The sequence below is a fragment of the Telopea speciosissima genome, chromosome 1 (assembly GCF_018873765.1).
Source record: "Telopea speciosissima isolate NSW1024214 ecotype Mountain lineage chromosome 1, Tspe_v1, whole genome shotgun sequence".
Classification (NCBI taxonomy): domain Eukaryota; kingdom Viridiplantae; phylum Streptophyta; class Magnoliopsida; order Proteales; family Proteaceae; genus Telopea; species Telopea speciosissima.
Genome location: NC_057916.1, coordinates 61,738,290 through 61,799,237, shown reverse-complemented (window position 1 = coordinate 61,799,237; position 60,948 = coordinate 61,738,290). Strand labels below are relative to the sequence as shown.

Below are 60,948 nucleotides of genomic sequence, written 5' to 3'. Positions count from 1 at the left end.
CTCCTTGGCCCGAATGGCCATCACGTCTCCCCTTCACGTATTTGTTCAAACTCCCTGCTCTCACAAGGCCTTCTATCTCTCTCTTCAATTGGTAGCAGTCTACTGTATCGTGCCCATAGTCCTTGTGGAAGAGATAATACTTGTTTGGGTTGCGCTTCTCATGTCCTACTAACATGGGTCGTGGCCATCGAATTAGATCACTGTCCTAGATCTGCATAAGGATTTGGGACCTGGTGGTGTTCAGTGGTGTGAAATCTGGCATGCCTGCTCTCTCACTCCTCTCTGGGCAACGGTCACTTCTCCCAGATGGGTGGTCATCCTTCTCCTGCCGGCGCTCGGTCCTTGACCTCTTATTATCTTTACGGTCCTCTGATGCTGACCTCTTGTTGTCCTGTGGCTTGGCTTCGATCGCCTTCTTTCGAGCTTGTACTATCTTTGCCATGTTGGCGAACTTGTTGCATCGCTCTAGGGGCTCCTTCATAGTCCTGGTCTCATGACGTGCCAGGTCCTTGATCAATTCCATGTCTCGGATGCCCCCAGCCAAGGCAGCATGCTAGGTCTGATCATCTAGGTCTCTGACTTCTAAGGACTCCTTGGTGAACCTGTTGACATACTCCCTGAGGGACTCCCCAGGGTTTTGTATCACGTTCAGTAGATTGACCATGGTCTTCTTCTGCTTGACGCTGCTTTGGAAGTGGGTCATGAACTGTTCACATAGTTCTGCAAACGACCCAATCAACCGTGGTCATAGTTTGAAAAACCATGAGGTCACTGCACCCTTGAGGGATGCAGGGAATGCTCGACAAGATACCACGTCTAATCTACCATAGAGGGTCATCATCCCGTTGAAGTAGTTGATATGGTCATTATGGTCGGTGGTACCACTGTAGAGTTCAAAGGTGGGTAACCTGAACCTGGACGGGAGTGAGGCTGATATGATCTCTTCTGAGAAGGGGTGTTGTCCAGGGATTGAGTGTGTCTCACCCTTGGTCTGCTTCTTTAACCCTTCCAGCTTCTCGTCCAACTCTAGGAGCCTCTTGTATAGCTCTTCATCCCGTGTTTGTCTTTCAAGTCTGACTGGTCGCTCATTACGAGCTTGTTTGCGTCCTCTCCTGGACGTCCCTTCACGCCTCGACTGTTGGTGAGAGGGTGAAGGGTCACTTCATGACAAATCTTGTCTTGACCACGAGGGGCTTGCTTCACGGTAAGTCCGGCTTTGCCCTGGTACATGACTTCCTCCTAGTCGACCATCAAACACCGACCTCTGGATGGACCCTTCAGGGTTAAGTACCACGGATTGGTGTGATGGTGATCTCCCCTGATTTGACCGTGTTGGAGGATCTGCTGATCTCCCCCTAGGTTGGGAAGGCTCTCTCCACTGCCTGGTGTGCCTCACTGATCTGTCACCCCTGGGAGGGGACCTCCTGGGGCTCTGTTCTCGCCGAGGATCCATCCTACGATGGTGTGATGTTGCACGCTACCTCAGGTAGTCGTGGAAGAGTTGTTGATCCTCGAGGATCTGTCGCTGTAGGTCATTGATCTGACCCATAGTTTCTGGGGCATTGGGGTCATGTACCACCTCCACCAACACTTCGTTGTTGGGTTCGAGTATCGCAACTTGATCATCGTCTAGGATCTCCTTCTCCAGAGAGACATGGTCCTGGTCATTGGCTCTGCGACGCGAGCTCTCTGGAGGAGGTGATCCATTCCCCTCCCTCGGGGCATTGTTGGTGGAGGGAGCGGTCTTCTTGCCTCGTGGTGCCATGATTGAACAGGTATGGAAACTGGCTAGTAAAGGTAATGGCTAGCGTCTTTCCTATCCAATTGGGAAAAATGAAGGCTCCCCTTGTGTCCATGCCACCATCAATGTGTGGGAATGGTAACCACCGCCATAAGTGCCCGAAGCTTCTCAAAAATTTCCTTGGGAAGTGGTTTGGTAAAAATATCTGCAATCTGCTCAGCTGTAGGAATAAATTCCAGCTTGATTTCTCCTTCATTGACCTTTTGTCTCAAGAAATGGTATTGAATGGCTATATGCTTGGTTCTTGAATGCATCACTGGATTCTTGGAGATGTTAATGGCACTAGTATTATCACAAACAATTGTCACAGACTGACTCTGCTCAACATTCAAGTCCTTGATCATCTGTTTCATCCACAGAACTTGGGTGCAACTAGTAGTTCTTGCAGTGTACTCCGCCTCAGCTGTAGACAAAGAAACTGACTCCTATTTCTTACTATGCCATGCAACTAAACTATTCCCCAAGAAAAATGCACCACCACTAGTGCTCTTTCTCTCATCAATACAACCTACCTAGTCTGCATCAGAATACGCTGTCAAATCAAAAGATTTGCTCCTGGCATACCACAAACCATATCCAACAGTGCCTCTGAGATATCTAAATATCCTGTTCACTGCCCCAACATGTGTCTCCTTTGGATCTGCTTGGAATTTAGCAACCATAAAAACAACTTTCATGATCTCTGGTCTAGATGTAGTCAAGTACAACAAACTACCAATATGGATCTATACATAGTGTGATCCACTGATGGTGACTCATCTACCTTACTTAACTTACAACCAGTCATCATTGGTGTGTAAACTAGCTTACAATCCTCCATCTGAAACTTTTTCAACATTTCTTTCAAGTACTTGGTTTATGAAATGAAGATGCCATCTCTCAACTGGCTAATTTGTAAACCAAGAAAAAATGAAAGCTCCCCAATCATGCTCATCTCAAATTCCCTTTGCATTCTGTCAGCAAACTCTCTACACAACTCATCCCTATGGCTCCCAAAAATGATGTCATCAACATACACGACTACCACAATCAATGTGCTGTCCACCGCTCTGATGTAAAGGTTACTATCAACTTTGCCTTTCTTGAAACCCAACTGACACAAGTAGGAGTCAAGTCTAGAGTACCATGCCCTTGCTGCCTATTTCAGACCATTCAAACCTTTCCTCAATCTACACACCATGGTGGAGTCCTCTGTCAACAGAAATCCATCTAGCTGCTCAATGTATACTTCCTCTTCAAGATTGCCATTCAAGAAGGCTGATTTCACATCCATCTGAAAAATCTTGAAACCTCTGTACACTGCCAAAGCAAGAAAAATCCTGATGGCCTCCAACCTAGCCACTGGTGCAAATGTCTCTTCAAACTATGCCCTTAACCTGGGCATAACCTTTGCAAACCAGTCTTGCCTTGAACCTCACCACTTGACCATCTTCATTTAATTTGTTTCTAAACACCCACTTAGTGCCAATGGCATTTTTTTCTTTGGGCCTTGGCACTAGCACCCAAGTGTTGTTCTTCTCAATTTGGTCAAGTTCTTCATTCATGGCCTTCCTCCAATTGTCATCTCTATTTGCTTCCTCTATAGTTTTGGGCTCATCATGTGATAATAGAAAGTAAGCACAATTTTTCATTCTAGCTTGTTGTTTGCATGATGATATTGGGGTCACCCAACATTTGGCTTGGTGGGTGATTTTTCTCTGTTCTAGTTGGCTTGTGCCTTCTTTCTTGAGGTTCTTGTGACCTCTCTTGTGATGCACTTCTGTTTTGTGGCTCAACCTCTGGTTCAAATATAGCTTGCACATCTCCAGTTTGGTCTTGGTGCTCATCCCCACTAATATCATTTCCATCAGCAAGGTCTTCATCAAGAGAATAATCAACAATATCATCACTTGGGCATTGAAGCTTTTGTCATCAACTCTCATACCTGCACTTTTAACAATTTTGTCAAGTCTCTTGTTGAAACATCTATAAGCTTTGCTTCTAGTGGAGTAACCAAGAAAAATCCCCTCATCAACTCTCTCATCAAACTTTCCCAAGTTCTGATCTGTCTTCCTAATGTAACATTTACGTCCAAAGACCTTGAAGTATCTTGCAGTTGCCTTCCTTCCAAACCAAAGTTCATAAGGTGTTTTGCTTTCATGTGGCCTAAGCAAACACCTGTTTTGTATATGAACTGATGTGTGTACTGCTTCTCTCCAATATCTCCTTCCCAAGTTGCTTTCAATAAGCATTGTCCTAGCCATTTCTTGCACTGTTCTATTTTTCCTTTCTACTACACTATTTTGTTGTGGTGTTTTTACAGCTGAAGTCTGTCTCTTTATACCATGCTCAAAACAGTAATCATCAAATACACCCCATGTATTCTCATCACCTCTGTCAGATCTCAAACATTTGATGCTCCTACTAGTCTCATTTTCAACCTATTTCCTGAAGACTTTAGATCTATCAAGTGCCTCTGATTTGTGCCTCATAAACTGAACCCAAGTCATCCTGGTGTAATCATCAATAAACAATATGAAGTACCTCTCACCTCTGATGCTTTGAGTCCTGGTGGGTCCACCTAAATCTGTATGTACCAAGTCCAATGGCTCCTATGAATAGTATTGCTTGGCTTTGTGAGATACTTTTGTCAGTTTGCCCTTCTGACAAGACGCACAAATAGGACTTGAAGGCTTCTTCAACTATGGAATATCTCTCACTGCATTCATAGAGGTGATTTTGATTAAACTGTCAAAACCAATGTGCCCAAGTCTTTTGTGCCATAGCCACTGTTCCTCTTCTTGACCAACCAGACATTAACCATCAATGCTCGCAGACAAAGTGTACAAGTTCCCAGAAGTTCTTGCACCTGAAGCAATTAGTTTTCCACTTTTGCATGCCTCACTTCAAATCTTGTCTTGTTGAATACAACATTGTGCCCTTTATCACAAATCTGGATGACACTAAGAAGATTGTGCTTCAACCCATTCACATAGAGTACATCAGAAGTCCTCACTTTTCCATTATCAAGATTCACAACTCCTTTTCCTACAATCTTGGCACTCTCACTGTCGTCAAACTTCACAGAACCTCCTTCATATTGGTTGAGCTCAATAACTTTCTCTTTGTCACCAGTCATGTGACTAGAGCAACCACTATCAGGGATCCATGGTACAGTCTTGTTTTGTGCCTTAAAGGCTGTCTGTACCACAAATCAAAGTTCATCATCTTCTTCATTTGCTTTTTTAACCCAAACTTGTTTGCTCATACTAGGTGATTGATTCTGTAACTTCCTCCTTTGTGCCCTTCTTGTTCTTCTCTTTCTTCTAACTGCAAGAGCTTGTGTTACAAACATTTCTTGTTGCATCTGTGGAGCCAACACTATCATGCAATCTCTAGCAATGTGATCCAAGTCACCACACCTGTAGCACTCAACCTGATTTCCCATCAAAGGTGCAAATGAGTTTCTGCTACTGAAGTCCATCTATCTCACCCTGAACTTACATGTTGCAACCCTGTGGCCATAGGTGTTGCATTTGTAGCAGTAACTAGGCAAGAAAATTCCTTGCCTCACAGGTGCTCTTTATATCACTGGTGCTCTATGTCTCACTGGTACACTTCGTCTCACATGTGTCCTCTGTCCACCATAGTAGCCACCATATCGATCTACTCTCTGTAAGCTCTGCTGACCCATTGGTGCTGAGTTGTATCTCAATCCGTCTCTACTAACTGTACTCTGCTCTCCCTAAGTTTGAGCCTGTGTCAACCTTCTGCCTGAGCTGATAGTGCCACTTGTCTGTGCAAAAACAACCTGCTTTCCCTTCTGTTGCCTACTAGCCTTTTGTGTTAGTAAGGTCGGTGTCCTCCTCTTAATAACAAAACTAGAGTCCGCAACAGTGTCACTTTACTTCTCTTTGTTCTGACCATGTCTAGATGTCCCAACTAACTCATAACCCAATCCATGTCTAACACCTGTAGGCCTCTGTACTCTAAGAATCTGATCTATCACCATACTAGCTGGAGCTTGTGGTTGTGCTGCATTGCCATTAACTGTAGCTGTTGAGTCACAAGAGTGCTTCAAACTCTCTACTTTCCTTCTCAACTCTATCAACTCCTCTTCAGTGTTAATGTATTCATTCATTTCCTGAGCTTGCCCCTCCATTTGTGCTCTAAGGCCATATATCCCTTCAGTCAAGACTTTGCATTCAACTTCTTTCAAGGATAGTTTCGTTTCTAACTCAATTGTGAATTTAAGGTCCTCTTCACTCTTTTCTATCAATGACTTGATTTGTTCATTACTGATGTTAAGGAGTTTGGTGAGCTTTTTGTTCTTTCTCCTTTCATCATCCAAATCATCAAGTGCTGACATCAATTCTACTTCCAAGTTGAGCTCTGCTTCAAGAAGATCATCGTCATCAAATTTATCTTCTTTCTTCGTGACTTGCTTTTCTATTCCTTTGTCTTGGTAAGCCATGAAGAGATCTTGACTATAAGCACCATCTGAGTCCTCATCTAAATCAGTGTCTGAACTATCACTATCCCTTTTTGTGATAAGACTCCTTTTCTTGAGTCTATACTTCAAGCTTGTAAATTCCTTCTTTTGATATCTTTTCTTCTTCTTTGGTTCATCCTCCTCCTCATCAAATTTCTTTCTCCTATTGGGACACTTGGATGCAAAGTGTCCTATTACCCCACAATCAAAGCAATTGAGTGGAAGCTTGCCTTTATACTTCCCTGTACTTCTAAGAAGTTTTCTCACAAAATTTGCTTTAGCTTCATCCTCACAACTCATTTCTTCATCAGATTTTTTCTTTATGGCAAGCCTTTTAAAAGCCTTGAAAGCTACCTCTTTATCCACTGCTTTACCCTTGCCTTTGCCTGTCATCATCTCATAAGCATTAAGAGCTCCATGAATTTCATCAAGAGTCACAATGTCAAGGTCCTTTGATTCCTCAAGAGCTGACACTTTGGAGTCAAAACTGGGTAACATCGACCTTAGGACTTTTGCAACAACTACATCCTCTATCAATGTCTCACCCATACTTCTGATGGCATTCACAACTTCATTGATTCTCACCATATAACCAGAAATGTCTTCATCAGCATGCATCTTGAGTGCTTCAAACTGCCCTCTATACACTTACAATTTAGCCTTCTGCTGGCATCTTGTATGCTAATGAGTTTATCCCACATCTGTTTGGCTGAAGTGCATGTCATCAGCTTTGCCATTTTAGTGTCAGATAATGCACTTGTAATAGCATTTAATGCCTTTTTGTTGCTCACATATTTCTTCCCCTCTTCTGGATCAATTGATGATGCAGATGTAGCTGTAGGTTCTTGCAAAACTGCCTCCCAGACATCATAACCAAGAGAGCCTAGGTAGAACTTCATCCTTCTCTTCCAAAATGTGAAGTTTGTCCCATCAAACTGCGGTGCCCTGCCGGCATGACCATCACCTGAAGCCATATTGTCCTTTCGATTTCCTAGCTACTGATTAAGCCTCACTAGGTAGTGACACTGATACCACTTGTTGAACTAGGCTTCACTACTGAGAGGGGGGGTGAATCAGTAGTCCTTTAAAAATTCCTTTCCAACACAAGTCCCACTGATGGTCACCAAATTAAAACACACACAATGGGCTGCCAAGAGCTGATTCAAATCACCTGTAAACACCATTGGCTGGAGCACCCCATTGACCAACTACAGTTCGTGTATACCCCCGCCTTCCACCTAGATTAGTAAGGCCAACCAAGAGTAGCACACCCACTCTGCAAGCACCACAACACTTCACAAAATATAAAAACAAGCCACAACACACAAATATATGTGGTTTGACAATAAGCCTACATCCATGGTGCAATACCCACATTGGGTTTCGTATTTGCATATATACTCTCCAACACTACAACAACAGATATGGCTTCGGTCCTTGATCATACAAGAACGAAGGGCACCTATCCCAATAACTCACAGCCCCTACTGTGAGTACCTAAGTATGTTTAGGTTTTTCATCAAACACCTTGTGGGTAACAACCCACAAGGGCATTACAATGAAATGAAATGGTGAAAAAATAAAACCCCAATCCTCAATATGATTCATTAGGCATACATCAATGTTCCAACAACCTAGGATCTACAAAGGGGTTAAGAAAACTCACCAAAGTGGATTAGCCACTTGAAGAACTCCACTCACAATCATCATCACAAGTTCCTCCAAGCTCACACACCTTCAAAATGATGAACCCAAGCAATCTTCAATTGATTCTATATATCCAAATGCATTGAGCATAAAAAACCCTCACAAAATCAAATTTCTGGGCACACATGAGCTCTCCCAAGCATCCCAATGTGTTCTCCTCGTTTTTTTGAAAAATCCCCAACTTGATCACTCCATTTGGAGTTGTGTAGGCAAAGATATGTCCGGCCATTCCCGTGTATAGGGGCAAAATAGTTAATTTAGAGCTTTTTAGTGACATTTTGGGGCTCACCATTTAAAATTGTGACTGATATAAGTGTCAAACACATCTTGGCCATTATTAGATCTTGATTCAAAAGCTTTGATAAAACCTTGACCAACGGATTAAAAGTGAGATGAGTGGTTCAGATCAAACAAAAAGGGAATCTTTTAAGTGAACCTTTTTGCTTGTGCTCAATTTGAACTTTTAATTCTTACCAAAAAATTAGAACTTTAAATTTACTCTGAGTAGCACCACTAGATCAGAATCAACCGTGTAGCTCAATCTTGACCATTGCTTTCAAACCAAGGAACTTCTCAATTTTGCAACCAGGCCTTTCTATCAATTTCTCTTATTTAATTTGATACCCCTTCAAAAATTAGAGTTTCTTTTAGAGGTCTCTGACAATTCATAATTGCAGAAGAAGGACATTTCTCAGGAAAATGCTCAATAGCATTTTGAATGTGAAAACCTTAAAAAATAAACTAAGGCATGAAGCCTTTGTGTGGCCCATGCGGCAGGGGCCATGGCTAGCATGCCCATGCGCCTGCTGGTGCCTTGACAAGAGTCCGGATCAGCTACCCACATGAGGACGGGTGGGGATAGATCTGACCCCTCCATTGGGTGTGGGTCCCACACCCTAGAGGCGGGCCCCACACCCCCATGGATGGTTCAGATCTGTCCCCATCCGTCCCCATGTGGGTAGCAGATCTGAACTCCCTTGACAATGGCCTTGCTGCCCATGCACATGCACATGGGGCTATTTTTTACGCCCAAGTGATCACCTCTGCTGCCCAGCCATTATAGGCCTTGTGACACCCATGCACGCACCCTTGCCGCTCAGATGGCCTTACCACAACTTCAAAAGGCAATGTGGCCTATCAATTTCCACATCAACTAAATTTGCCACATCTTCAAAAATACCAAATGCCACCAAATTTACCAAAATGCCCTTTGGCATCAAAACACATCAAAACCATATGCAACCATTCCAAACTTATTTTCAACAGTTCAAGCACCTTTCAAACACCAACGTTTATGTATTGTTGACAACAATAACAACGTATACCCTTCAAACATTGCCAAAAACACAACATGTCCTACACCCCAATTCGGCGGTGACTCATTCATTGAGACTCTTAGACACCCCTGTTTGGTATGAAACCCTGAAACCAATCGTTCTCACGTCCAAGGCCCCTATTCTCTTTTTAGCATTTGTTTTATACAATTTTAAAATCCATTAACACAAAGCAATGTTAAATCCAATGAAATACAGAATGCCATAATAACCAGAGTAATAAAAGTAGTAGGAGTCCTGCTCTGATACTACATGTTAGAATATTAAAACTGTAAACTAATTGAGGTTCACCTACCTCCATTAGGCCCCATCATTCCTCCTCTTACCATGTCTCCAATCAACTCTACGTTCCAAGTTTCCGGCATGTCCCTCTTTTCTCTGGTAGTCACAAAAATTGCAGAACCGTAAAAGGGTTGCTCTCTGGCTTTTGGTCTTTGCCAAAGTAAATAGTATATGCGCAGTAAACTAAAAAGCTAGAATCCCTTTAACTTCTTCAAAGTAACTCCCTACCATCAAGGGAGTTGCCTATCATATATAGTAGGAAACTACCACTTATGTTGCAACCGACTACCTTTTGATGTGGGAATTGGGCTACATCAGCCGACAAAAGTTTAATGAGAGGTAGGTCTGCCTCTTCTCGGTGAGTCCTCTCTTTTCAGTTCTGTACTAAAAGCTTGGTTTTGACCTAGATGATCACGGGGATTGGTAGCAAAATTTTGATGAGGCTGCTGTGTATTGATGTTAATTTAAATTACGATTAAGCATGTACACACCCACATGAGAAATTAGCAATAGGATTAGATGCCAAAGCAAAAGTTGGATTCTAATCTAACATTAATATAAGATAGTTGAGAGTTTCTTAAGTAGATTGGAGTGAGAACTTAACAAACAGACCATATGCATGATAAACTTTTCAAGACAACTTCATTAGTTCATTACCAACTTCTATAAATAGATAACAGTAGTCCTTTTTATTTTAAGAGAAATGAATTTCTCTTCACCTCACTTAACATTACTTCAGTTTATAGGGAATAAGACGAAACATGAATTCAGATGCAGAAGCACCTAAAAACCCTTTAAGAAAAACCAAAAAAATAAAAAAACCAGAAATATCTCCTCCCTTTTTACACATAGACTGATTTGTTAATTACAGCTAAGTGTAAGAGAGAAGAGGTATTAATTAATGGATCGACATGATAGCCTAATCTGTCCCTGCAGTTCTAAAAGGACATTCACGGCTCCCATCTTGACCATGGCAGCACCAAATTGTGAGAGGTACAGATTATTATTATTGGCTAGTGCTGCTACTGTAACATTAGTTCAAGTATCCAAATCTATCTCTTGGTCGATTCCTAGAATTCCTTTGTTCTTCTGAATCTGCATAAAGTAGGAATTGTCAACAGTTTCTGCACTTGCAGTGTTCTGATCAAGATTAGCCACATTGTCAACTGTCGAATTAAGAACACATGTTGCCGGTAACTAGAGTTGGATCCATTGTTGGGTCGGCCTTGCCCGTGCCCTTGTAATTGTAGAGACGATCTTGTAACGAAGAACAATGGGCAAACCCAACTGTGTGACCACCTGATCATAATAAACCCCCATCCCCCAATAAACCAAACATTAGTTCCATATCATTAAAGCAATCCTCTAAAACTGATCTCATTGTTTTCATTAATAAATTTGTAAACAGACCCTTCTTCAGCCGATCTTCCCTACTGGATCCATTGTAACAGCATGGTACGATCGTGGCTGGTACACTCTACTATCGCTTCTATTGCTCACAGCATTCTATGGATAGATTCTGCTCGCGAGGTTTGGCTTGATCTCCATGAACGTTTCTCTCAGAAAAATGTGCCACGCATCTTTGAAATACGGCAAGCCATTTCAACTGACACCCAAGGCAGCGATTCTGTCTCTGCATATTATACTGTTCTCAAAGGGTATTGTGACGAACTTACCTCTTATCGCAGCTTGCCAACATGTTCATGTGGTGCCATGAATAAACTTCAAGAGCTTCTTCGAATTGATTCATTGATGGACTTTCTTCAAGGTTTCAATGAATCATATACTGCCATTCGAAGTCAGATCCTTCTTATGGATCCATTCCCAACCTTAGCAAAGGCCTATTCTCTTCTTCTTCAAGAAGAGCGCCAGCGGTCATTACATACCGTCCTCCCTGCTTCTATTGAACAATCGGCCATGGCTGTCACTTCCACTCACCAAAAATCTTCTCGTCCAAAACCATTTTACCACTGCACCTACTGCAACATGGAGACATTCAGAGTCCCGCTGTTACAAGAAAAATGGTTACCGTGAAGGTTGGACTCCTCGCCACACAGGTTCCAAACGTGGCTCTTCCACTCGGAGTGTGGCTCAACCACATATTACTGCTAATGCCACCACTACACCCGCTGCTTCGGGCTTCACTACTGAACAAGTACAGCAGCTCTTAGCTCTACTTCCCACTAGTAACGTTCATCCTCTTGCAAACCCTGGCAGGTAACCCACTTTGTCTCAACTAATCCTTACCTACATCCATTTGGATTTTGGATTCAGGTGCTACAGATCATATTGCATCAGATTTGTCATTATTTTCAAGCTTCTGTACTCCTAATCATTCATTTTCCATTAGTGTACCAAATGGAACCCAAACCCCTGTCACCCACATCGGTATTGTGCCATTGACAACCCACTTAATTTTAGATCATGTCCTACATGTTCCATCGTTCAATTACAATTTACTTTCTATTGCTAAGTTAACCGCTGCCCTTCATTGCCATGTCATTTTTACCAATACTTCTTGTATCTTTCAGGACCAACACTCAAAGAGGACTATTGCGACGGGTAAACAGCGTGGTGATCTATATTATCTGGAGCTTCCGCACTCAACTTCCCTCATCTCAGCCGTTTCCACAGGTTCTCACTTTGATCTATGGCATTAGTGCCTGGGTCACCCTGGTTCTTCCCTATCATCTCCATTACACCGTTTGGATCCTAGTATTTTACTTTCCAATAAATGCACTTGTACTGTGTGCCCTTTGGCCAACCAAACACGGTTACCATTTTCTAAAAGTAGTATTTCCACCACTTCATGTTTTGAATTAATCCATCTTGATGTTTGGGGACCTTATAGCACAAAATCTTTATCGGGTGCTTGCTATTTTTTAACTATCGTGGATGATTTCTCACATAGTACATGGCTTTATTTGATGCAATCCAAAACTGAAGTGAACCATTTAATTCCCAATTTTTTCCAACTGATAAAGACACAATTCCAAACTCAAATTCGACAGATCCATTGTGACCATGGGACTGAATTTTTTAATAATTCTATTGTCAATTTTTTGCAGTCTTTGGGGGGTATTCAACAGTCAAGTTGTGTCTCCACACCTCAACAAAATGGTGTTGTAGAACGCAAACATAGACACCTCCTTAACATTGCCCGAGCCTTACGTTTTCAGGGTAATTAGCCATTACAATTCTGGGGAGACTATGTTCTCACTGCCGCCTATTTAATTAACTGTTTACCCACCCAAGTTCTTCAAGGGAAAACACCTTTTGAAATCCTCTTTCACAAACAACCCACTTATTTACACCTTCGGGTATTTGGTTGTTTATGTTTTGGATGGAATATTTCTATCAATCACAAATTTGACAAACGTGCTTCCCTAGGGATATTGATTGGCTACCCATACGGGCAAAAGAGGTACAGGGTATTTGACCTCACCACATCAAAAATTTATGTCACCCGCGATGTAGTTTTTCATGAGCATATCTTTCCATACAATGGGACATCCCAACCACCACTATCCAACCCGGTTCTACCATTACCACCCAAAGAAGACCTTGAAAATGATGCCCTCACCACTTCCATACCCAACACACATACCCCTACATCAACACCATCCCCTCAGTTGGCAGAACCTTCATCATCCCTACACTCCATGGATCCCTCTCCTTCATCCACAGCCCCAACACTTTTGCCAGTGGACTCTTCTCCTTCATCCACGGACTGGACAGATTTACCCATGCCCCCTTCGTCTTCTTCACTACATATAGCTTTTAATCCATCCCGTCCATCAAGGTCTCGTGCTCCTCCAGCATATTTAAAGGATTACCAATGCTCACTTACCCAGTCTCAATCATCCTCCATGGGTATGCATCCAGGTACACTTCACCCTCTTGCTAATTTTCTCACTAATGACCGCTTTTCTACAAACTATTGGGCTTTTCTAATCTCCTTATGTAGCACCCAAGAACCTACCACTTTTGCAGAGGCAATGAAATACCAGGAATGGAGATATGCTATGCAGGCTGAAATTGTGGCCTTATCAAACAATAGCACTTGGTCACTTGTTCCATTACCCCACGGCAAGAAAGCAATTGGGTCCAAAGGGGTGTTTCGCATCAAACATCAATCTAATGGCTCCATTGAGCATTATAAGGCATGCCTCGTTGCCAAAGGTTATAATCAAATTGAGGGAATCGACTACCATGACACCTTTGCAACAGTTGCAAAGCTTGTCACAGTTAGAGTGCTTCTCACAGTTGCTACTATTCGTGGTTGGCCCCTACATCAATTCGATGTCCATAATGCTTTTCTGCACGGCGACCTAAATGAAGAGGTGTATATGACACCACCCCTGGTTATCGGCGAAAGGGGGAGACATTTGTTTGTAAACTCCATAAATCGTTATATGGCCTTAAACAAGCATCTAGGTAATGGTTTTCTAAATTTTCAACATCCTTACATATTCTCATAGTCACAGGCGGATCACTCGTTATTCATTCTTCAACACCAAAAGGTCTATGTGTTTGTAGCATTATATGTGGATGACATTGTCATCACAGGCTCTAATCTCAATCTGATTGCAAAGATCAGGAAATTTCTTCATCAACAATTTCACATCAAGGACCTAGGCCCCTTAAAATACTTCCTTGGTATTGAGGTAGCTCGATCATCCAAAGGCCTATACCTCTCACAACGGAAATATGTTCTCGACATTTTGAGTGATTCTGGATTGACTGGATCTCGACCATCTGATATTCCAATGGAACAAAATTCAAAGTTGATAGATTCAACAGGTGATATATTGGACGACCCTTCTCCTTATCGCCGACTTGTCGGCCATTTGATCTATCTAACCGTCACTAGGCCCGACATTGCCCATTCAGTCAATACTTTTGAGCCAATTCATGCACTAGCCACGGCAACCACACATGGCTGCCGCACATAAATTACTCCACTACCTCAAGGCAACACTAGGAGAAGGCCTATTTTTTTCTACCACATCATCGCTCCAGTTAATTGGTTATTGCAATTCTGACTGGGCAGCCTGCCCACCGACAAGACGTTCAACCACTGGCTATTGCATCTTCTTAGGTTCTTGTCCGATCTCATGGAAGACTAAGAAATAGGCCACGATTTTCCGGTCTTCGGTAGAAGCAGAATACCGCACCATGGCAGTAGCCACATGTGAAATAACTTGGTTATCTTATTTATTGACTGATATTGGCATCACCACATCAATACCCGCACCATTAAACTGTGACAACCAGGCGGCACTTCACATCGCTTGAAATCCGGTATTTCACGAACACACAAAGCATATTGAAATTGATTGCCATATGATTCGTGAAAAACATCAACAGGGAATCGTTTGGCCAATAAAAATAGCTACCACAGATCAAGTCGTAGATTTATTTGCCAAGTCTCTTGGAAGGGAAAAATTCCAATTTCTACGGTCCAAGTTGGGCGTTTGCAACCTACACGCTCCAACTTGAGGGGGAGTATTACCATATGTGTTTTGATCAAGATCGTCCAAAATTGATTCACCCAAATTACTACCCCAAATCAAGTAGACAATCAAGTAATTGACAACCGCTTGTACAGAGCGATCTTAGGAGCTAATCCTCCCAACCTACCTCTTGTATTCCAAATATACTTACTGACTTATCTTGTATATAGTTGATTGTAATACATGAATAGAATACAATTCAAATGCAGATTTTTGCAACCACATTCGTTCTTATCAAATTCCAATGAAATACACAATGCCATAATAACCAAAGTAATAAAAGTCATAGGAGTCCTGCTCTGATACTACATGTTAGAATATTAAAACTGTAAATTAATTGAGGTTCACCTACCTCCATTAGGCCCCATCATTCCTCCTTGTGCCATGTCTCCAATCAACTCTACGTTCCAAGTTTCCGGCATGTCTCTCTTTTCTCTGGTAGTCACGAAAATTGCAGAGCCCTAAAAGGGTTGCTCTCTGGCTTTTGGTCTTTGCCAAAGTAAATAGTATATGTGCAGTAAACTCAAAAGCTAGAATCCCTTTAACTTCTCCAAAGTAACTCCCTACCATCAAGGGAGTTGCCTATCATATATAATAGGAAACTACCACTTATGTTGCAACCGACTACATTCTGATGTGGAAATTGGGCTACATCAGCCAACAAAAGTTTAATGAGAGGTAGGTCTGCCTCTTCTCAATGAGTCCTCTCTTTTCAGTTCTGTACTAAAAGCTTGGTTTTGACCTAGATGATCAAGGGGATTGGTAGCAAAATTTTGATGAGGAGGCTGTGTATTGATGTTAATTTAAATCACGATTAAGCATGTACACACCCACATGAGAAATTAGCAATAGGATTAGATGCCAACGCGAAAGTTGGATTCTAATCTAACATTAATATAAGATAGTTGAGAGTTTCTTAAGTAGATTGGAGTGAGAACTTAACAAACAGACCATATGCATGATAAACTTTTCAAGACAACTTCATTAGTTCATTACCAACTTCTATAGATAACAGTAGTCCTTTTTTTTTTAAGAGAAATGAATTTCTCTTCACCTCACTTCACATTACTTCAGTTTATAGGGAATAAGACGAAACATGAATTCAGATGCAGAAGCACCTAAAAACCCTTTAAGAAAAACCAAAAAAAAAAAAAACCAGAAATATCTCCTACCTTTTTACACAGACTGATTTGTTAATTAAAGCTAAGTGTAAGAGAGAAGAGGCATTAATTAATGGATCGACATGATAGCCAAATCTGTCCCTGCGGTTCTAAAAGGACATTCACGGCTCCCATCTTGACCATGGCAGCACCAAATTGTGAGAGGTACAGATTATTATTATTCGCCAGTGCTGCTACTGTAACATTAGTTGGAGTATCCAAATCTATCTCTTGGTCGATTCCTAGAATTCCTTTGTTCTTCTGAATCTGCATGAAGTAGGAACTGTCAACAGTTTCTGCACTTGCAGTGTTCTGATCAAGATTAGCCACATTGTCAACTGTCGAATTAAGGACACATGTCGCCTTCAGAGTGGTAACTAGAGTTAGATCCATTGTTGGGTCGGCCTTGCCCGTGCCCTTGTAATTGTAGAGACGATCTTGAAAAGAAGAACAATGGGCAAACCCAACTGTGTGACCACCTGATCATAATAAACCCCCATCCCCCAATAAACCAAACATTAGTTCAATATCATTAAAGCAATCCTGTAAAACAGATCTCATTGTTTTCATTAATAAAATTGTAAACAGAATTTTTTTTTTTTTTTCTTTTTACCTGTAAACAATCAGAAACACAAAGACTAAAGTTGTGTTTGGTATACATTCTAGATTGATTTCGCATTCTTGGGCGATAAAATTAATTGTTTTTATCGCCCAATAATGCGAAATTGACTTGGACTGTATTCCAATAATGCATACCAAACACTGCCTAAAGAAAGGTGGTGAAATCAGAAGAATGTGATTAAGATTTACATACCAATGAGAGTAACAATGTCTGAAACATTTAATCCTAGAGTCCCAAATGCTGTGATATAGTCAGTAACTGATATCTCAGCTTGGGGGAGAAGAAGATCAGCCTGAGTCTTATTTGAAATAAGTCCATCCCTTCTTCCTGTCGTTACATTCTAGAACTGTCCTCCACCCTGCATGTAAACAATTCATATTATCAAAAACAGTAAGAAACCCACCTATGAGGATCAAAATGATTAACATCACTATTATCAAAAAGAAAAATAAGATAAATAAAATTCAATAATGTAGTTTTCACCCCTTGGCAGCAAAAGATTAATTATTTTTGTGATATTTGAGAAAACGTTACTATCATGCCTGCAACTCTTCAGCCTCATGGACTGATGATCTTGCAGTCTGGATGATTCATATTAGATCTGAGAATTCTTATTTATGTATTATAACAATATTATATTTATACATAAGATAAGGGTAGTGACCCCTATTATGGGGGGGGGGGGGGGGGGGGGGGGGGGGGGGGGGGGGGGGGGGGGGGGGGGGGGGGGGGGGGGGGGGGGGGGGGGGGGGGGGGGGGGGGGGGGGGGGGGGGGGGGGGGGGGGGGGGGGGGGGGGGGGTCGAGAGATATTGTTTTTTTTGTTTTTTTGCTAAAAAGGTCATTTGTATTGAGAAAAAAATAAAAATAAAATACACGAATGGCTACTAAAAGCCAGACACTCCAAAGAGAAGCATTAATTAAAACCCCATCTTCGACAATGGCATCAACAGGGAATTAAAAAACCTTAGGAAAGATATAACTGGATTCTACATGTTATAATAGGAAACAAATCATAATCAAAATCAGTGATTGACATATATATAGTTTCACTATCTCATTTATAAATATACCTTCATTATTAATCAATACATAACTGAGAATTTTCAGATCTAATAATTCAAAACACCTTGATAGGTAATCTGTCAAATTTGGTGGCCTAGCAACCTTAAATGTGTGGTCCACCACTTTTCATATTTTTTATTTAGGTTAAGTACACTTCTTAGATTAATCCAACTTCTTACCAAGACAACAGCTTCTCTAGTAGCCATGATAATGATATCAGCACAAGAGACAATCCCTCTGCCACATTGACTCTCGACAGCTGATTTTATATCATCAATGACATCGTAACCTCTCAGAGTTAGGTTTGAAGTTGTGTTCTTCTCTGTTGAATTGCCATCTAATAGTATCGAAGCATCACATCCCTTTTCAATATTTAGTAAAACAAAAACGAATAGCATGAGCATAGGAACTTAAAATGAACAAAAAACATGAGATTTACTGGAAGTTGATTTAGATTCTCACCCGGACGAAACAATCATGGAATTGCAACCGTATGAGTGCTGGCACAACCGTTATGTCTTTCGCAAATTCTGTGGTCATGGAATTTTTTACGATGGTCTCCACATTTGCACTGCTGTTAGTACATTTTCCATTGTAGTAACCCACCTGAAGAGCAGCAAAACACAAACAAGAGTAGTTGATTAAAACTATTAGGCTAAGCCCAAATGCCACTGTCGTCAAGGCCTTCATTTTTGTGGGAATCAATTTGATGCAGTCAACAGTACTTGGCAGTGATTAAGCCTCATCTCCCTTCTGTCCTCTATTTATAGGACTTACAGAGTTGAAACTCCTGACTACATTTCCAAATCATCACTTGGAAGCACATTGCTTGACCATTTTTTAATGTTACATAACTTCAACAGTATCCATACGTGCAACCAAGTAAAACCTTAGAACAATCAAGTACAGCTGCACGTACATGGCATTCATTAATAAGCAAGAAATCAATAAAAAATGCTCTAATCTGATGCAGAGGGTGTTATTGAGGAAGCCTGATCCAGAAAGTGCTGTGGGGAATCTTCGGAGGACCATTTCGCCTTCAAAACATGCCAGAAAGGCCTAAAAGTGCGTACATCAGCGTCATAGGCTCTAACTCCTATAGATCTCGTCGAGACCTTCGACATGATATGCATACAGACATATGTTTGGTTCAGGTCCAAACCTGATCAGGTGGGTCTTTTGGGCTTTCAGTGGTATTTCTCTATTTTTCTGGGTTAGGGTCCTCTTAAAAAGTATTCTTATCTTTGTGAGAGTGTCATGAGAGATCTGAGGGTTTGTAATTTTCTTCAAAGAAGTAGTGAATGTAGCCTACCTTCTTGGGGGTTAACCACATAAATCCTCGGTGTTGTGTGATTATCTTCTCTTCATTTTGGTTTTCTTCTGCAAAATCCTCATTTCTGGGCGTTGGTTTTTTTAACAGAGGGAATGTGGACCTGCTGAAATAAGTCTGATAACGGACCAATTGTTGTTTGCCTATGTCAAACTGATTTAAAAACACAATCTGTTTCTGACTTGCTTCACTATCAAATAATGAAAAAGAAGAAGACGTTGACTTTGATTTTGATTTGTCCTTTCGTAAATACTTAATTTTTCCCTTTCTCTTTCTTGTCAACGAAATTGTTATATAATACAAGCAGTACGGATTAATCAAAATGAGTCGGAGACGGCGTATATAGTGCTGTACAAGCACATGAGAGAGGGTAGACACATAATATACAAGTTGAAGGCACAGCCACACAAATCTTTAACAAACAAAGAACTTTGTACTCTATGAAGAAAGAAGTGTTGACACAGACTTAGCTCCTATATATTTCAAATGGCTACACGATCACAGCTGCAACAATGGAACCCATGTTCTCAGAACCGTGAAACCCTAATTTATAATTTTTTTTTTTTTGGTGTATCAACACTACTGTGCACAGTCAGCCCATCTTCAACGGCACATCTCACTTTCCACTCTTGGATTATTGTATTTGTGTGATTGAGTCAATCACAACAACTCTCTTACCTTGTTTATAGTGATTGGGTCAATCACAACAACTCTCTTACCTTGTGTATAGTGATTGGATCAATCATTTTTTGATTGATCCCACAATATTTGTCTTCCTTGTATAGGTTCCCTGATTGATAGGGTTAACATACATTGTCATTGTAATCTTTTGTACACTCATTAATCATATATATGGAGCACTATCCCCACAATGGAGGATAGGCTGTAATATTCATCTAATATGGTATCATTGAGCCAATAACTCCAACGAGATAATTCTTCCCTTCTCATTTCTCTCTTCTCTTCTATACTACCTTCTTTCCTTTTCAAATGGGAGAAAACTCAACCACCCCAGCCACCACCGTCCCTGCATCTTCCCCATTTGCAGGTGCACATTATTCCCTCACTCTCAAACTCACCAATAAGAACTTCATCTTTTGGAAAACTCAGGTTGTTCCATTTCTTCGTGGCCAGGACTTGTTTGGCCATCTCGATGGCACCCTTCCCTGCCCCTCGGATGATGGTGGTGCTCGTACATGGCGCAAACAAGACAATGCCATTATGAGTCTCTTGATAGCCTCTTTGCCCGAGGATGCTCTCCATGTTGCGGTTGGGAAAGACACTAGCCGTGACATCTGGGATGCTTTGCATCTTGCATACGGTTCATCTTCAACCACTCGTGTTCTCTCCCTCCGCATGGCCTTTCTTGATTTAAACCAAAAGGTTGATGAGCCTGTGTCTACATTTCTCCAACATGCCAAGAACATAGCGGATGAACTTGCCTCTGCTGGCAAGCCAGTATCCAAAGAAGATTTTAATATTGGGATATTCAAAGGTCTGCGTCCAAAATTTCAAACTCTGGTCCCCACCCTTATGGGACGGCCTGAACCTATATCTTATAATGATCTCCAAGGCTAACTTATTAGCCATGAATTCATTGTCAAAAATTCACTGAAGCAACTCAGCTTGACCGAACCCACTTCTGAGCCAGCACCTTCTGCCAATATGGCTTAGAAGGGGTCCTCCTCTACTACGCCCTCATCGTCCTCCACCCACGGTGGTCGCGGTAGGGGCAATTGAGGCCGTGGTTGTGGTCGGGGCGAACGTGGTGGTGGTCATTATGGCCGTTTCTATTGTACTTATTGTCATCGGACTATTCACATTGTTGACCGATGTTTTTACAAAACTGGGAACCCCAATATCGGTACCAACCCTTCGCCTTACCCATCCCCACCATCAGCCTATTTTATCCACCCCTATGTTCCACCTTCCCATCATCCCATACCACCCCCCTATGGTGCTACATTTTCTCCCACTCCCTCCACCTGGTTTTCTTACACTGGGGCGTCCCACCATGTGACCCCTAATCTACAACAGCTCACATCTTATGATCTGTATTTTGGCAACTCACAGGTATAGGTTGGTAATGGTAAGACCCTTCCCATTTCTCACACAAGACAGTCCTCATTTTCTACTCCTTCCCATTTATTTACTGTTACGCCCCCATCCCGATGTAAGATATTTTGTCACAATAGGGGGTGACTGGGACAATCACACATCATCCCAATACCTACCAGGATCACAGATACAGTGTCCCGAGCCATAGTCCACCCTGTCATCACATTATAATGACAGAAAGGAACGTACCAAATGGAATTAATCGTTCCAATCACAGAGTTAGCAGAAGCGAAATTAAATTAAAATATGTGAAATTATAGAGCATCAGTTCTCTAATGATATCACATAGTACAATATCAATGCTCGTAACCGTTCAATGGCTCCTAATAATTAAACATACAGTTTGTACAAGTTTGTGGAATGAATACATAAATTAAATAATAAATAATTGCCCCAAGGGCATCAATTCTTGGGTGTACATCTACATCCAAGTCACGGCCACTGACTCCACTTGATTTGCATTCAACGGTGCTCATCAAAGTAGTGCCTCCTGCATAACAGCTAAAAAGGGGTTGTACAACGGGGTTAGCTACACTAGCTAGTGAGGGAGCAAAGGGGAATGCACATACACCATACAATCAATATCAAACAGAATGATGCATGCTAATATTAGATTTATTTTCCACCTAGCTCACAATTCTATTGGTCAAGTATATGCTACTGTGATAACTCGGGAGACACTGAGGGTCACTTATCCTATCGCTCTAGTGAAACCTCAATTATCACAAGGGGACCTAGCTGGTAGAAGCCATCATGACCACCCAATGGCAGACCCCGATAGCCATCACTACCCCTGACCTGGCCTCTCCCGCCTCCTCAGCCATCAGATGCTCAGACTATCCAACATATAAACCCCTGTTGGCAAGGGTCGTAGCATAAGGGAACAAACATCCTAACCACAGATATACTATATGCAGGTCCTATCGCCCAGAGAGGTATTTTGGGTGCATCAACGTCCCATTTCATCTAGTACCGGGGTACCAGCACGGCACGACACATACAGACCAGGATGACATATAACAGTTTTCATAATTAAATAAGTTGGGGTTCTGGTACCGGCACACCTGACACCGTAGCCCGATAAAATGGTGAGTAGTCTATCACATTCATAAAAGATCACATTTAAGAAAATCAATGCAATGCCCACAACGCTTATAAATATATAATAGCATGCTTAATAATGCCAATTATTTAATAATCAAACCCAACCAAGTCACCCAGAACCCACTCACCTAACACGGGTGTAGCCCGGCGTGATTGGCATGAATCTCACCGAACATCAGGTCTTACCCGGCGTGGTTCACATGAATCTCACCGGTGCACCAACCTAGACATACAAAAGAGAATGTTAAAATAGGTATAGAGGGGTCCCATGCTAGGCCCCCAAGGTTAAAATCAAGTTTCAACCCAGACAGCACGAGCGGACTCATGAGCGGTTTCAACAAAGGTGAATCCGCCCTTGACTCCATTCAGGCCAAAAGGTAAAAATAAAGCGAGCGGACCCACGAGCGGAACTTCTTACTTGGATCCGATCGTGCATCCGTTCGACACCTGAAACATAACTAAAAGGGAGCGGATCAACGGGCGGATGTGCTTCTTGGGTCCGCCCCTGCATTCGTTCAATTTCCTGAGACATACCCAAGAGCAACTGGCCTCGGGCGGAGGCAAATAAAGTGAGTCTGTGCCTTCGTCAGCTCAAGCCATTTTGCAGGGTTTGTACTGGGAGGACTGACGGACAGTACCACGATTGGTGGATCCGATCGTTCGTCCGCCGACAATCCAGTCCGAGATTTCAAAGGGTTTTTGCTCTAGCTTGAAGCTTGGAGTGCCCCAAGCTCTCAAGGACATAGGAGGGGTGTCTAAGCCTTCCTAGGGTCACTAGAACCTAGGCTTAACCTCATGATCCAAGATCCAACCAGGATTGGTCTCAATCTGGTCTAAAAGGTGGGTTTTAAGGTTCAAAACCAAGGCTTTGCAATAATGGCTACAAATGCAGTTCATGGGAGTTCAAACCAGATCTAGGTCAGCTCCATTAGAGCTCCAACTAGGGACCGAACTCCACTTTGAGTCCCAAATGGAACCCTAGGTCAGTCCAAGCTCAAGAATACAACTAAAATACAAAAAGGGAGGGAGAGGTATCAAGCTTGGAGTCTTAACTTGGTGAGGAGCTCCAATGGAGGAGCAAGATCCAAGGCTAGGTGAGCCCCCTTGCTCTCCTCCCTTCCTTTCCATCTCTTCTCCTTCACCTTCTTCTTCTCCCTTCGTCCGGACAGCAAGAGAAGGAGATGTGGGGCAGCCAACCACCTTGGCATGGCTTCCCTCTTCTTCCCTTCCCCTCTCATTCCTCTCCCACTTCTACTTCTTCCCTTCTTTCCTCCTCCTCTTTCTTCTCTTGTCTCTTCTCCTCCATGATTTGCTTGGGAGAGGGAGAGATAAGTGAATGGGAAGGATTCTCTTATCTTTAAGGGGTAGAAGGGGCCTTAGGTTATGTTTGGTTAGGGGTCCTTAGAATGTAGTTTAGCCCTTAGGCTTTAAATGGGTTTTTGGGCTAGGTCTTAGGCCATGTTTGGTCCATATCATGGCCCTTAGGTCCCTTTAGTTAACTAGGGTCTGTTTGGGTTGGGTCCAAACCTCACTAGACCTATTAGCCCTTAAGCCTTGTTTGGTTTTAGTTAAGTTAGTAAAATCCATTATTTAATTAAGTTAGGCCTTGTGGGCCCACCTTCCCAACTAATGGTAAGGGTAGGGATTCACATGGTCCAAAGGTCCAATTAGGGTGTCCAGGACACGGGGTTGTGGGTCCCACAAAAAAATAAACCAAAAGGCAGATGATAGCACAAGCGGATCCTCGAGCGGATTCAGTTCAAGTGATTCTGTTCGTGACTCCGATGCTGCTATCAAGGCCCAAACTTCAAGGAAAGTCGCGGGGCTTTGGCCCACACTTCCAGGTCTTCAAGGGACCTCTTGTAATAATATTTTGAGTCTGGGGTCTCAGATGTTGGCCTGTGCCACCGTTGTATTGCCCTTGGTAAAGGTCTGAACTGCCCCGGGTGTAGGGGTATATTTGGGGTGCGGGTGTAACATTTACATTATCTAATATTTTATATGTGCCCTCCTTAAAAAAATCATTATTGTCTATTTAAAAATTTGCTTCAGATAATGACGTCTTTTTTGAATTTCACCCTTCTAATTTTTTTGTTAAGGATCGGACTACCGGCCAGGACTACACTTCTGAGCGGACAGGGTAAGGGCGGGCTCTACACCCTTTCCACCGCCCCTCCATCCTTTGCACTCATTGCTAATCGTACTTCTATACCGGGTTGGCATCATCGCCTGGGACATCCAACAGAACAAATTGTGCGCTCTGCCATGCGACCAATAATTTACTAGTTTTTCAAACTAAATCCAATAATTTTTGTAATGCCTGCCAACTTGGTAAGGCATGTTTGCAAGAAATAATTACCGCAAGTGTACAGATCAATCGTAGCTACGGGTCAAACTCAAGGAGATATATGCCACCCTATTTTACTCACTTTAAAGCAATGCAAAGTGAACCAAATTAAAGTGTTAAATTAAACTAATTAAACTAATGAAAATTAACGCATCCTAACTCACAAGCATCTAGCGAATTGAATTGGCGTCCTAACACACAAGCATCTAACCTATCAATACTAACGTAGATTCAAAGGAATAAATTGCAGCCACACATCACAACCACATAAAAAAAAAAAAAAAAACAAAAGAAGAGATTAGAGAGGGAGAATGAGACTAAGAGATTAGAGATGTAAAACCGAAGGGGTTTGCACCGGATTGAAATTGCTTGCTTCTCACACTTGAAATGGAGCTACCAAATCTGAAATTAAAACAAAAATAATTAAATTAAAATCTTGCCATAATGCATGATGATAATAGTAACTAAAAAAATAAAGTCTTAAAAGCATGATTGAATTAGAGAGATAGAGAATGAGAATGAAAATAAAAATAATGGAGAATGGAAATTCCTAATAGAATGGAGGGATTAATGGAGATGAGAATACTAATAAGCTAAAACTAAGAGAAGAAGAAAGAGGTAGAGAATAAGATGAAGAAATTAGAAACTAGAAGAATTAAGAGGTTAAGAAGAAGAAGAACATAAAAATAAAAATAAGAACTTAATACTCCCTTCTACCAAAGTTGAAAGTGCATGAATTAACTAGACTTTGCATGAATGTAATTTGATGAAGCTTGAACACTTGATTAATCCTTGCATGGCTTTCTCTTCCAAGTCTCTAACTCGATCTTCTCACTAGAATTAGAAGCCTAGACTAGAAAGCTTTAAAACTAAACTAGAATTAAATTATTACAACCAAATTTAAGACATGAATTAAAATTAAAGCATGAATTAAACCTATTACAACCATTGAATTGAAATCATAAAATCAAACTAGAACTTAGAAAGCCAAAAACTAGAAGAAGAGAAGAAGAAATTTCACTAAGGAATTGAACTAAAAAACTGAACTAAAAACTAACTTATTACAACCCAAAGGGCAAGGGTATTTATAGGGAGAAGGGGAGAGGAGAAGGGAGAAGAGGGAAGAGGGGGAGGGGCTCCACGGTTTTGGGAGCTCCTTTCCTTCTAAAATCGTGGAGGGGAGAGAGAGTGAGAGAAGAAAATCCAAAAATAAGGGAATATTCCCTTCTCCTTCCTCCTTTATAATGCTTGACTCCCAAGAAAAAAAAGAAAAAATAGAAAGAGGGAGAGGAAAGAATCCTAGCTACATACACCTTCTATTTTTGAAAAAGTAACCTTCTAATTCTAATCTTGTGCTTCCTTATCTTTGTAGGTGTCTTCTCCAAGCAATGAGATCAAGGCATCTTTAAATTTTCAACCTTCCAAGGATAAGAGCATCTTTTCAAAAGAAATTTATCAAAAGTAGAATTCCAAAAGTGCCCTTGGAAAGTTGGAGGAGAGAGAGAATAATGATGATGACTAGGATTTCCACTTAACCAATTAGTAAAATGCCAATGTGTCCTCAAAGAAATCGTGGAGCATTGGTGCTCCCTAGAAAAAACGTGGACAACTTTGTGGGCCTTCAAAAATCGTGGAGAGCATGAGGCAGTGTGGGTCCCCCCATATGGCTAGAAGCTCTTCTCTCTCTTCATGATCGGAAAATTGCCAAAACGGTCCTGTACTTGTGGTGGATCTCAACCATTGATTAGAAGTACCTTCCTTGATGCTAAAAATATCCTTGGGAAGTGGCAGAATGTCTATGGGCTTGCATTACAGCTCATTTCTGACCCATTATCCTTTCTTGGGCTGAAAAGAATAATCAACTGCATGGAGGCCTAAACGGATGCCTAACTGAATTTTGTCACGTCCATCTTGCTCAAAATTTATCTCTAAACACAGCCATGCAAAAACATTTGGCAGCTTTACGTGTAAATTTGGAGATGTAGCCCCCGATAGTCCAGAATAGCAATAAATAACCCAAAAACCTGAAAAGCACAAGAAAGCACCGAGTAACTCTGTCCAATGTGGTAAAATGTATGCTTTATGCCCTAAGATTTCACACATAAATGTGCTCATCAGATTCCCCCACACTTGAACGTTACTTGTCCTCAAGTAAACAAAAAGAAAAACTAACCTAGAATGCAAAAAATCCTAACTCACTTTCGTAGGAATCACGGTTACACTTAGCATGTACAACAAGCCTTTGAACCCCTAGTGGACGAGTTTTATCTCGTGAGTGTTTGCAGTGAATATACACCCAAAATTCAATAAAAAGAAAGAATGCTGCAAATTTCAATCATCACATAAGTGGGAAAGTGCACATAATCCCAAAGAGTGCTCAATTAAAGATCAAAGAGCCAAAGGTTCCCCCACACTTGAATTTTATCACCCCACATCAATTCAAGTAACAAGCATGCATCAAGGTCAAAGGATCTCCTCATATTTTCTGAACACTACTCACCTTCAAGTAAACCACTCATAGCATCGATGGAACCAAAGACTTAGGCTTTGAGTATTTTTTACCATACTTTCTTTTCAGGCATTAAGGCAATGGCTTTTCTTTCACAACATTAAACTCTATTTCTGCTCCACTACTATTCCCTGAATAACATGGTGGAGCATACACCAGACTCCCAAATACTTGGTAGCTTCGCTTTTTGCATATATCCATAAGACTTTGAGACATTGATGCAAGAGTTTTTTTTTTTGAGTTTCCTTCCAAGGAATTTCGAACAAGTCACCCTGCTTCCTGAGGCAACAGTGCCTTGTCTAGTCCCAAGGAATTTCACTTTCCTTTCTTTTTTTTTTTTTTTTTTTTTTTTTTTTTTTTCTCTTTCACTTTCACTTTCATGCCTTGCCTTGCCACAAACAAATTGGTCTCAACTATTAGCCAAAAGATCAAAGGGTCTATAAAACACATAGAAGAATCTAGCCATCAAACGAAATAGTGCTCATATTTTCCAATTCAGTCCCTCTCACCATATACATACCCATTACCGTCCTTGAAAAGGGATTTTTTTTTTATTATTTCGCTTGCTAGGGCACCTAATTCCCTCTCTCTCTCGCTTTGCAATTAAAGAAACGTATGTACAAAACCAAACTACCGCCACAATCAAAATTCACAAAATTCACCAATTCAGTCCAACACACCCCCCCACACTTAATTCATGTAGTGTCCTCAATGCATGCAGAAAAGAAGGAATAAGGACAAGGGAAGGGATACATACCAGGAACTCAGTCTTCAAGGTAAAGAGGCTCATGGAGATCCATGACCTCTTCCTTAACTGGAGCAGGCATCTCAATGTATGGCTTCAAAAGTTGGCCATTTACCTTAAATGTTGCATCTGTACTTGGATTGAGAACTTCAACAGCCCCATGAGGATAGACATTCTGAACAATATAGGGGCCATCCCATCTTGAACGCAACTTACCTGGAAAGAGGTGCAAACGAGAATTGTACAACAAAACTTTCTGACCTACCTCAAAAGATTTTCTCAAAATGTGCTTATCATGGAAAGACTTGGTTTTTACCTTGTAAATTTGGGCATTCTCATATGCCTCATTCCTAAGCTCTTCCAACTTAGATAGTTGGAGTTTCCTATGGGCACCTGCAGTGAGTAGATCAAAGTTAAGTTTTTGATAGTCCAAAAGGCCTTGTGCTCAAGCTCAACAGGTAAGTGACACACCTTTCTATACACCAGATGGTACGAAGATTGACCAAGATCGATCTTGAAGGTGGTCCTATGGGCCCACAATGCATCTACCAACCTATTAGATCAATCCTTGCGGTTTGGGTTGATGGTTTTCTAAAAATTTGCTTTATCTGCCTATTTAAAACCTCAACCTGGCCACTAGTCTGGGGATGGTAGGGTGTGGCCAACTTGTGAATGACACCATATTTCCTAATGAGGGCCTCAAAGGGCCGGTTACAAAAGTGCTTACTTCGATCGCTAATGATAGCACGGGGAGTACCAAAATGGGAGAAGATGTTCTCCTTAAAAAATTTCACAACCACCTTGTGGTCATTGGTCTTACAAGCAACAGCCTTAATCCATTTGGACACATAGTCCACAGCAAGTAATATGCACATGTTACCAAAAGAATTAGGGAAAGGCCCCATGAAATCTGTGCTCCATACATCAAACAACTTAATCACCAAAATTGGGTCGAGGGGCATCATGTTCCTCCTGGTGAGATGCCCTAAAGATTGGCATGAAGGACATGCCTTGCAATAAGTAAAAGCGTCTCTAAAAAGAGTAGGCCAATAAAATTCACATTGTAAAATCTTGGCCACTGTCTTATTGGGCCCACAGTGGCCTCCACAAGCCTGATCATGGCAAAAAGATAGGACAGATTGTTGCTCATGATCAGGAACACATCTCCGGATTACTTGATCCTTATAAGTCTTAAAAAGATAAGGATCATCCCAAAAGAAATATTTAATTTGTGAAAAGAAACGATTTTTATCTTGTGTGAACCAATGTGCAGGTGTCACACCCGTAACCAGATAATTGACAATGTCAGCAAACCAAGGTTCACTAGACACTGCCATCAGAAATTCATCAGAAAAATTCTCGTTGACCGGAGAATGGACAGTCAAAGAATTAGGCAGCCAGGATAGATGGTCTGCAACCAAATTTTCACATCCTTTCTTATCCCTAATTTCAAGATCAAATTTCTGCAATAAGAGGACCCACCTAATGACGTGAGCCTTAGCATCTTTTTTCTACACAAGATATTTGATAGCTGCATGGTCAGTATAAACAATCACATGTGAACCAATCAAGTAGGGCCTGAATTTCTCTAAAGCAAACACAACAGTTAAAAATTCTTTCTCAATGGTGATATAGTTAAGCTGTGCATCATCAAGAGTCCTACTTGCATAATAAATCACATGGGGCAATTTGTTGATTCTTTGCTTAAGAATAACCCCTATTGCAAAATTAGAGGCATCACATATAAGCTCAAATGGCACTATCCAATTTGGAGCTTGAATAATGGGGGCTGAGGTCAATGCTTTTTTCAATTGCTCAAAACTCTTATGATACTCAGGGGAGAAATCAAATGGGTAGTCCTTTGCCAAAAGGGAAGTGAGAGGTCTAGCTATCTTGCTAAAGTCCTTGATGAACCTTTTATAAAAACCTACATAACCAAGAAAAGATCTAATGTCCTTCACACTCTTGGATATTAGGAAAGATCTAATATCCACACACCTTGGCTGTAATCTGTCGGATCCGAAGACTGTTGATCTGCAAGAGTGCACAGATACGCGTCGCCGGGCGGATAATCAAAGCCTAAGTAAATAAATTAGAAAGATTATATTAATACACACTAAATTATCCTACGTTACTAGGGGTGACCTTGGTCAATCCTCCAGACCAAAGCAGGACTCAAAACTGCCATGACAGCAGCAGTGGTCGATTGAAACTGGTCTATTCAATGGACCAGTAGGCTGCTGTGGTAAAAAATCAACAGGGGTTTATGATTTTAGACCCATAGGGTGCCCAAGTACTGTTCTAAGTGACTACAGATGTTAAGTTCAAGTTCTTCATCAATGGTTTTCACTGGTTGATTGGACTGGTCTATCCAATGGACCAGTGGCAATCAACCCATTGCTCCAAGTGTAGGAACAGGGCTGGAAAGATGTGTTTTGCATTGGGGTTTATACCAAAGGCTCTAAAAAGAGTGTTCCAGACCTTGGGGTAGGTCTAAGACAACACAGGGTTAGGTCCCCAGCAGTGGTTGATTGGTACTGGTCCATCCAATGGACCAGTAGGGGCTTTAGACACAGAATCGGATGGGGTTCACACCAGGGGTTTTAGATGGTACTACAGTGGTTCCATCAATGATTTGGGTTATGCTTCTATGCCAGATATAAGTTTGGTTGCCCAAAACTCGTGCCGGGATGTCAGATTAGCTCTAAACACTGGTACAGAGCATGAATTTTAGCTAGGATGACATGCAAGGCCTCATACGGGGCATTACAGACCAAGAGGTAAGCTAGGGGTAGCACAGGTTTTAGTTTCCTGCAGTGGTCGATTGGTACTGGTCCATCCAATGGACCAGTGCAAGAACAGCTCAAAAATTTAAAAGTTAAGGCTGTTTTGGGTTAGATCTTTGGATCAACAGCATGCATGGATGATCAGGGGTTACAGTAGGGTTCCATGCATGATATCCAACCTATATATAGTGATAAAGCAAACATGTATGGAGGTTTTGAGGTCTATGGCCCATATGGCTAATCATTCATGGTTGCTCATATAAGAGACTACAGGAATCAATTTAAAAGAGTTCAATTAGTTCAGAATCAGTACTGTTATGAGCAAGAGACCATGGAGTTGTCATGAACACTAAGAGAAACATATCCTATACTAAAAGATACATTCAAAGCTCTATAAGGACATGGAATCTTAACCATCCAAGATTGGGTATGGTGGTTATAGAATATAGAACATGGAAAAAGGAGGGATGAATGGTTCAGAATGATAAATCCTTACATGCATGCAAGACTTAAAGCATCGAATCTTAGAAAGCATGCTTTTTATTAAAGAAATCATGGGTACATGGTTATGCAGCCATAAATAGAGAAAATTCATGGTTACAGCCATGGTAATGGCTAGGAAGAAACAGGGAAGGGCTGGGTAGGCTTACCTTATAGGGTACAAGCACAAGGATGGCTCTAGCTCTTGCTTTCCTCTTCTTCCCTTCTCTTTCTCCTTCTCCTTCTCTTCTTTCTCTCCAACGGACTGAGTAGGAGAGATTTTTAGACTGAGGCTGGTCTTTATATAGACCCAGCCACTAAGGTCTGTTTGCCAAATGTGTTTTATGAAAAACACATTCTTAAAACCAATTCTCTTATGCAAATAGCTTCAAAGTGGGCCCCACACAATCACATTGTTAGGACAATATTTCCTCGGATCATTCTAGGCACGGGGAGGTGATCCGAGACACAAAACACTGGGCCCCACGCATCCGAGATGCATTCTGTGCAGTTTTGCAGTACTGGTCGATCCAACTGGTTGATCCAATAGACTAGTAGGGGTGGACCAGTAGGTACATCCCTACTGTTTTTGCATCAGGGTCCCACTAAGGCCTGTGCCATGCCTAGGGCATTGTCCTTGTATAACTTGTGGCCTTTAAACCCCATTTAATCATTTACAAATGACTTTATTCTTATTTTGGTTTAAGCAGGGGTTGTACCTCAGGTTGTCCATCATTTTGTGTATGGAACAGCAGCACAGATCTGGTAGCTACCTTTGGATCGGTAGGTATGACATGACCAGAGTTTCCCCCTAAAAAATGATCACCGGGTCGGTGCACCATAGGTTGTTAGTGGGTAAGACCCAGGATCCATCGGGTTCCAGACCTACATTCGGAGTTCGGGTCAGGGTCCGGGCACAGATGTAACATCCTCCCCCCCTTACAAGAATTTTGTCCTCAAAATTGACGTACCTTATAAGCTGAAAAGGCGAGGGTATTCTTTATGCATTTCTTCTTCATTTTCCCACGATGCTTCCTCGGGGGTGTGGTTTCTCCATCAAACCTTGACATGAGTAACGGTGTGGTTGCGGAGTTTATGTTCCTTCCGAGCCAGGATCTCTTCGGGTTGCTCCACGTAGGTCAGGTCAGCGTCAAGATGTTCTGGTTCAGTCGAAAGTACATGTGTCGGGTTGGTGATGTACTTCTTTAGCATCGACATGTGGAACACATTATGTACACCTTAAAATGTCAGAGGTAGAGCTAGCAGGTATGCTACTGGTCCAACTCTTGTTAGGATTTCGTATGGACCAATATTCCTTGGGCTTAATGTCCCTTTCTTGCTGAAGTGCGTGATGCCTTTGGTTGATGATACTCGAAGAAATACCTTTTTTCCTACTGCGAACTCAATATCCTTCCTTCTGTTGTCAGTGTAGCTCTTCTGCCTTGATTGAGCCACTTTAATCTTTTCTCTAATCATGTCCACCTTCTCACATGTGACCTGTACTAACTCCGGGCCTATCATGTGTCGTTCTCCAACTTCATCCCAATAGAGAGGTGTGTGGCATTTCCTCCCATATAGTGCTTCGTAGGGTGCCATTCCAATGGTGGAATGGTAGCTGTTATTGTAAGCAAATTCTATCAGGGGAACATACGAGTCCCAACTATCCTTCATCTCCAATTAACATGCCCTGAGCATATCTTCCAATGTCTGTATGGTCCGCTTGGATTGCCCATCGGTCTGAGGGTGGAAGGTAGTATTTAGGTTTAACTGAGTGCCCATAGCTTGTTGAAAGCATTTCCAAAATCTTGAGGTAAATCTAGGGTCTCGATCAGATATGATGCTGACCGGCACACCATGCAGGCGAACTACACCATTGATGTATAGCTAGGCTAGCTTGTCCAACGAATAAGTAACCTTTATAGGAATAAAGTGGGCCGACTTAGTCAATCTATCAACGATCACCTAGATTGCATTCATGCCCTTCTTTGTCAAGGGAAGACAAGTTACAAAGTCCACAGTAATATGGTCCCACTTCCACTCAGGGACTGGTAATGGTTGCAACAGCCCATGTGGTCTGTGCCTTTCCGCCTTTATCTATTGACAGGAGAGACATTCTAAAATGTACAGTGCTACGGTTTCCTTCATTCCGATCCACCAGTAATACCCCTTTAGGTCCTTGTACATCTTTATGCTGCCTGAGTGTATAGAGTATGGTGAATTATGGGCTTCTTTGAGAATTCGATTCTGCACATTATAATCGGCTGGGACGCACAATCTATCTCTAAATTTCAGCGCTCCATCACTAACAATTGAGAAGTCTGGGTCCTCCCAAGTTCCTTGTTGGATGCCTCTAATAATCTTCCATAACTCTGGATCTCTCGGCTTTTTTTCTATGATCTCATCTCTGATTGATGGTTGGACATCCAAGGCTGCCAACAATACTGCTGTCCCATCAATCATTAGTTCCAAATCAAACTTTCTAGCTTCCTCAATCAATTGCTCACTAATAGCTAGTGAAGCAAGGGATTATGTCTGGGCCTTCCTGCTTAATGCATCTGTGACTACGTTGGCCTTTCTGGGGTGGTATTGTATGTGTCACAGTCGTAATCCTTTACTGGTTCCAACCACCTTCTTTGTCTCATGTTCAGATCCTTCTATGTGAAGAAGTACTTTAGGCTCTTTTGGTTGCTGAAGATTTCACTTTTCTCGCCATATAAATAATGCCGCCTAATTTTCAAAGCAAAAACCACCGCCGCTAACTCTAGGTCGTGAGTGGGGTAGTTCTTCTCATGTTCCTTTAGTTGCCTTGATGCATAGGCGACCACCTTCCCTTTTTGCATCAATACATAGCCCAAGCCAGTTCTAGATGCATCTGTGTACACAGTCATGTCACCTGTGCCATCAGGGATGGTCAAAATCGGAGCTGACACCAATAATCTTCTAAGCTCATGAAAAATTTTCTCACTAGCATCCGACCATTCAAACTTTGCTCCCTTCCTGGTTAGACGAGTCATGGGCGTCAATATTCGTGAAAAGTTTTCAATGAATCGATAATAGTAACCGGCCAGTCCCAGGAAACTATGGATTTCCGTGGCATTCTTCGGTGTCTCCCATTCAAGGACCGCCTTGACCTTCCCGGGGTTGACTTTAATGCCCTCACTCGAGACTACATGCCCTAGGAATCCTATCTGGCGGAGCCAAAATTCGTACTTGCTGAATTTCACTAACAATTGATGTTCCCTCAGCCGTTGGAGTACAAACCTCAGGTGATGTGCATGATCCTCTGCATTCCTCGAATAGATTAAAATGTCATCTATGAAGACTATGACATACTTGTCCAGAACATCATGAAACACTCTATTCATCATATCCATGAATGCTGCAGGGGCATTTGTCAGTCCGAAGGACAGCACCAAAAACTCATAGTGTCCGTACCTCGTTCTGAACGCAGTCGATGGATATCACTGCTCTTGATTCTCAATTGGTGATACCCAGATTTGAGGTCAATCTTTGAGAAAACACTTGCGCCTTGCAGCTGATCGAATAGGTCATTGATGCCTGGCAACAGGTATCGGTTCTTGATGGTAAGTTTGTTCAATTCCCGATAATCGATGCACATACACATACTTCCATCCTTCTTCCTTACAAACAAGACCGAGGCTCCCGAAGGCGGCACACTGGGCCAGATAAATCCTTTCTTTAATAGATCCTGCAACTGAATTTGTAATTCCTTCAACTCTATAGGCACCATATGATATGGTGCTTTAGACACCGGGGCTGCCCCAGGAATCAGATCTATTGCAAATTCCGTTTCTCACTCTGGTGGCAGTTGAGTTACGTCTTTGGGAAACACATAAGGAAATTCCCAAACTACATCTAACTCCTCCAATGGCTTTACCTTTTCCTATGTATCCCTGACTGTAGCCAGATACCCCTAGCACCCATCATCCAATAACTTCTTCGCTTGGAGTGCGGATATCATCACCTTCTTGGGCTTCCTCATCGGTTCACTTTTATAGGTAAATTCATCTCCTTCCTTAGGCTTAAACACGATCTTTCTTTCCGCACACATGACACTTGCTCCGTGAGCGGACAACCAATCCATTCCTAAGATTACATCAAAGTCCTTCATGTCAAACTTGATCAAACGTGCCATCAAGTTCCGCCCGCAAATTTCTATGGGGCAAGCATCAAATACCTCTTTCAAACTTATTACACTTCTAGCTGGGGTCCTCACTATAAACTTGTGCCCTATATTTCTTAGAGTTATGTTCATTCTACTTGTAAAGATACTAGAGACAAAGGAGTGCGATGCACCAGAATCAAATAGCACATACGTAGGGATGGAAGCTAGGTTTAGAGTACCTAAGTTTGGATTAAGTTAATGATGCAATCAATAGTCTACTCAGTAATATATAACTTATCTAACTTTATTCTGTGGTTCCTTTTGGAAAAGAAATACCTGTCATTACTTTCGGATCCACCTCTGCTTCCTCATTGGTCAGCGTGTACACTTTCCCTTGTGTCCGGCCATCTTGGTGTTGGTAGGGCCGGCCAGATGATTGGAGTCTTGAGGGTACGCTATTTTTCCAACGCACACAGTCTCTTGCGAAATGACCAGGCTGATCGCATCTGAAATATTGGATGGGATTGGTAGATTAGGAAGGAGGCACAGAGCGGGCAGATTGAGAAGAAGCTTGACTTTCTTGGCTTGTCGCCGACTGCGGAGTCTGGACCGAGGTCGTAGTTTAACCAGAAGCCGGACGAACATACTGATTTGACTGATTATAGGCCAAACGGTATGGTTGCAAGTTTTGGCCCGCTTTCAGCCGTTGGTATTGCAGTGGACTAGGGCTGCCAGGATTCTTGAAAGTCTTGTTAGGCCAGTTGTAATTTTGGAAATTGCTTGGCCTCTTAGTTAAACCTTGTGATGCAGTCAACTTATCCTTTAGTCTGTCTTCAACAGTCTTAGCCTTATCAACCATTCGAGCATAGGTTTCAATCTCCATAATTGACAACATAGCCCCTATTTCAGATTTGAGTCCCTTCTCAAACTTCTTGGTCTTGCTTACCTCATTCCTCAAGTGATCTGATGCAAAATGGAGCAGATTTTCAAACCGTTGTTGGAATTCCAGTACTGTCTTTGATCCTTGCATAAGGACAGAGAACTCTGCTTCCTTTCTATCTCTGAGGCTCTCAGGGAAGTAATTCTTGAAGAACACTTCTTTGAATTGGTCCAATGTTGGGTCAGGATGAGTTGCTTCGAGATTTGGCCGAGCTGATTTCCACCATGCTGCGGCTTCATTTTGTAACTGGTACCCAGCGCATATTAGTTTCTGGGCATTGGTACATTCTAGCACTTCAAAAGCCTTCTCCAGGGCACTAATCCACCTCTCAGGTTGTAGTGAATCTGATTCGACCTTAGAGAAAGACAGAGGGTGGAGTTTCTTGAACTTCTCCATCACTTTAGCAGTGGAGTTTTCTACTGTAACCTGAGCCACCGGAGGAGGAAAGTTTGGAGGGCGGTTAGGTTGTGACACTGCTCTCTGCTGTGTGGCAGCCATAAGTTATGTGTTCATGCGGGTCATTAGCTCTTGTTGTTGTTGCTGAATCTGTAGTTGAACTTGCTGCTGTTCTGCTACTGGTTGTTTGGCACTGGTTGATCCAATCGATTAGTTCAATCGACTAGAGAATCGGGCAAAATATAAACCCAAATCGTGGTTCATTTCTCTTGAACCCAATCTTGGTTTTGGCTGAAGGGAAGCTATAGGAACGACCAGAGAAGCTTGGAACACTCATCCCCCACTATTCCTAAAGGTTTTCTAAGGATTCTTGCATCCAATCTTCAAGATTCAAGGTGAGTTCTCAAGAGAAACCAAAAACTTCTTCCAAATTTCTGCTATTTCGTTTTTCTCTCTATTTCTCCCAAATAAACCTAGAGTTTTACATCTCTACTAGTTTTCTTCAATTCCAAATGCATGTCTTTATAAATTTGGGGGTTCCTTGGCATGATTCTCATTGGTATTCATGCTCCTTGCTGTTTTTTTTCTTCTTCTTGCTCTCTCTAAATGGCCTAGGGTTTGCATCTCTACATATTTCCAACATCCAAATGCATAGTTGTGTGAGCCAAGGGTTCTTTAGCCTATTATATATATATATTTTTTAATATCCATGCCACCTTGCTGCTGTATTTTTTTTTTACTTATGGCATTCCTGTTTTCTCTCTTTTTTTTTTTAGATGTCTACTCGCCATACTCGAAGCAAGGGCAAAGAAATTGCAGCCAGCAAGCGCCAAAGAGTTGAATCTGAGTAAACCAGCATCAAAACCCCCATCTCCAGGGTCTGAGGAGCCTTCTTCAGAGCATGAATTATCTTCAAAAGAGGGTGAGTATGATGAGTTTTGGTTTTCCTGCTACCAGCATGCTTGAGATTGGAGGAGCTTCCAAGATAAGAAGGTAGAGAACGGAAAGATAGTGAAAGTAGAGGACTTCCCACAATTTAAAATTTATGAGAGGTTCAATGCATTGGGTTGGGCTCCAATGCTTAACCCCGAGCTTCCTTGTTACCCTAACCTAGTTAGGAATTTCTACTGCTAGCTTGTGAGGATGAGTGTCAAGGCTATGGCCTTGTAAGTTTGGTGAAGGGAATCAAGATTGTATTTAATTGTACCGATTTAGCCGCCATACTTCATGTAGCCAACAAAGGCTTCAAACTCTACTGTAGGCCCAGGGCTGACACTAGTGAGAACTTCCCCATGGAGTCCCGCGGCCATATGTTTAAGGCGTTGACTGGAAAGGAGGACTTCCCGAGTTCAGAAGTTGATTTTAAGCCATCAGCCCGGTTATTGAGCAAGTGTGTTCAGTACAACATCTGCCCCAAGGGTGGAAAAAGGCGAGGGGTTTCTATACTCTGGGCCTTTATTACTTTTTGCTTGTATAAGGCAGGCACAAGGGAAGCTCCAGAAATTTACCTGCCATATCTGATCATGGAAGTGATGATGTATCACACCAGGCACCCATCAGACGGCAACCTGCCATATGGTAGGCTTCTATCCCAGGTGTTCAGGCACTTTGGGGTTGATTTTACTAGTGAGGTTGAAGGAGGGGAGGGAAAGGCTCCAATTAGTAGGACTACAATAAAAAAGATGGGTTTATTGGGTGCCCCAGGGAGCAATGATGAGGGTGGAAATGAGGGTCAGATAGATGTTCTAGGAGCGACTGATCTACATGCAGGAGACCTCCCAGGTGCAGAGTAGTTCACTGGCTCTACCTCTCAGGCAGCACCTCCATCTCCAGAGACTTACAGCATGAGGGACATGATGATGGAGCTTCGATCTATGGGTGGTCAGCTTAGAGAGCTTTCTTCTATGGGTGGTCAACTTAGAGAGCTTTTTACCACGATGCAGCATGGTTTCTCAACACTTGGTGGTAGGGTAGCCACCATAGAGCAGAGGTTGGACTTTTGGGATGCACGCTTTCAAGTTGATTCGCATCCACCTCAGCCACCACCCGATCCAGCTCAGTAGTAGTCTTACTTTAGTCCTTCTAGGAACTCTAAGACTTTACTTTATGTTTGTTTCTGCTTTTCTAACTTGCTAGTTGTACTTTTGAACTTTTCCAGTATATACTTTGGCAAGTAGTACTTCCAATTTTGGTGTAAGGTGTAATGGCTTTATGGCCCCTCTACATATTATGTAATCCAAAGTTATGGACTTGAATCAGTTCCCCTATTATATCATTCTATTTTCACGTTGTCTATCTATTCTAATGTTCTTATTTTTTCCTCATATCTAGTCTACTTTAATCCTAATTCCGTTGTGGGCCTTTCCTTTCTATCTCTGAGGCATTAAGCTCTCTAAACTCATAGACAGCGGAATTAGGATTAAAGTAGACTAGATATGAGGAAAAAACCAGAACATTAGAATAGATAGACAACGAGAAAATAGAATGATATAATAGGGGAACAGCTTCAAGTCCATAACTTTGGATTACATAATATGTAGAGGGGGCATAAAGCCATTACACCAAAATTGGAAGTACTACTTCCCAAAGTATATACTAGAAAAGTTCAAAAGTACAACTAGCAAGTTAGAAAAGCAGAAACAAACATAAAGTAAAGTCTTAGAGTTCCTAGAAGGACTAAAGTAAGACTACTACTGAGCTGGATCGGGTAGTGGCTGAGGTGGATGCGAATCAACCTGAAAGCGTGCATCCCAAAAGTCCAACCTCTGCTCTATGGTGGCCACCCTACATCCAAGTGTTGAGAAACCATGCTGCATCGTGGTAAAAAGCTCTCTAATTTACCACCCATAGAAGAAAGCTCTCTAAGCTGACCACCCATAGATTGAAGCTCCATCATCATGTCCCTCATGCTGTAAGTCTCTGGAGATGGAGGTGCTGCCTGAGAGGTCGAGCCAGTGAACTGCTCTGCACCTGGGAGGTCTCTTGCATGTGGATCAGCAGCTCCTAGAACATCTATCTGACCCACATTTCCACGCTCATCATCGCTCCCTGGGGCACCCAATAAACCCATCATTTTTATTGTAGTCCTACTAATTGGAGCCTGTCCCTCCCCTCGTGGATCTCTGCCACACCCCGAACCACCCCCTAAACGGGTCGAGCGGGTAACCCGGATGCCGAACCACATCCGTCGAAACTCCAGGATCCGGAAGCAAACACCACTCAACAGACACACACCACATTTACAGTATAAAATTGGAAACAGAGTGCAATGGAAGCTAAGTGTCATATTTACATAGAAGAGCTATCAAAAGTACAGTGTTTAACAGTAGCTCATAACCCATAGTACAACCATAATTACAATGTCTAACAGAGGTTCGCACCTACAGTATCTCATAACAACTACATACATGGCCTTTTCATAGCCCAGCATCATAAAACAAAATATATAAAAGCTGCATCTGTAAGCTATACAAAAGAAAAGCGCCAATCGGCTGTCAACAAAAAGATTGTTCTATGAACATAAAAAAGAAAGGACAGCCCCATCAGATAAGCTCCTCCAACCTAATCCTGTGCACCTGCATCAAAGGGATCACCTCCGTAGGGGTCCACACCAGAATGTTCACGATCACCATCACCATATTGTCCGTAAGGATCCACCTACTCAGGGTAATGTCCACCTGTAAAATCATCTAAAAGAAATAATCCACGAGGGATGAGCTCCATCGAGCCTAGCAAATGAATATAAGATCATGCAAGCAGGTACAACCATCACAATCATCAATCTACATGCTAGGTTCAATTTTATTACTCTAGTCCACCAAACATCACAACTAAGTCACTAGGAATATGCTACTTGCAATGACTCGGGAAACAACCTCAGTCGCTCCCTTATCGATCTTCGGTTGCTACCTTAATCATTGTGGGTGGAACCCGCGCTGGTCCGGGAGCACCGACTCCCTCCCTTGGCAGACCCCAAGTTAACCACGTCAACCTGACCCGACATCTACTACCCTCGGCTATTCAGGAGGCCATGATCACCCAACACCTGCACACCTATTGGGAAGGGCTGTAGCATAAGGGTATGTTCACCTAGCCCAATGATCTACATGATAAGTATGAGTTGAGTGGTGTCAACTGTATCCCATTCTACGGGCTACCACAAACCGCATTTCCAATATGAAATACACGGTGCTCCCATAGCCCATACTACGGCTCACCATGCTTTTCATTTCTAAGCCGTCTATTATGGCATCTAAACTAACAATTCATGTAGCATGCATTTAATTCATCAATTATTAACTCAACATGTTCACAATCACATTCCATAGCTACATCAGTAAATTCCAATATCCGAAAGCAATTTAAATAATAATATAGAACAGATAATAGTAATAAAGGTAACTTTGTTATCTTTGATATGTTCATAAGGCCACACCTACAAGAATGATCTGATATCCACTCACTTTGGCTGTAATCTGTCGGATTCGAAGACTGCTGATTTACAAAAGTGCACGGATATGCGTCGTCGGTCGAACAATCAAAGCCTAAGTAAATAAATTAGAAAGATTACATTAATACACACTAAATTATCATACGTAACCAGGGGTGACCTTGGTCAATCCTCCAGACCAAAGCAGGACTCAAAACTGCCATGATAGCAACAGTGGTCGATTGACACTGGTCTGTCTAATGGACCAGTGGTAATGGACCAGTAGGCTGCTGTGGCCAGAACCACAAGGGGTTTGAGGAAACAGTCTCTAAAGGGTTCCTAGGTACTATTTTAGGTAATTGCAGGGGTAAGGGTTATGTTATTCATCAATGGTTTACACCGGATTGATTGCCACTGGTCCATCCACTCTGTCACACCCCAAACCACCTCCTAGGCGGGTCGGGCGGGTAACCCGGATGTCGAACCACATCCACCGAAACTGTAGGATCCAGAAGCAAACACCACTCAACAGACATACACCACATTTATAATATAAAGTTGGAAACAGAGTGCAATAGAAGCTAAGTGTTATATTTACATGGAAGAGCTACCAAAAGTACAGTGTTCAATAGTAGCTCACAACCCACAGTACAACCATAACTACAATGTCTAACAGAGGCTCGCACCAATAGTACCTCATAACAACTACAAACATGGCCTTCTCATAGCCCAGCATCTTAAAACAAAATATATAAAAGCTGCATCTGTAAGCTATACAAAAAAAAAGTGCCAATCGGCTATCCACAAAAAGAATGTTCTATGAACATCAAAAAGAAAGGACAGCCGCCATCAGATAAGCTCCTCCAACCTATTCCTATGCACCCGCATCAGAGGGATCACCTCTATAGGGGTCCACACCAGAATGTTCAGGATCACCATCACCTTATTGTCCATAACGATCCTCCTACTCAGGGTAATTTCCACTTGCAAAATCATCTAAAAGAAACAATCCATAAGGGATGAGTTCCACTGAGCCCAGCAAATCAATATAAGATCATGCAAGTAGGTACAACCATTACAATCATCAATCTACATGCTGGGTTCAATTTTATTACTCTAGTCCACCTAACATCATAGCTAAGTCACTAAGTATATGCTACTTGCAATGACTCAAGCAACAACCTCAGTCGGTCCCTTATCAATCCTCGGTTGCTACCTCAATCATTGCGGGTGAAATCTGCGCTGGGATTGGGAGTCCAACTCCCTCCCTTGGCAGACCCCAAGTTAACCACTTCAACCTAACCTGGCATCTGCTACCCTTGGCTGTTCAGTAGGCCATGATCACCCAATACCTGCACCCCTGTTGGGAAGGGCTGTAGCATAAGGGTATTTTCACCTAACCCAATGATCTACATGATAAGTAGGAGTTGAGTGGTGTCAACCGTATCCCATTCTCTGGGCTACCACAAACCTCATTTCCAGTATGAAATACATGGTGCTCCCGCAACCCAAACTACGGCTCACCATGCCTTTCATTTCCAAGCCATCTATTATGGCATCTAAACTAACAGTTCACATAGCATGCATTTAATTCATCAATTATTAACTCAACATGTTCACAACCACATTCCATAGCTACATCAGTAAATTCCAATATCCGAAAGAAATTTAAATAATAATATAGAACAGATAATAGTAATAAAGGTAACTTTGTTATCTTCGATATGTTCATAAGGCCACACCTACAAGAATGATCTGATATCCACTCACCTTGGCTGTAATCTGTCGGATCCGAAGACTGCTGATCTGGATATGCGTCACTGGGCGGACAATCAAAGCCTAGGTAAATAAACAGAAAATTACATCAATACACACTAAATTGTCCTACGTGACCAGTGGTGTCCTTGCTCCATCCTCCAAACCAAAGTTGGACCCAAAACTGCTATGACCGCAGCAGTGGTCGATTGGCACTGGTCTATCCAACGGACCAGTAGCAATGGACCAGTAGGCTGCTGTGGCTAGAACCACAAGGGGTTTGAGGAAATAGTCTCCAAAGGGTTCCTAGGTACTATTTTAGGTAATTGCAGGGGTTAGGGTCATGTTATTAATCAAGGGTTTACACCGGTGGATTGGACTGGTCTATCCAATGGACCAGTCGCAATCAATTTGTAGCTTCAAGTGTAGGAATAGGGCTGAAATGGGATGGTCTACACCAGGGGTATACCCAGATGATCTAAGGAAAGTGTTTCAAGCCTAGGGGTAGGCCCAAGTCAATACTGTCCTAGGTTTCCATCAGTGGTTGATTGGTACTGGTCCATCCAACGGACCAGTAGCAATGGACCAGTAGGGGTTTCAGTCATAAAATCAAAAAGGTTCCATACTAAGGGCTTTAGTTGTTGCTGCATTGGCTACACAATGGTTTGGATCATGCCACCATGCTTGGTATGAGTTTAGTCACCAGAAACCCTTCCCGGGGACATCAAATCGGCTTCAACGGGGGTTCAAAGCCATGTTTTGGTCAGGGCTTCCATGTAAGACACCATACAGGCCATTACAGACCTGTGGCCAAGCTGGGGATTACACAGGTTTCAATTTACAGCATGCATGGATGATCAGAGAACATTATTGTGTTCCATACATGATATCTAACATGTACATGATGGAAAAACTAACATTATGGAGATCTTGGATTATCTAGTTTGCATGGTCATCATCCATGGCTGCATAGACATAAACCTTCAAAATTTGAATGGAAGAAGTTCTACCAGCTTCAGAATATCACTGTGATGCTCATTAGGTAGGGGATTCATCATGCATTTAAAGGGAAAGTGAGCCATGCATCATGGGTTTTACTCTAAGCTTAATATAGGCATGAAAATTAGTCATCTAAAGCTAGAAATGACAGACACAGCATGCATTTATGGTGATAATAGTAGATGAGAGGTCAAGCATGACAGAATTTCATATGCATGCAGGGCTGTAAGAAAGAAAGGCTAGTAGAACATGCTTAACATTGTTAACACATGAAGACATGGCTGTACAGCCAACGACAGAGAAGGTTTTTAAGATCACAACCATGGAATATGGAAAATACAGCAAAGAATAGTTGGGTTTGGGGCCTACCTTAATGGGTCCAAGCTCTAGCTCTCCTTCTCCGCTTCTTCTCTTCTCTTTCTCCTTCTCCTTCTCTTCGTCTCCTTCAAAAAAATAACTAGGGGCATTTTCTGAGCTAAGGCTGGTCTTTTATAGACCCAACCACTAGGTCTTGTTTGGCATAATGTGTTTTAGAAAGAAACACATTCTAAGAATGCATTCTCAAGGTAAATGGCTTCAATGTGGGCCCCACATGGTCACATTGTGTGGGCAATAATTGCATGAGTCATTTTTGGCACGGGGAGGTGATCCGGGGTGCGAGACGGTGGGCTCCACACATTTGAGATGAATTCTGAGCTGTACAACAGTACTGGTCGATCCAATAGACCAGTAGGGATGGACCAATAGGTAAATCCCTGCTGTTCTTGCACCTAAGCCCTACCAAGGTTTGTGCCATGCCAAGGGCATTGTCCTTGCACTATTTGTGATCATTAAACCCTATTTAATTATTTTAAATAAATTTATTCTTATTGTGATTAGACAGAGGCTGTACCTTAGGTCGTCCATCAATATGTGTATGGGACAGCAACACAAGTCTGGTAGCTGCCTCCAGATGGGTAGGTATGACATCATTGGATATTCCCCATAAAAAATGATTATCGGATCGGTGCACCACGGGTTGCTAGCTGGTAGGATCCAAAATCCATCAGGTTTCGGACCTACATTCGGAGTTCGGGTCGGGGTCCAGGCACAAATGTAACATCCTTCCCCCCTTACAAGAATTTTGTCCTCGAAATTGACGTACCTTGTAAGCAGAAAAGGTGAGGGTATGCTTTACTCATTTCTTCTTCAGTTTCCCATGATGCTTCCTTGGGGGTGTGGTTTCTCCATCGAACCTTGACATGAGTAATGGTGCGGTTATGGAGCTTATGTTCTTTCTGAGCTAGGATCTCTTCAGGTTGCTCCACGTAGGTCAATTCAGCGTCAAGATGTTCAGGTTCGGCCGAAAGTACATGTGTCGGGTTGGTGACATACTTCTTTAGCCACGACACATGGAACACATTATGTACACCTTCGAAGGTCGGAGGTAGAGCTAGCCAGTATGCTACTGGTCCAACTCTTGTTTGGATTTCTTATGGACCAATATAACTCGGGCTCAATTTCCCCTCTTTGCTAAAGCGCGCGATGCCTTTGGTTGGTGATACTCGAAGAAATACTTTTTCGCTGACCGCAAACTCAATATCCTTTCTTCTACTATCAGCGTAGCTCTTTTGCCTTGATTGAGCCACTTTGATCTTTTCTCTAATAATGTCTACCTTCTCACATGTGACCTATACTAACTCCGGGCCTATCATGCATCGTTCTCCAACTTCATCCCAGTAGACAGGCGTGCGGCATTTCCTCCCATATAGTGCTTCGTAGGGTGCCATTCCAATGGTGGAATGGTAACTGTTATTGTAAGCAAATTCTATCAGAGGAACATGGGAGTCCCAACTATCCTTCATCTCCAAGGTACATGTCCTGAGCATATCTTCCAATGTTTGTATGGTCCGCTCGGATTGCCTGTCGGTCTGAGGGTGGAAGGCAGTACTTAGGTTTAACTGAGTGCCCATCGCTTGTTGAAGACATCTCCAAAATCTGGAGGTGAACCTAGGGTCTCGATCAGATACGATGCTGACCGGTATACCATGAAGACAAACCACACCATCGATGTATAGCTGGGCCAGCTTGTCCAACGAATAAGTAACCTTTATAGGAATAAAGTGGGCCGATTTTTTCAATCTATCAACAATCACCCAAATTGCATTCATGCCCCTCTTAGTCAATGGTAGACCAGTTACAAAGTCCATAATAATATGATCCCACTTCGACTCAGGGAGCGGTAATGGCTGCAGTAGCCCATGTGGTCTGTGTCTTTCCGCCTTTATTTATTGACAGGAGAGACATTCTGATACGTACAGTTCTACGGTTTCCTTTATTCCGATCCACCAATAATACCCCTTTAGGTCCTTGTACATCTTTGTGCTGCCCGGGTGTATGGAGTAGGGTGAATTATGGGCTTCTTTGAGAATTCAATTTTGTACATTATAATCGGCTGGGACGCACAGTCTATCTCTAAATTTCAGTGCTCCATCACTAGCAATCGAGAAGTCTGGATCCTCCCAAGTTCCTTGTTGGATGCCTCTAATAATCTTCCACAACTCTGGATCTCTCAGCTATTTTTCTATTATCTTATCTCTGATTGATGGTTGGACATCCAAGGCTGCCAACAATACTGTTGTCCCATCAATCATTAGTTCCAAATCAAACTTTTTGGCTTCCTCAATCAATTACCCACTAACAGCTAGGGAGGCAAGGGATTGTGTCTGGGCCTTCCTGCTTAGTGCGTCTACGACTACGTTGGCCTTTCTGGGGTGATATTGTATGTCGCACTCGTAATCCTTTACAAGCTCCAACCATCTTCTCTGTCTCATGTTCAAATCCTTTTGCATGAAGAAATACTTCAGGCTCTTGTGGTCGCTGAAGATTTTTCTTTTCTCGCCATATAGATAATGTCGCCAAATTTTTAAGGCAAAGACCACCACCGCTAACTCTAGGTCGTGAGTGGGGTAGTTCTTCTCATGTTCCTTTAGTTGCCTTGATGCGTAGAAGACCACCTTCCCTCTTTGCATCAAAACACAACCCAAGCCAGTTCTAGACACATCTGTGTACACAGTCATGCCACCTGTGCCATCAGGGATGGTCAAAATCGGATCTGACACCAACAATCTCCTAAGCTCACAAAAACTCTTCTCACATATATCCGTCCATTCAAACTTTGCTCCCTTCTTGGTTAGACGAGTCATGGGGGCCGATATTCGTGAGAAATTTTTAATGAATTGGTGGTAATAATCGGCCAGTCCCAGGAAACTTTGAATTTCCATGGCGCTCTTCGGTGTCTCCCATTCAAGGACCGCCTTGACCTTTTCGGGGTCAACTTTAATGCCCTCACTCGAGACTACATGTCCTAGGAACCCTATCTGGCGAAGCCAAAATTCGTACTTGCTGAACTTTGCGAACAGTTGGTGTTCTCTTAGCCGTTACAGTACAAACCTCAGGTGGCATGCATGTTTCTCTGCATTCTTCGAATAAATTAAAATGTCATCTATGAAGACCATGACATACTTGTCCAGAATGTCGTGAAATACTCTATTCATCATATCCATGAATGCTGCAGGGGCATTTGTCAGTCCGAAGGACAGTACCAAAAATTCATAGTGTCCATACCTCGTTCTGAACGCAGTCTTATGGATATCACTACTCTTGATTCTCAGCTAGTGATACCCGGATCTGAGGTCAGTCTTTGAGAAAACACTTGCACCTTGCAGCTGATCGAATAGGTCATCGATGCGCGGCAACAGGTATCGGTTCTTGATGGTAAGTTTGTTCAGTTCCCGATAATCGATGCACATACGCATACTTTCGTCCTTCTTCTTTACAAATAGGACCGGTGCTCCCCAAGGTGACACACTAGGTCGAATAAATCCTTTCTTTAATAGATCCTGCAATTGAATTTGTTTTTCCTTCAGCTCTATAGGCGCCATACGATATGGTGCTTTAGACACCGAGGCTGCTCCAGGGACCAGATCTAGTATAAATTCTATTTCTCATTCTGGTGGTAGTTGAGTTAAGTCTTCGGGAAATACATCAAGAAATTCCCAAACTACATCTAACTCCCCCAATGGCTTTACCTTTGCCTTGGTATCCCTGACTGTAGCCAGGTATCCTTGGCACCCGTCATCCAATAACTTCTTCGCTTAGAGTGCGGATATCGTCACCTTCTTGGGCTTCCTCACCAGTTCACTTTTATAGGTAAATTCATCTCCTTCCTTAGGTTTAAACACGATCTTTCTTTCCACACACATGACACTTGCTCCGTGAGTGGACAACCAATCCATTCCTAGGATTACATCAAAGTCCTTCTTGTCAAACTTGATCAAATGTGCCATCAAGTTCCGCCCACAAATTTCTATGGGGCAAGCATCAAATACCTCTTTAAAACTTATTACACTTCTGGCTGGGGTGCTCACTGCAAACTTGTGCCCTATATTTCTTTGAGTTATGTTCATTCTACTTGCAAAGATATTAGAGACAAAGGAGTGCGATGCGCCGGAATCAAATAGCACATACGCAGGGATGGACGCTAGGTTTAGAGTACCAAAGTTTGAATTAAGATAATGATGCAATCAAAGATCTACCCTATACCATATAACTTATCTAAACTTGATTTGATGGTTCTCTTGGAAAAATACCTGTCATTACTTCTTGATCCGCTTCTGCTTCCTCGTTGGTCAGCGCGTACACCTTCCCTTGGGTCAGACCGTCTTGGCATTGGTAGGCCCGACTAGATGATTAGAGTCTTGAGTGTACGTTGTTTTTCCAACGCACACAGTCTCTTGTGAAATGACCAGACTGACCGCATCTGAAACATTGGATGGGATCGGTAGATTGGGAAGGAGGCACAGAGCGGGCAAATTGAGAAGAAGCTTGACTTGCTTGGCTTGTCGCCGACCGCGGAGTTTGGACCGAGGTCGTAGTTTGACCAAAAGCCGGATGAACATACTGATTTGATTGATTATAGGCCGAACAGTATGGTTGCGAGTTCCGGCCCGCTTTTGGCCATCGGTACTACAGTGGACTGGGGCTGCCAGGACTCTTGAAAGTCTTGTTAGGCCAGTCAAAATTTTGGAAATTGCTAGGCCTCTTAGTTGATCCTTGCGATGCAGTCGACTTATCCTTCAGTCTGTCTTCAATAGTCTTTGCCTTATCAACCATTCGAGCATAGGTTTCACTCTCCATAATTGACAACATAGCCCCTATTTCAGGTTTGAGTCCGTGATTCACTTTTCTCAAACCCATTCTCAGTTTTAGCTAAGGAGGAGCTCTAGGAACGACCAGAGAGGCCTGAAGCACTCATTCCCCACCATTCCTAAGTGTTTTCTAAGGATTCTTGCACCCGAACCTCGAGATTCAAGGTGAGCTCTCAAGAAAATGAATTTTTCTTCCTAATTTCTACTGCTCACGTTTTTTTTTTCCCTTGTTTCTCCCATTTAGATTTAGGGTTTTGCATCTATTTTAGTGTTTCTTCTATTCTTAATGTGATCTTGACAGATTTGGAGGTTATTAGACATGTGTTGCATTGGCATTCATGCCCCATACTATTTTTCCCCTTTCTTTCCATTCTTACTTTCTCTCTAATCAGCCCTAGTTTTGCATTCCCACTTATGCAATGTACAATTCATAGTTGGATAAACCAAGAATTTTATTTATTTTTTTTTTTTTATGGCTCTACAATTTTTTTTTTTAAATCCATGCTCCCATGCTGTTTTTTTTTTTCTTACATGTTCCCATCTCACAACTGCTTGTTGTTTGCTTTATTAATTTTTTTTTATGACCTATTTCTTGTTTGTTTCTTTTACTCTTATTGTGATTAGACAGAGGCTGTACCTCAGGTTGTCCATCAATTTGTGTATGGGACAGCAACACAAGTCTGGTAGCTGCCTCCAGATGGGTAGGTATGACATCATCGGATATTCCCCATCAAAAAAGATTATCGGATCAGTGCACCACAGGTTGCTAGCGGGTAGGATCCAAGATCCATCGGGTGTCGGACAAAGCGGGTTGGGTGGGTAACCGGGATGTCAAACCACATCCGTCGAAACTCCAGGATCCGGAAGTAAACACCACTCAACAGACATACACCACATTTACAATATAAAATTGGAAACAGAGTGCAACGGAAGCTAAGTGTTATATTTACATAAAAGAGCTACCAAAAGTACAGTGTTCAATAGTAGGTCACAACCCACAGTACAACCATAACTACAATGTCTAACAGAGGCTCGCACCTACAATACTTCATAACAACTACAAACATGGCCTTTTCATAGTCCAACATCTTAAAACAAAATATATAAAAGCTGCATCTGTAAGCTATACAAAAGAAAAGTGCCAATCGGCTATCCACAAAAAGAATGTTCTATGAACATAAAAAAGAAAGGACAGTCGTCATCAGATAAGCTCCTCCAACCTAATCCTGTGCACCCGCATCAGAGGGATCACCTCCGTAGGGGTCCACACCAGAATGTTCATGATCACCATCACCATATTGTCCATAAGGATCCTCCCACTCAGGGTAATGTCCACCTGTAAAATCATCTAAAAGAAACAATCCACGAGGGATGAGCTCCACCGAGCCCAGCAAATGAATATAAGATCATGCAAGCAGGTACAACCATTACAATCATCAATCTACATGCTGGGTTCAATTTTATTACTCTAGTCCACCTAACATCACAGCTAAGTCACTAAGTATATGCTACTTGCAATGACTCGAGCAACAACCTCAGTCGCTCCCTTATCGATCCTCGGCTGCTACCTCAATCATTGTCGGTGGAACCTGCACTGGGATCGGGAGTCCAACTCCCTCCCTTGGCAGACCCCAAGTTAACCACATCAACCTGACCCGGCTGGTCTATCCAATGGACCAGTGGCAATGGACCAGTAGGCTGCTGTGGCCAGAACCACAAGGGGTTTGAGGAAACAGTCTCCAAAGGGTTCCTAGGTACTATTTTAGGTAATTGCAGGGGTTAGAGTCATGTTATTCATCAATGGTTTACACCGGCGGATTGGACTGGTCTATCCAATGGACTAGTGGCAATCAATCTGTTGCTTTAGGTGTAGGAATAGGGCTGAAATGGGATGGTCTGCACCAGGAGTATACCCATATGATGTAAGGAAAGTGTTTCAAGCCTACGGGTAGGCCCAAGTCAATACTGTCCCAGGTTTCCATCAGTGCTTGATTGGTACTGGTCCATCCAATGGACCAAAATGGACCAGTACCAATGGACCAGTAGGGGTTTCAGTCATAAAATCAAAAAGGTTCCATACTAAGGGCTTCAGTTGTTGTAGGATTGGCTACACAGTGGTTTGGATCATGCCATCATGCTTGGTATGAGTTTAGTCACCCGAAACCATTCCCGGGAACTTCAAATCGGCTTCAACGGGGGTTCAAAGCCATGTTTTGGTCAGGGGTTCCATGTAGGACACCATACAAAGCATTACAGACCTGTGGCCAAGCTGGGGATTACACAGGTTTCAATTTACAGTACTGGTCGATTGGCACTGGTCTGTCCAATCGACCAGTGCAATGGACCAGTACAAGTTTAGTTCGAGAATTTAAATGTCTAAGCTATTTTGCCTTAGATCGGAGGATCAATAGCATGCATGGATGATCAGAGAACATTATTGTGTTCCGTACATGATATCCAACATGTACATGATGGAAAAACTAACATGCATGGTGATCTTGGATTATCTAGCTTGCATGGTCATCATCCATGGCTGCACAGACATAAACCTTCCGAATTTGAATGGAAGAAGTTCTACCTTCTTCAGAATATCACTGTGATGCTCATTAGGTTGGGGATTCATCATGCATTTAAAAGGAAAGTGAGCCATGCATCATGGATTTTACTCTAAGCTTAATATAGGCATGAAAATCAGTCATCTAAAGCTGGAAATGACAGACACAGCATGCATTTATGGTGATAATAGTAGATGAGAGGTCAAGCATGACAGAATTTCATATGCATGCAAGGCTGTAAGAAAGAAAGCCTAGTATAACATGCTTAACATTGAAAACACATGAAGACATGGCTGTACAGCCAACAACAGAGAAGGTTTTTAAGATCACAACCATAGAATATGGAAAATACAGCAAAGAACAGTTGGGTTTGGGGCCTACCTTAATGGGTCCAAGCTCTAGCTCTCTTTTTCTCTTCTCTTTCTCCTTCTCCATCTCTTCCTCTCCTTCAACGAAATAACCAAGGGCATTTTCTGAGCTAAGGCTGGTCTTTCATAGACCCAGACACTAGGTCTTGTTTGGCATAATGTGTTTTAGAAAGAAACACATTCTAAGAATGCATTCTCAAGGTAAATGGCTTTAATGTGGGCCCCACATGGTCACATTGTGTGGGTAAAAATTCCCGAGTCATTTTTGGCATGGGGAGGTGATCCGGGGTGAGAGACGGTGGGCTTCACACATCTGAGATGAATTCTGAGCTGTACAGTAGTACTGGTCAATCCAATAGACCAGTAGGGATGGACCAGTAGGTAAATCCCTGCTGTTCTTACACTTAAGCCCTACCAAGGTCTGTGCCATGCCAAGGGCATTGTCCTTGCACCATTTGTGATCATTAAACCCTATTTAATTATTTTAAATAAATTTATTCTTATTGTGATTAGACAGAGGATGTACCTTAGGTCGTCCACCAATTTGTGTACGGGACAGCAACACAAGTCTGGTAGCTGCCTCCGGATGGGTAGGTATGACATCATCGGATATTCCCCATCAAAAATGATTATCGGATCAGTGCACCACGGGTTTCTAGCGGGTAGGATCTAGGATCCATCAGGTTTCGGACCTACATTCGGAGTTCGGGTCAGGGTCCGGGCACAGATGTAACATCCTCCCCCCTTTAAAAGAATTTCGTCCTCAAAATTGATGTACCTTATAAGTTGAAAAGGTGAGGGTATGCTTTAAGCATTTCTTCTTCATTTTCCCACGATGCTTCCTCAGGGGTGTGGTTTTGCCATCGAACCTTGACATGAGTAACGGTGCGGTTGCGGAGTTATTTTCATTACGAGCCAGGATCTCTTCAGGTTGCTCCACGTAGGTCAATTCAGCGTCAAGATGTTCAGGTTCGGCCGAAAGTACATGTGTCGGGTTGGTGACATACTTTTTTAGCATCGACACATGGAACACACTATGTACACCTTCGAAGGTCGTAGGTAGAGCTAACCGGTATGCAAATGGTCCAACTCTTGTTAGGATTTTGTATGGACCAATATACCTCGGGCTCAATTTCCCCTTTTTGCTAAAGCACGCGCTGCCTTTGGTTGGTGATACTCGAAGAAATACTTTTTCTTCGACCGCGAACTCAATATCCTTTCTTTTATTATCAGCGTAGCTCTTTTGCCTTCATTGAGCCGCTTTGATCTTTTCTCTAATCATGTCTACCTTCTCACATGTGACCTGTACTAACTCCGGGCCTATCATGCGTTGTTCTCCAACTTTATCCCACTAGAGAGGAGTGCGGCATTTCCTCCCATATAGTGCTTCGTAGGGTGGCATTCCAATGGTGGAATGGTAACTATTATTGTAGGCAAATTCTATCAGAGGAACATGTGAGTCCCAACTGTCCTTCATCTCCAAGGTACATGCCCTGAGCATATCTTCCAATGTTTGTATGGTCCGCCCGGATTGCCTATCGGTCTGAGGGTGGAAGGCAATACTTAGGTTTAACTGAGTGCCCATAGCTTGTTGAAGACATCTCCAAAATCTGAAGGTGAACCTAGGGTCTCGATCAGATACGATGTTGACCGGTACACCATGAAGACGAACCACACCATCAATGTATAGCTGGGCCAATTTGTCCAACGAATAAGTAACCTTTATAGGAATAAAAGTGGGCCGATTTTTTCAATCTATCAACAATCACCCAAATTACATTCATGCCCCTTTTAGTCAATGGTAGACCAGTTACAAAGTCTATAGTAATATGATCCCACTTCCACTCAGGGACCGGTAATGGCTGCAATAGCCCATGTGATCTGTGTCTTTCCGCCTTTATCTATTGACAGGAGAGACATTTTGATACGTATAGTGCTACGGTTTCCTTTATTCCGATCCACCAATAATACCCCTTTAGGTCCTTGTACATCTTTGTGCTGCCCGGGTGTATGGAGTAGGGTGAATTATGGGCTTCTTTGAGAATTCGGCTCTGTACATCATAATTGGCTAAGACGCACAGTCTATCTCTAAATTTCAGTGCTCCATCACTAGCAATCGAGAAGTCCATCTTTCCAAAACTCTGGATCTCTCGGCTGTTTTTCTATTATCTCATCTCTGATTGATGGTTGGAGCTTGTAAAGGATTACAACTGTGACATACAATATCACCCCGGAAAGGCAAACATAATTGCAGATGCACTAAGCAGGAAGGCCCAGACACAATCCCTTGCCTCTCTAGTTGTTAGTGGGCAATTGATTGAGGAAGCCAGAAAGTTTGATTTGGAACTAATGATTGATGGGACAGCAATATTGTTGGCCACCTTAGATGCGACCAGTAGGCTGCTGTGGCCAAAAATCTATAGGGGTTTTTGGTTTGAGACCCATAGGGTGCCCAAGTACTATTCTAAGTGACTACAGAGGTTAAGGTCAAGTTCTTCATCAATGGTTTTCACTGGTTGATTGGACTGGTCTATCCAATGGACTAATAGCAATCAACCCATTGCTCCAAGTGTAGGAACAGGGCTGGAAAGATGTGTTTTGCATTGGGGTTTATACCAAAGGCTCTAAAATGAGCGTTCCAGACCTTGGGGTAAGTCTGAGACAGCACAGGGTTAGGTTCCCAGCAGTGGTTGATTGGTACTGGTCCATCCAATGGACCAGTAGCAATGGACCAGTAGGGGCTTCAGACACAGAATCGGATGGGGTTCACACCAGGGGTTTTAGATGGTCCTACAGTGGTTCCATCAATGATTTGGGTTATGCTTTTATGCTAGATATAAGTTTGGTTGCCCAAAACCCGTCTCGGGATGTCAGATTAGCTCTAAACACTGGTACAGAGCATGGATTTCAGCTGGGATGACATGCAAGGCCTCATATGGGGCATTACAGACCAAGAGGTAAGCTAGGGGTAGCACAAGTTTCAGTTTCCTACAGTGGTTGATTGGTACTAGTCCATCCAATGGACTAGTGCAAGAACAGCTCAAAAATTTAAAAGTTAAGGCTGTTTTGGCTTAGATCTTTGGATCAACAGCATGCATGGATGATCGGGGGTTACAGTAGGGTTCTATGCAAGATCCAAGATATCCAACCTATATATAGTGATAAAGCAAACATGCATAGAGGTTCTAAGGTCTATGGCCCATATGGGTAATCATTCATGGTTGCTCATATAAGAGACTACAAGAATCAATTTAAGAGAGTTCAATTAGTTCAGAATCAGTACTGTTATGAGCAAGAGACCATGGAGTTGTCATGAACACTAAGAGAAACATATCCTATACTAAAAGATACATTCAAAGCTCTATATGGACATGGAAACTTAACTATCCAAGGCCGGGTATGGTGGTTATAGAATATAGAACATGGAAAAAGGAGGGATGAATGGTTCCGAATGATAAATCCTTATATGCATGCAAGAGTTCATGCATCAAAGCTTAGAAAGCATGCTTTTTATTAAAGAAATCATGGGTACATGGTTATGCAGCCATAAATAGAGAAAATTCATGGTTACAGCCATGGTAATGGCTAGGAAGAAACAGGGAAGGGCTGGGTAGGCTTACCTCATAGGGTACAAGCACAAGGATGGCTCTAGCTCTTGCTTTCCTCTTCTTCCCTTCTCTTTCTCCTTCTCCTTCTCTTCTTTCTCTCCAACGTATTGAGTAGGAGAGATTTTTAGGCTAAGGCTAGTCTTTATATAGACCCAGCCACTAAGTTCTGTTTGCCAAATGTGTTTTATGAGAAACACATTCTCAAAACCAATTCTCTTACTCAAATAGGTTCAAAGTGGGCCCCACACGATCACATTGTTAGGACAATATTTCCTCGAATCATTCTAGGCACGGGGAGGTGATCCAGGACATGAAACACTGGGCCCCACACATCCGAGATGCATTCTATGCAGTTTTGCAGTACTAGTCGATCCAACTCGTTGATCTAATAGACCAGTACGGATGGACCAGTAGGTAAATCCCTGCTATTTTTGCATCAGGGTCCCACTAAGGCCTGTGCCATGCCTAGGGCATTGTCCTTGTATAACTTGTGGCCTTTAAACCCCATTTAATCATTTAAAAATGAATTTATTCTTATTTTGGTTAAGCAGGGTTTGTACCTCAGGTTGTCCATCATTTTGTGTATGGAACAGCAGCACAGATCTAGTAGCTGCCTTTGGATCGGTAGGTATGACATCATCGGAGTTTCCCCCTCAAAAATGATCACCGGGTCGGTGCACCACAGGTTGTTAGTGGGTAAGACCCAGGATCCATCGGGTTCCAGACCTTGGGGTAGGTCTGAGACAGCATAGGGTTAGGTTCGCAGCAGTGGTTGATTGGTACTGGTCCATCCAATGGACCAATGGACCAGTAGGGGCTTCAGACCCAGAATCGGATGGGGTTCACACCAGGGGTTTTAGATGGTACTACAGTGGTTCCATTAATGATTTGGGTTATGCTTCTATGCCAGATATAAGTTTAGTTACCCAAAACCCGTCCCGGGATGTTAGATTAGCTCTAAACACCGGTACAGAGCATGGATTTCAGCTGGGATGACATGCAAGGCCTCATACGGGGCATTGCAGACCAAGAGGTAAGCTAGGGGTAGCACAAGTTTCAGTTTCTTGCAGTGGTCGATTGGTACTGGTCTTGTTTAGGTATTAAAGCCTTGCATGATTGTGTTATGGAGCTATTAAGTCCCATATCCATAATGCACTTTTAAAAACCAACCATAGCCATGAAAATCAGTTGATTAAAGCTGTTTCTCAGTAATTACAACCTGTATTTATTCTGTCACAGGTATGTACTAGGCTAGACATAACAGATTTAGGCATACTTGCAAGGTTCTAGGTAGAAATCAAACTAGTAGAACATATTTAGCTTTGTTGAAACATAAAACATGGTTGTGCAGCCATTAACAGAGACAAATACTTAACGTTACAGCCATGGAAATGAAGTTTATTGCAGAGGACAGCTGGGTTTGGGGCCTACCTTAATGGGTCCAAGCACTAGCTCTCCTTCCCCTCTTCTCTTCTCTTTCTCCTTCTCCTTCTCTTCCTCTCCTTCAACGAAATAACCAGGGGCATTTTCTGAGCTAAGGCTGGTCTTCTATAGACCCAGCTACTAGGTCTTATTTGGCATGGTGTGTTTTAGAAAGAAACACATTCTAAGAATGCATTCTCAAGGTAAATGGCTTTAATGTGGGCCCCACATGGTCAAATTGTGTGGGCAATAATTCCACGAGTCATTTCCGATAAGGGGAGGTGATCCGGAGTGCAAAACATTGGGCCCCATGCATCTGATATGGATTTAAGCAGTATTGCAATATTGGTCGATCCAACTAGTTGATCCAATAGACCAACAGGGATGGACCAGTAGGTAAATCCCTACTGTTTTTGCACCTGGGTCCCACCAGGGTCTGTGCCATGCCAAGGGCATTGTCCTTGCACCATTTGTGGTCATCACTCCCAGTAACACTAAGAGAAACATATCCTATACTAAAAGATACATTCAAAGCTCTATATGGACATGGAAACTTAACCATCCAAGGCTGGGTATGGTGGTTACAGAATATAGAACATTGAAAAAGGAGGGATGAATGGTTCAGAATGATAAATCCTTACATGCATGCAAGAGTTCATGCATCAAAGCTTAGAAAGCATGCTTTTTATTAAAGAAATCATGGGTACATGGTTATGCAGCCATAAATAGAGAAAATTCATGGTTACAGCCATGGTAATGGCTAGGAAGAAATAGGGAAGGGCTAGGTAGGCTTACCTTGTAGGGTACAAGCACAAGGATGGCTCTAGCTCTTGCTTTCCTCTTCTTCCCTTCTCTTTCTCCTTCTCCTTCTCTTCTTTCTCTCCAACGGACTGAGTAGGAGAGATTTTTAGGCTGAGGCTGGTCTTTAATAAGACCCAGCCACTAAGGTCTATGCCATGCCTAGGGCATTGTCCTTGTATAACTTGTGGCCTTTAAACCCCATTTAATCGTTTAAAAATGAATTTATTCTTATTTTGGTTAAGCAGGGGTTGTACCTCAGGTTGTCCATCATTTTGTGTATGGAACAGCAGCACAGATCTGGTAGCTGCCTTTGGATCGGTAGGTATGACATCACCAGAGTTTTCCACTCAAAAATGATCACCGGGTCGGTGCACCACAGGTTGTTAGTGGGTAAGACCTAGGATCATCCATGCATGCTCCTAATCTGTAGATCTAAGCCAAAACAGATTTAACCTTTAAATTTTCGGACTGCTCATGTACTGGTCGATTGCAGTGGTCGATTGGATCACCCACTGTGAATCAACCACTATAAGAAACTGAAACCAGTGTAACCCCTAGCCTGTCGATGGGTGTGTGATGCCCTGCATAGGGTCCTACACGAAATCCCAGTTAAAAATGATGCCCTGTAACCCAATTTTGAGAAAAACTGACACCCCAAGACAAGTTTTGGGCAACAAAACTTGTACTTGACATGGAACCATGACCCCAATCACTTGATGGACAGCCACCATCAAATAAGCTCCTCCAACCTAATCCTGTGCACCCGCATCAGAGGGATCATCTCCATAGGGGTCCACACCAGAATGTTCACGATCACCATCACCATATTGTCCGTAAGGATCCTCCCACTCAGGGTAATGTCCACCTGCAAAATCATCTAAAAGAAACAATCCACGAGGGATGAGCTCCACCGAGCCTAGCAACTGAATATAAGATCATGCAAGCAGGTACAACCATTACAATCATTAATCTACATGCTGGGTTCAATTTTATTACTCTAGTCCACCTAACATCACAGCTAAGTCATTAAGTATATGCTACTTGCAATGACTCGAGCAACAACCTCAGTCGCTCCCTTATCGTCCCTCGGTTGCTACCTCAATCATTGCAGGTGGAACCCACACTGGGATCGGGAGTCCAACTCCCTCCTTTAGCAGACCCCAAGTTAACCATGTCAACCTGACCCGGCATTTGCTACCCTCGGCTGTTCAGGAGGCCATGATCACCCAACACCTACACCCCTATTGGGAAGGGTTGTAGCATAAGGGTATGTTCACCTAGCCCAATGATCTACATGATAAGTATGAGTTGAGTGGTGTTAACCGTATCCCATTCTATGGGCTACCACAAACCGCATTTCCAGTATGAAATGCACGGTGCTCCCGCAGCCCATAGTACGGCTCACCATGCCTTTCATTTCCAAGCCATCTATTACGGCATCTAAACTAACAGTTCACATAGCATGCATTTAATTCATCAATTATTAACTCAACATGTTCACAACCACATTCCATAGCTACATCAGTAAATTCCAATATCCGAAAGCAATTTAAATAATAATATAGAATAGATAATAGTAATAAAGGTAACTTTGTTATCTTCGATATGTTCATAAAGCCACACCTACAAGAATGATCTGATATCCACTCACCTTGGCTATAATTTGCCGGATTCGAAGACTGCTGATCTGGATACGCGTCACCGGGCGGACAATCAAAGCCTAGGTAAATAAACAAAAAATTACATCAATACACACTAAATTATCCTACGTGACCAGGGGTGTCCTTGGTCCATCCTCCAGACCAAAGCTGGACCCAAAACTACCATGACAGCAGCAGTGGTCTATCCAATGGACCAGTGGCAATGGACCAGTAGGCTGCTATGGCCAGAACCACAAGGGGTTTGAGGAAATAGTCTCCAAAGGGTTCCTAGGTTCTATTTTAGGTAATTGCAGGGGGTTAGGGTCTTGTTATTCATCAATGGTTTACACCAGTGGATTGGACTGGTCTATCCAATGGACCAGTGGCAATCAATCCGTAGCTTCAAGTGTAGGAATAGGGCTGAAATGGGATGGTCTGCACCAGGGGTATACCCAGATGATCTAAGGAAAGTGTTTCAAGCCTAGGGGTAGGCCCAACTCAATATTGTCCTAGGTTTCCATCAGTGGTTGATTGGTACTGGTCCATCCAATGGATCAGTAGCAATGGACCAGTAGGGGTTTCAGTCATAAAATCAAAAAGGTTCCATACTAAGGGCTTCAGTTGTTGTTGGATTGGCTACACAGTGGTTTGGATCATGCCATCATGCTTGGTATGAGTTTAGTCACCCGCAACCGTTCCCGGGAACTTCAAATCGGCTTCAACGGGGGTTCAAAGCCATGTTTTAGTCAGGGGTTCCATGTAGGACACCATACAGGGCATTACAAACCTGTGGCCAAGCTGGGGATTACACAGGTTTCAATTTATAGTACTGGTCGATTGGCACTGGTCTGTCCAATCGACCAGTGCAATGGACCAGTACAAGTTCAGTTCGAGAATTTAAATGTCTAAGCTGTTTTGGCTTAGATCGGAGGATCAACAGCATGCATGGATGATCAGAGAACATTGTTGTGTTCCGTACATGATATCCAATATGTACATGATGGAAAAACTAACATGCATGGTGTTCTTGGATTATCTAGCTTGCATGGTCATCATCCATGGCTGCACAGACATAAACCTTCCGAATTTGAATGGAAGAAGTTCTACCTGCTTCAGAATATCACTGTGATGCTCATTAGGTTGGGGATTCATCATGCATTTAAAAGGAAAGTGAGCCACGCATCAGGGGTTTTACTCTAAGCTTAATATAGGCATGAAAATCAGTCATCTAAAGTTGGAAATGACAGACACAGCATGCATTTATGGTGATAATAGTAGATGAGAGGTCAAGCATGTCAGAATTTCATATGCATGCAAGGCTATAAGAAAGAAAGGCTAGTAGAAC

At 42.5% G+C, this 60,948-nt stretch overlaps 5 protein-coding genes across 5 annotated transcripts; 1 reads left to right on the top strand and 4 right to left on the bottom strand.

The window, feature by feature from the left end:
- Window positions 1-5,684: 5,684 nt before the first annotated feature.
- On the bottom strand, window positions 5,685-7,246 carry LOC122652439. Its single transcript, XM_043846180.1, has 2 exons — window positions 6,925-7,246; window positions 5,685-6,841 (listed from the first exon to the last, which is right to left on the bottom strand). Exons 1-2 carry the CDS (start codon window positions 7,244-7,246, stop codon window positions 5,685-5,687), a joined length of 1,479 nt encoding a protein of 492 aa, XP_043702115.1.
- A 3,801-nt stretch (window positions 7,247-11,047) lies between these two features.
- On the top strand, window positions 11,048-11,629 carry LOC122652429. Its single transcript, XM_043846167.1, has one exon. The coding sequence runs from the start codon at window positions 11,048-11,050 to the stop codon at window positions 11,627-11,629; it is 582 nt and encodes a 193-aa protein (XP_043702102.1).
- Window positions 11,630-16,337: 4,708 nt separating this feature from the next.
- LOC122652412 (peroxidase 60-like) lies at window positions 16,338-16,664 on the bottom strand. The gene has a single exon (XM_043846147.1). The coding sequence runs from the start codon at window positions 16,662-16,664 to the stop codon at window positions 16,338-16,340; it is 327 nt and encodes a 108-aa protein (XP_043702082.1).
- Window positions 16,665-17,233: 569 nt separating this feature from the next.
- LOC122652402 (peroxidase 60-like) lies at window positions 17,234-19,080 on the bottom strand. Its single transcript, XM_043846135.1, has 5 exons — window positions 18,949-19,080; window positions 18,812-18,865; window positions 18,419-18,562; window positions 18,136-18,318; window positions 17,234-17,251 (listed from the first exon to the last, which is right to left on the bottom strand). The coding sequence occupies exons 1-5, from the start codon at window positions 19,078-19,080 to the stop codon at window positions 17,234-17,236; spliced, it is 531 nt and encodes a 176-aa protein (XP_043702070.1).
- Window positions 19,081-36,123: 17,043 nt separating this feature from the next.
- On the bottom strand, window positions 36,124-36,939 carry LOC122652380. Its single transcript, XM_043846103.1, has one exon. It carries the CDS (start codon window positions 36,937-36,939, stop codon window positions 36,124-36,126), a length of 816 nt encoding a protein of 271 aa, XP_043702038.1.
- Between the last annotated feature and the right edge of the window lie 24,009 nt (window positions 36,940-60,948).

Bases quoted from the DNA above. Each gene is read 5' to 3' on its own strand.
- LOC122652439 (XM_043846180.1), bottom strand. From the start codon at position 7,246: ATGGCTTCAGGTGATGGTCATGCCGGCAGGGCACCGCAGTTTGATGGG. The intron at 6,842-6,924 runs GTAAGTGTATAG...GAATCAATGAAG, and splicing joins TGCCAGCAGAAGGCTAAATT to TTGTGAATGCCATCAGAAGT.
- LOC122652429 (XM_043846167.1), top strand. From the start codon at position 11,048: ATGGTACGATCGTGGCTGGTACACTCTACTATCGCTTCTATTGCTCAC.
- LOC122652412 (XM_043846147.1), bottom strand. From the start codon at position 16,664: ATGGATCTAACTCTAGTTACCACTCTGAAGGCGACATGTGTCCTTAAT.
- LOC122652402 (XM_043846135.1), bottom strand. From the start codon at position 19,080: ATGTCGAAGGTCTCGACGAGATCTATAGGAGTTAGAGCCTATGACGCT. The intron at 18,563-18,811 runs GTTATGTAACAT...GCTGCTCTTCAG, and splicing joins CACGTATGGATACTGTTGAA to GTGGGTTACTACAATGGAAA. The intron at 18,319-18,418 runs GTGAGAATCTAA...AATATTGAAAAG, and splicing joins TCCATGATTGTTTCGTCCGG to GGATGTGATGCTTCGATACT.
- LOC122652380 (XM_043846103.1), bottom strand. From the start codon at position 36,939: ATGGCTGCCACACAGCAGAGAGCAGTGTCACAACCTAACCGCCCTCCA.